The sequence below is a fragment of the Nicotiana tabacum genome, chromosome 12, assembly GCF_000715075.1.
Source record: "Nicotiana tabacum cultivar K326 chromosome 12, ASM71507v2, whole genome shotgun sequence".
Lineage (NCBI taxonomy): Eukaryota > Viridiplantae > Streptophyta > Magnoliopsida > Solanales > Solanaceae > Nicotiana > Nicotiana tabacum.
In genome coordinates, this window is record NC_134091.1 from 75,947,860 (window position 1) to 76,019,948 (window position 72,089).

The following is a 72,089-nucleotide window of genomic DNA, read 5'->3' on the forward strand; positions in this document are numbered from 1 at the left end:
TTGTTAGTGATAGGGATGCTAAGTTTTTGAGCCACTTTTGGTGTGTATTTTGAGGGAAGTTAGGCACTAAATTGTTGTTTTCTACTTTTTGTCACCCACAAACTGATCGACAAACTGAAGTAATTAATAGAACCTTAGGAAACATGTTGAGGGCTGTTTTGAAAGGTAAATTAACTTCTTGGGAGGCTCACTTACCTATGATTGAATTTGCTTACAATAGAACAATCCATTCTTCTACAGGTATGTCTCCTTTTGAGGTTGTTTATGGTTTTAATCCCTTCACTCCACTTGATTTATTACCATTACCTACTAATGATATTGTTAATCTTGATGGTAAGACAAAGGATGAGATGATGAAAAAAAATTCATGAACAAACAAGGCTAGCAATTAAGAAGAAAAATGAGCAAACTGCCTTGAGAAAGAATAAGGGTCGAAAACAAGTTATTTTTAAACCTGGAGATTTAGTTTGGGTTCACTTTAGAAATGAGAGATTTCCCTCCAAAAGGAAGTCAAAGCTGCACCTTAGAGGAGATGGCCCATTTCAAGTCCTTGAAAAGATTGAAGACAATGCTTACAAGCTGGACCTACCTGGTGAGTTCCAAGTAAGTGCTACATTCAATGTTGCTGACTTGTCTTTGTTTGATGTAGGATCGAATTCGGGGACGAATTCTTTTCAAGAAGAGGGAAATGATAGCATCAAGGACAAGGATAGAGTTTTGGAAGCTCCAAGCCCATTTACAATATCTCAAGCTAAAGAGTTGCACTCTAAGGTTGCTGGACTTCAATGGCAGATAAAGAAGCTTTTAATTGTAGAGGAAGAGCTCAAGCCCAAAGTAGATGAATTATCCAAGTTTTATAATTATTTGGTGATCCAAATTGAAGTCCAAGAGGAGGAAGATTGGGCCACCAAATCAGCCCTTGAAGTCCACCAAAGGGGCTCAAAATGAGCTTAAAAGAGGTCCAAAAGGGGGTGTTTCAAAGGGAGCCCAATTGGAGTCCAAATCAATGGCCCAAACTAGTAGTTTTAAGGTCCAAATCTGCCCCAAAGGGATTTGGCCGCCCCCACCTAATTGTAATGACTTTTCTTACTCCTTAGCAATCACCCTACCTAATTGTAATGACTTTTTATGCCTTAGCAACCACCCTACCTAATTTTAAGGACTTTTTGTGCCTTAGTACTCCTATAAATAAGGAGTTCTTCTCATTCATTGAGACACTTCATTATTAATTAAGTATATCATACTTTGAGAGTTCTTTTGAACCTTTGTTACTTGTGCTTTGAGATTTATCTTTCAACCTTTACTAGTTCATAGTTCAAGGTAGTAAGATTACTTCTCTATTGTGATATCTTTGATTCCTTTGTGGTATTCTTAGAAGGCGATTAATACTAGGTATTAATTGTTGTCTCAAGTTATTCGTAAAGCGGTCAAGATCCGAATCTATTGTTTTGGTTTGCTTTTAAGTAAAGGCGTTTTATTTCTTCAATAAATCAAGACGTTGTTGCTTTGATCTTGTCAAGGCTATAGAACTTGCGTTCTTGGAAGTTCTTGGAATTCTTTCCTTGAATTTTCCCATATCCTTTATTTTCTGTCCTTTAGTTCTAGTTATTCAATTCCTTATTGTTATTGCTTCCGCATTTACTTTTTCAAATTCTTACTCTAGTTTGGATTCGCGACCTTGTTGTTATCAAATGGTAACCTCACACAAATGATAGACACGATCTACAATAATAAAATCTCCCACAGGTGTGGACACATACACAGGAGCACTCAAAGAATCACGAGGCACAACCAGATATGAAGCAAAGTAGAATGGCACGTAGGAATAAGTAGAGCCCGGACCAAATAGAGCTGAAGCATCCTTATGGCAAACTGAAATAATACATGTGATAACAGTGTCACATGACTCAGCCGCAGGCCTGGTTAGGAAAGCATAACATCGGGGCTGGGCCCCACCACTCTAAACCATATCTTTAGAACGACCTCTAACTGGCTGGCCTCCACCTCTAACGACCTGACCTCCACCTCTAACAGCCTGACCTTCACCTCTGGCTACCTGACCCCAGCCTCTAGCTGGCTGAGCAGGCGGTGAAGCAACCGGTGCCAGAACCATGGCACGAGAACCCTACTACTTTGAGTTGCCCGGTGCCCGAGGGAAAAATCTAGCAATGTGCCTTGGGTCACCACAAGTATAACAGGACCTTAGATGCTGTGACTGCTGACCCTGAAACTGACCCTGTCGACCTGAGTAACCACCCTCAAAACTCTGGAGTGGAGGTGCACTAATAGGAGCTGGTGGTGCACTGTAGGCTAGTTGATCGGGATGAGGCATATGAGGGCCGCGACCACCTGAAGAACTGTGAGATGTCTGGAGCTATGAATGATACAACCTGGAAGGATGGCCTCTACCGAAAGTACCCCTGCATCCAAACGAGGCGCCACTGAACCCATCGGAATGACGAGGCCTCTTATTAGACCCCTGCCCCCTTTCTTGAGCAAGAACCACCTCGATCCACCTAGCAACATTAGAAGCCGTCTGAAAGGAAATCTCACCCCCGGTCTCCTTGGCCATCTGTAGCCTTATAGGTTAAGCGAGTCCATCAATAAACCTTCTCACCCTCTCTCTCTCAGTAGGAAGTAGAAGGAGAGCATGACGGGCTAGATCCACAAAACGAGTCTCGTACTAAGTAACAGTCATACTGCCTTGCTGGAGATGCTCGAACTGTCTGCGGTAATCCTCTCTCAAAGTGATAGGGAGAAACTTCTCTAGAAATAGGTGTGAGAACTATTCCCAAGTAAGTGTAGGTGACCTAGCTGGTCTGGTCAACATGTTATCTCTCCACCATCTCTTGGCGGATCCCGTCATCTGAAATATAGCAAAATTGACCCCATTGGTCTCAACTATACCCATGTTCCGCAGCACCTCATGGCAGCGTTCAAGATAATCCTGTGGGTCCTCAGAAGGTGTACCACTGAAGTGAATTGGAAAGAGCTTAGTAAACTTATCCAGTCTCAATAAGGCCTCAAAAGACATGGCGGGCCTATCACCGGTCTGTGCTGCAATAACTGGCTGAACTACCCCTCCGGAGTGTGAGTAGTGAGAGTCTGTGCTCCTCCCCCACCCTGAGAGACGGTTGGTGCTACAGGAAATGTACCGGTCTGGGCCACACTCTCCATAAGGCCCACTAAATGGACTAGAGCGTCCAAAAGCACTGGGGTGGCGATGAACACCTCCGGGACCTGAGTTGGTCCAACAGGTAGAGTCTGAGCTGGAACCTCCTTATCAAAATCTACCTGAGGCTCCACTGCGGGTGCTGCTACTCGAGCTCTAGGCTGAGCTTTACTTCTACCTCGGCCTCTGGCGCGACCTCGGCCTCGTCCTCTGCCCCTAGTAGGAACTGCCACTGGGGGCTCCGGCTACTGTCCAGCTGAAGATGTAGCACGTATTCTCGCCATTTGCGGGAGGACAAGAATAGAAGAGTTCAATCAGCAATGATAGAATAAAATTGTGCGACATAGAAGAATAGAAGTGAAATTGTTCCTAAACTTCATAGTCTCTGGAAGATAAGTACAGACGGCTCCATACCGATGCTTCAGACTCTACTAAGCTTGCTCGTGACTCGTGAGACCTAAGTAACCTAGTGCTCTGATACCAACTTGTCACGGCCCGGAATTTTCACTTTTGGGGCCGTGATGGCGCTTAACATTTCACTTGCTAGGCAAGCCAACGTTAGATGATCTTTAAGCCAATTTTTAATCAATTTAATTAAGTAAAACCAATTAAGCTGAAGAGAAACTAAAATGGAATACAAATGCCATAAAACCAATAATATCTAAGTACAACCCGAATCTGGAGTCACAAGTTTACGAGCTTCTGAATCTCTACAAAATAGAGTTTGAAATAAATACAACTGTCTCGGATGAAAAGAACAGTAAATAGGGGAAATGGAAGGGGACTTCAAGGTCTGCGGACGCCAGCAGATCTATCTCGAGTCTCCAAATACCAATCCGAGCTGGTACGCCTCACGGACAGTTGGGACTAGTACCAAAATCTGCACAAGAAGTGCAGAGTGTAGTATGAGTACAACTGACCTAATGTACTCCGTAAGTGTCGAGCCTAACCTCGACGAGGTATTGATGAGGCTATGACAGGACACCCACGTAATTAAACCTGTAAAGATAGAAATATATGTACAAAATAACAGCACATAAAGAATTAACAAGTACAATTGGGAGGGGACATGCGAAAGGGGTACAAGATACGGTAACTACAGCAGGGAATAATAACAAGAATCAGACAATAAACCTTCAATCAACAAAATGAACAAGCATAATGAATAAAACTACACGACATCACCCTTCGTGCTTTTACTCTTAGACTCACTATGAAACAGTAATAATGGCACGACATCACCCTCCGTGCTTTTACTCTGAATTTCATCATGAATCAATAGATACGACACGACATCACCGTTCGTGATTTAACTCTCAAATACAGCACGGCATCACCCTTCGTGCTTTAGCACTGTCCCTTACCATGTAACAGTGAACATATAACAATAGGGAGATGGAATAAGCAATATCAAGTCTTCTGTAAACAATAGTTCCACAATATCGATCTCAACTTCAGAAACAATACTCAATTATCACAGATAGTTCATAAGTACGGAAAGAAAGGTCTATTTATCAATTAACTAGTCTAAGCATAGATATCAGGATCAAAGAAAGAGATAAATTACAAGAAACAAGTCTCACCCTCATGCTTTAACCCAATAATAACGCATAAGTACTCGTCACCTCACATATACGTTGTACCCCAATATTTGAACAAGTAGCACATAACAAACAAGTCCTAATCCCTCAAGTCAAGGTTAACCACGACACTTACCTTGCTCCCAAAGATCAACTCAAAGCTCAACCACGGCTTTGCCTTTCAAAAAAGCCTTCGAACCAACAAAATCTAGCAAATTAACAACCAAACGATTCAAAATAATCCTTAGGAACTACCCACGAATGAAAAAGGTTTAATTTAGGTCATTATTGAAAAAAAGTCAACAAATGTCAACTTCCGAGCCCGCTTGGTCCAAACCCAAAATTCGGACCAAAACCAGATTACCCATTCACCCCCGAGCCCGGTTATGTAATTTGTTTCGAAATCCGACCTCAATTTGAGGTCTAAATTCTAATTTTTTAAAAATCCTTAATTCTTCCCAAACCTCCAATTTTCACCATGAAAATCCTAGATTTTAGGTAGAAATATTATGAAATGAAATGGAAAATTGAAAGAAAATAGGTTAGAATCACTTTCCAATGAATTGGAGAAGAAGGGCTATTGGGAAAATCGCCTCTAGGGTTCTCTAGGTTTGAAATTTTGAAAGAATGAGAGAAATCTCGTCTAACTTAGCTTAAGTCCAGGCGCAGATGTCGCAATTTCGACAATTGCAAACCCCCGCAAATGCGAAAAGTACTTCGCAAATGTGAAGTTCTCACACCTTGTGATGGTTTGTTCGCATTTGTGAACTTGAACTCTTCGCAATTGCGATCATTTTGATTGCAAATACGGACACTGCCTTCCCCATCCAACTTCGCAATTGCAAAAATATTGGTAGCAATTGCAAACCATTGATGCCTATCTACTCTTTGCAAATGCGAACCTGGCAGGGATTCTGCCATATCGCAAATGTGAAGCCTGACCTTGAAATTGTGAGGTCTGAAGCCAGCACCAGAAAGTAAAGAACACCAGCTATTTTCCAAGTCAAAATTCACTCTGTAGCCTATCCGCAACTCACCCGAGCCCTCGAGGGTTCAAACCAAATATGCACACAAGTTCAAAAATATCATACAAACTTGCACACGCGATCCAATTGCCAAAATAACACCTAGAACTACGAATCGGACACCAAATCAAATGAAATTTTCAAGAAAACTTTAGAACTTCTATTTTAACAACCAGACGTCCGAATCATGTCAAACCAACTTCGTTTCTCACAAAATTTGTCAAACAAGTCATAAATATAGTAATGGAACTATTCCAGGTTCCGAAACCAAAATACGGACCCGATATCAACAAAGTCAAACCCTGGTCAATTCTTTAAAGTCATTAAGCCTTTAAACATAAAAGTTTCGACAAAAAATGATAACTCGAGCTAGGGACCTTCGAATTCAATTCCGGGCATAAGCCCAGGTCCCAAATCACGATGCGGACCCACCGGGACCGTCAAAACACAAATCCAGGTATGTTTGCTCAAAATGCTGACCGAAGTCAACTCAAATAGATTTTTAAGGCGAAATTTCATATCTTATCAATTCTTAACATAAAAGCCTTTCGGGAAAATACCCGGAATGCGCACGTAAATTGAGGAAAGCTTAAGAAAGTTATTGGAGGCTTCAAAACACATAATTAAGGTTTAAAACTCTAGATGACCTATCAGGTCATCACAATTAAGGATGGGGTAAGTGATTCTAACATATATCTATGAGGTTTACATGAATCCATCACTAGATTTAACAACAAAACATGGGATTTAACAAGAGAAATTTGAGTTTTGCCAAAACTTTTCTAAAGTGAATAATTGGGTTTTAAACATCGATTCGGAGTCGGATTTGGGTGAAATTAGCATGGTTGGACTCGTAATTGAATGAGTTGTCGGATTTTCTGAGTTTTGTCATATTTTGAGGTGCGGGCTCAAGTTTAACTTTTTGGTTAACTTTGGGATTTGATTTAAAGATTCAACGTTTATCGATTGGATTTGTTTCCTTTAGTATTATTTGATGTTCTCGCGTTCTTTTTGGTTAGTTTCGAGCCATTTGGAGGTCGGTACGAGTGAGATGGCATTTCTAGAGTGTAGTTTGGCTTGCTCGGTATTGGATTCAGTTTCTTCAAGGTAAGTGACATATCTAAACATGGATTTGAGGGTATTTAACCCTGAAAACTGTGTTATAAAAGATGTATTGAGGTGACGCACATGCGAGGTGATGAGCATGTGGGCGTGCACTGAAGAAATCATGATTCTATTCGGCTATTAGGCTGTGACCGGACTTGTTTTGCTATTATATGTTGTTACCTCCATGTTCTCCCTACTTGTTTGATTATATAACATGTGAATCATGTTAGAAATCATGTTTAGGCTATATGCTTATTCTGTTGGGACCCACTGAGGTCATCTTTGTTGTTGAATTATTTGCTTAAATTGTAGTTACATACTCAGTCATATTCATTCATTTGCATATCATATCTCAGTCTCTGTTATCATTTGTTGTAACATCATGTTATCATTGTTTGGGCTAATTGGCATGAGATTTGTGATCCCGAGAGACTGGAGAGATTGATGACTGAGTTGGGGCCTGAGGGCCATATTGTGAGAGATATTATGGATCGGGTTGTACACCGCAGTAGGCCTTATGGGATTTATATTAGCACTTGGGCAGGATCCGCCCCTCCGGAGTCTGACATACTAGCAGTGAGCGCAGGTACCGAGTGTCGAGTGATTGAGTGTACCGAGTGATTGAGGGGGAGACAATGAGATTGATTACTCTGAGAGTGTGAGTACATGAGTTTATCACTGTGATGCATTACATTTTGACATGCATACTTGGCATATAGGCATAGAGATGCATTTTCTCATGCTAAATAGTATTGTGACATTCATGACTTCATATGCACATTGCCATGTAGGCATAGAGATGTACTTTCCTCATGCTATCTGAGAATGAAATATCTTATCTGTTATTGAATATTTTTTGGGAAAAATCTTAGTTTTCTGATATACTCATATTTTGGTAATTTCGGTGAAAGATCTGGGTTTTTTCAATAAACCTGAAAAGCATGCCTATTTTTCGTAACTGTGAACGATCTGAGCATCATATATTTGAGTTGCTACTTGTACTACTTTTATTATATTGTTACTAGTTGTTCTTGGATATTAGTGTTGGACTCTGACCGTTTGTCCAAGCTTGTCACTGCTTTCAACCTAAGGTTTATTTAGTTACTTTTTGAGTACATACGGTCGGTTGTACTCATACTACACTTCTGCACCTTGCGTGCAGATCATGGAGCCGATGTTGTTGTGTATGGCCGGAGCTGGCATTGAAGATGTACCTGTGTTCCGGTTATAACTGTCTCTTGTCCTTGGTAGCTTTAGATTTATAAATCCGTTTATGTATATTTTGAGCAGATGATGTATTTATTTCATTCTAGCTTTGTAAACTCTAAATCTTAGAAGCTCATGATTTGTACTACCAATCCTTTGAGACTTTGTATAAAAGTTCAGTTATTTCATCATTTATTTTCCTAGTAAATATCATTTGAATTGGATTGTTGCTAATTGGCTTACCTAGCGGATTGGGTTAGGTGCCATCATGACTAGTTAGATTTTGGGTCGTGATAATGATATTATTTTATTTCTACCTCACAATGATAGATACTAATTATCCTTTATTCTTTTTGTATGCATAATTCAAATTGGGCCTGTTGAGCCCATTTGGAGCTCAAACCCAATTTCCAGACCTGGGTCGTTTCTTTCCCTGCTCATTGGAGTGTGCTGATCGTGAGAATTCTACTGGGCTTGACCACTGGCCCAATATCGAGAGTCCAATCCTTCCTCCTTCTTATTTTAGACGATAAATATTATTGTTCACTATTCTGTATGTACATATCTGGGGTAACTAACCTTGTTATTGGTTATTATTTTATATTTTGTTTGTTTAGGAAATATTGGCAAACCAAGACTCATAGGTAAAAAGAAAAAAAATCAAACTAGATGATTGATTTACCTTCTCTATGTCACTTTAACACAACAACTAAGGCTAACTCAGCTAATAAATAAATAGATTATAGACCTTTCCTTCTGCAAACCTAGTCTACGTTTAAAGAGCCACCTCAGGCGGATTATAAGGGATGCCTAACACCTCCCCTTAGAATAAGTAGAACCCTTACCCAAATCTCACCGGTTAGCAGACCATTGGGATAATAATTTCACAAACTTATAGGTACCCTAATATACCTTAAAATATTAGGTGGTGGCTCTCTTTTATCAACTTCAGAAGAACCATTAGTTGTATTGTGTTTTGACTAGTTTAAAATAAGGTGCAACAACGCGTACCCAGTAAGTATGTAGTCTAACCTTGAAGAAGTAGTGACGAGGGGTCGACATTGATACTTACTAGTGGTCCAATAATATAATATAAATAAAAAAATAAACAGGTATGAAGCATTGCAAGTAGAAACGAAATAGATAATTATGTACAACATGCTTCTCAATAGAATGATAAATATGAAATCGTAGAATACCAATTACAGTCTCGAATGAAATATATGTTACCAATATCAGGTGAAATGCCAAATCCGAGTCAAAACGCTCATATACGCACTGAATCCCTATCGAAATATTTTTGCATGATTCTACCGAGGCAAATGGACCGATCCCATAAGAGTGGTGTTGCATAATCTTGTCGAGACAAATGGCCCGATCCCATAATAGTAATGAAACTTTCAATGGGTCATTAGCCCAAATCGTGAATATACGTACAAGTTAAGTAATCGTGAAAATTCCAAACGAATAAGTAAATAGGGGAGTAAATCCATAAGAGAAGGTATAATTTTCGCGCCTAATCAAGTAGCACGCCTAGTGTCTAGAATAGCAAAGCTCGGTAAACTACCCAAGTCTAGTCTCAGGCTAAATCATGAATTAAAGCATTAAACCATGCAATATTTACTCAAGTAATGCAATTAAAGCATGGTATAAGTCTAAGTCTCCCCGAATATATAAAAAATATAGCAAATGCACGGACTCTCTTCACATCGCACGTATGTAGCTTCCATAACACTTAACATACAGCAAATAGAATACCTACGGGGATAAATTCCCTCTTATAAGAGTAGGCAAGAGACTTACCTTGCTCCGAAATTTGATGTCGGTTCCTATGCCGCTATAACACCTCAAACCAATGCCGAACAGCCCGAAACAAGCCAAAGAACGTGCAAACCAATCAAAACATACTCAATAACCCATAATTTATCAATTATAAACAATTCCCAAAACCGCACAAAAAGTCAACAAAAGTCAATCTGGGTCCGCACGCCCGGATTGGAAAATTGATCAAAGTTTATGATTACCCATAACACCAATAGTCCAAATATATAATTTATTCTCAAATTCTACTTCAATTTCATGTTCAAAACCCCAAAATTTATTCTCTTAAGTTCAAGATAAAAAGTTCCCATTTCTTCACTTCAAATCCTTGATTTAGGTGTAATAATTCACGAAAAACCAAGATATATAATCGAAACAAAGATAAAATCACTTACCCTCATGATTTTGGTGTTTATCTCCTCCAAAATTGCCTTACTTGTGCTCCAAAAACTCAAAATGTGAAGAAATAAACTCAAAATTCCAAAATTAGATCTTTAATACCCTTTCCAAGCCTCCTTCTTCGTGATTGCTGTCACAAGATATGCATTGCGGTTCACAAACTGTCCAACGTCATTTTCTTCAACGAGATCACAACCAAGAATTCACACGATCGTGATGTACAATTTTTTTGTTTTCCTCTACACAGACTCCCTTCGGTATAATGGCCATAACGCTTTCGACAAAACTCCAAATGACGAACGGTTTAAATTTCTGAAAATTAGACTCAAAGGGATTGTCACGGCCAAACTTCCACCGGAGTCGCGACTGCGCCTAACACTACTTGCGAGGAAACCCAACAATTTCACAATAATAGCGAATTCAATAAAATAGAATTTAATAAACTCAACAGCGTAAATATCATGATATATCTGAGAAAAACAATGGTAATACTACTACAACCATCCCAAAAGATATGGTGTCAATGAGTACATGAGCACTACCGAATATCAGAATACAAGGCCAAATCCTCAATACAGATGTCTGACTAATAGAACAGTAACAACATAAATAAATGAAAGAGAACTTCAAGGTTTGCGGACGACATAGAAGCTACCTCATAGTCTCCCAAAAGCTGGTACCAACACAACCCTAGCAATCACCATGTTCGGAAGTACCTGGATCTGCACACGAAGTGCAGAGTGTAGTAGGAGTACAACCGAACACATGTAATTAATAAGTAACAAACATAATCTTGGGCTGAAAGTAGTGACGAGATCAGAAGAAATAGATAGTGACCAATATCAGTAATCAACAACAGCTCAAGATATACAGGAAACAGTGTAAGCAAATAACTCAATGATATCATGTTTAACTCGTTCACATTATAGGAATTTAGACATATTTTCCAAATATAATAATTAAAGCCCAACACGGATAAAACATTTCATTTACCAGCTAGCATGAGAAAAGTACATCTCTATGCCTAAATGTCAACTCAATATCATCACAGTGAAGCCATCAAGAATAACCACACTTAGCACGTTCACGGTGCCTGGCACAAGGCCCCTCACCATCACACACGACCCCACTCAGCACTGTACGGGTGCCTGGCATACATGCCCCTCACCAAAGCATGTGTGTATATATATATATATATATATATATATATATATATATATATATATATATCACTGTGCATGCGCTCACTGCATATGTTAGACTCTGAAGGGGTGGATCCTGCCCCAAGCACTGATCAAAATCACATAGCCCAATAGTGGGGTCTGGTGCACGATATATATATATATATATATATATATATATATATATATATATATATATATATATATATATATATATATATATATATCACTGTGCATGCGCTCACTGCGAATGTTAGACTCTGAAGGGGCGGATACTGGCCCAAGCACTGATCAAAATCACATAGCCCAATAGTGGGGTCTGGTGCACGCGTCGCCCTAAATAAATGACACATTTAGCCCAATCTGAGCCTGGTGTACGCGTCACCTCAAAATCAATATCAAATCGGCTCTATGGCCCAAGCTCAGTCATCAACCGCTCAAGTGTCAGTTAACCATATCTCACAGTACTCAATTCAACAATGTTACACATATGAGGCATCAAGAACATGTGAGGAATCAAATAAGAAAGTGCTAAGACAGAGATATCATACACGGATATAGCATCATGACTGAGAGAATGTGTACAATTAAAGAAAATAGCTCAGAAACAGCAAGAATAGCCCTATCATATCTCAAACAAATAGCACATAGCCTACACATAATTTCTAGCATGAATCAAAGCTCAAATAAATTATACAAGTTTAGAAAACACGGATATAACGAGGCATGATAGCAAAATAAATCCCATAATAGTCTTAAAGCCACACCAAATCATGAGTACTCTGGTGCACGCACACACGTGCGTCACCTAGCACGTGCGTCACCCCAATACATTTCATATAACATAGTTCCCAGGGATATTTACCCTCAAATCCAAGTTTAGATATGTTACTTACCTCAAAACACGAAAATAAATACTCTAGAAAACCCTTCCCACGTGAATCAGCCTCCGAGCGACTCGAATCTAGTCCAAAACAACTTAATATCATAAATAAGAGCCATAGGAAACATTCCCACATAATAAAGCTAAGGTCTTTAATCAAAATCAGAAAGTCACCCTAAATAGTCAATTCATGCCCGGCCTTCGAAACCCCGTCAAACACATAAATTCTGAATACCTATTCAATTAAGATTCCAACCGTACCAATTTCGTCCAATTCCACCCACAAGTTGAACCCAAATCATCAAATCTCACTCTCCAATAACATAGCCTAAAATCCCCAAATTCTACCCCAAACTCACATAAACTTGGTGTAATAATCAACATCTATCATCAAAATTGATTAAACTTCACTTACCTCTTTAATTGCAGCAAAAAGACTCCCAAATATCTCCCTTAACCGAGCTCCAGAACTCCCAAAATGAGAAAAAAACCAAACCCTTCGAATATATGAAGTCTGCCAGTGATTTTGCGTCTGCGGTCACTTAACCGCATCTGCAGTTCCGCATTTGCGATCTCAAGCTCGCATCTATAATATCCCTCCTTCAGCCAACCTACCGCATCTACGGTCCCTCTTGTGCACCTGCGGGACCGCTTCTGCAAACCACCTTCCGCATCTGCAAAGTCCCATGCCTCCATCCAAGTCCGCTTCTGCGCCCACTTGTCCGCATCTGTAGGCTCGCAGATGTAGCAATACCCTCGCACCTGCGCTCTTCCCCAACTCCAGCTTCACCCACTTCTACGACTCCTTGCCTGCACCTATGATAGGTTCTTCGCAGGTGCGAATGCACCAGCTTCAGCAGCCCTTCAGCCATGCAACACAAATCCAAACAAACCAAAACCAATCTAAAATGCACCAGAGGCCCCAGGACCCCATCCAAACATACCACCAAGTCTCAAAACATAACACGAACCTACTCGAAGCCTCTAATCACATAAAACAATATTAAAATCACCAATCATACCATGATTCGAGCCTAAGGAACTAATGAACTTTCAACTTCCAAAACTCATGTTGAATCACATCAAACCAACCCGGAATGACCTCAAATTTTGCACACAAGTCCCAAATGACACAGCGGTCCTATTCCAACTTTTGAAACCAAAATCTGAATCTGATATCAACAAATTCAACTCTCAGTCAAACCTATCAACCTTCCAAACCTTCAACTTTCTAAATTTCCCCGAAGAGCTTCAAATCAACATACAGACCTCCAAATCCAAAGCCGGACATATGCCTAAGTCCAAAATCACAATACGAAGCTATTGAAACCATTTAAACTCCATACTGGAGTTGTCTACATAAAAGTCAAACTCTGGTCAACTCTTACAAACTAGGATTCCAACCTTGGGACTAAGTGTCCCAGTTCACTCCAAACCCTCCTCGAAACCAAATCAACCACCCCGACGAGTCACATAATCATAATTACACAGAATTAAGGCATCAAATATGGGTAACGGGGCTAAAATATTCAAAACGACCGGGCGGGTCATTATAGGGATAACCTTCATTTTTGGATCATCCTGAAATTCCTTATAGGTTGCAAGATATAAGCTCCCGAAGTCAGACCACTAACAACAGAAATTTACTTATATGTGATCGCGGCCCATCCTTCCACGGTTGTAATTCATAAGCCCCAAAATGTTTTTTGCTCTTTGCAAATGAGCCCCAACCCCCACGATTGCACTACACAACCCTGGGGTCAGTTATCAGCATGTCAAAAGGCCTAGAAGTGGTCCGAAACCACCCCAAAACTCACTCGAGGTCCGAAGGGCCCCGTCCAATCAATCTAACAAGTTCATATACCCTATGAAAACTTGTCCAAAGGCTCAAAACACCATGAATAACATCAAAACCAAGAATCGGCGATCAAAATCCTTCTCTTAAGTTTAAAACATACAAACTTTGCGGAACGCGTCCAAATCACACTTAGATATTCCAGATCACAACCAAATATTGCACACAAGTTCCAACCAACCAAATAAACTTATACGAAGTCCCGGAACACCATCTGAATCCCGATAATACCAAAGCCATCTCCTGGTCAAACCTATTAACTCTCTATTCTTCAAATAGCCAACTTTTAACAAATAGAGCCAAAACCTTCTAAGAACATCCAAATTCAAATACGGATAAGCTCAGTCCAAAATAACCATACAAACCTATTGAAACCATCAAATCCAAATTCCAAGGTTGTTTATTGAAAAGTCAAACCTTGGTCAACTCTTCCAACTCAAAGCTTTCAAATTGAGAATCATTCTTCCAAAATGATCCCGACCTTTTGAACATCGAAACAAATCATACCCGCAAGTCATAATTCAGCATATGAAGATACTCAAAGTTTTAAACTGCCAAACAAAAATGCTAAAGCTCAAAATGACTGGCCGGGTCGTTACAACTATTTCTCCACTGTTTATTGAATCTAGTTCATGGGTACAGAAATCAATCATACGGTAATTACTTTGTATCTCAGAGACCTTGTCCACATACATATCATATTAGAGATTTGTGATATATCACTACATAGTCTTGGATCACTTGTAACTCCTTAACTTCACACACATACCATTAATATTTTTAAGCTCTCGAGTCTCAAGGTGCACCGATTATGTTTACAACCTGCCTGAAGCTCTACTTTGGCCCCATAAATCATTTTAAATATTTATTCCCCTTAAATTATAAGGTTTCATCAAATCACTGGTTAATCGCTCCACTTGGTACATGTAGAGGTGCTTTAGAGTTGACTTTAATTTTCAATTTTAAAAAAAAATCCAAAGGACAAAATATGACCACGGTTGTTATTCCCCATTATTTAACTTATTTGAAAACCTATTTTCTTCTTGTGATCTTCCAAGGTTATACCTTTTTGTGTGTATGCCTTAACACTGTTCTACTTACCTATTTAAGTTCACATACATCCTCCTTGTGTACCCCAATATGCATCGTTGAAGGTTGACTTTCATTTATATCACATTCGTCATCTAGGAGGTATTCAAGGTTCACCTACCCTTCTTTTGCATATGACATGCCTCAAATATCTCAACTTGTGCCCACACATGACACTTTATTTCTTATAAGTTACTTCATCGCCTTTGACACTACTATGATGAAGACCTTGTCTTGCCGAGAATCTCAAATTCTTTAGTGAAACTGAGGGTTATCTCTTTATTTTTGACTTGTTCACTTTTCTGAAAATCATGAAGGTTTTCTTACATTCTCTTTTCTAAAAGATAAATACGTCATCATTCTTATGAGACACAAGGTGCTCGATACGGTATTAGTTGATTCACATTCTCTTATCATTTAGGTTCTTGTCATTCCTTGATATCTCGTCGCGCTACTTTGAGGTACAACCTTTCCATTTACCTTAGGACCATTGTGTTTCCTTCTCTTTATCTTTGTTGTACTAGTAAATGGTGACTGTCATAGCGAATAATCATCCCAATACCTTGATCTACAATTTACATTTCTATTTAGGACCTTAGTTTTACATACTAGTACTATTCCATATGTACTAATGTCCCTTTTGCCGGGGGGCAAGTAGGCTTGAATTGGCAAAAGTTGGAAATTTGGCGATTTCGGTCGGCAGTGAAAAATTTGATATCGGGGTCGGAATGAAATTTCGAAAGTTGTAGTAGGTTTGTGGTGTTATTTATGACGTGCGTGTAAAATTTGAGGTCATTCGGATGTGGTTTGGTTGGTTTCGGCATCGGTTGTCGAATTTGGAAGTTTAGAAGTTCTTAGGCTTGAATACGAGGGTAATTTGGTGTTTTGATGTTGTTTTGAGTGATTCAAAGGCTCGACTAAGTTTGTATGTTATTATATGACTTGTTGGTATGGTTGGTTGAGGTCCCAAGGGGCTCGGGGTGATTTCGGGTTTTTAACAGATTGTTTGAAGTTGGAAAATGCAACTGAAGTTGCTGCTACTGGTATTTCCGCACATGCGGGAGTTTGGGAGTTTGCAGGTGCAGACAGTGTTGAGGTAGGCTAGGTTCGCTGGTGCGTAGGAGAGGTCACATCTGCGAGTCCGCAGATGCAGATAGGTGCCCGCAGAAACGGAAGTGAGGAGGTCAGGCAGTAGCCGCATGTGCGAGGTATTTTCTTCACCTTTGTAGTCGTAGATGCGGATATGGAGCGCAGGTGCGAAGTTAGGGGTTTTAATGATTTTTCGCAGGTGCGGAGGTTCTTGCGTAGATTTGGCACAGCATGTGCGCATATTTAGCCGCAGGTGCGAAAGACCTGGGGCAGAAACTATAAATAGAACAATTCGCGAATTTTGGTTCATGTCCGATGGTAGGCTTGAGGGAATGTTGAGAACAGGGAAAATACTCCATTTCATTGTAGGATAGGTTATCTTCCGTTATGCGATTAAGAGAATTTTTTGTATGGTTGACAATAGTATTATTCTTGTTATCTTATAGATCGTGAAGCGGCTATGAGTTAAGCTCCTGAGCCAGTGGGTTAAGATCATGTATGTTAAGGCTATCCCTTCTTTCCTTTTGGCATGATCCATATGATAAAAACGAAACGAGCAAACATACAACTTTCATAAATGACTCTATTCATAGAAGTACTAGGGGTCTCAGATATGTCCTTCTATCATATCGTCTATTCATGGGTCTTATGACATTCTGAGAGATCTTATTGACTTACTTCCTTATTTATTGCATTCATTTATACATGTACATTGACCCATGACCAAATGACGTTATATACGCATATATTATATGTATATGGTATATGGATATATATATGTATATGGGATATGGGAAAGGTTATGGCGTTATATACGCACCACCACCTGATCAGTTGGTATACGTTGATGATTTGCCCACAGTGGCCGAGATGATATGATGGGATGCCCTCAGAGGCTTGATAATGTTATGTACGTATATACATATGCATGATATGACATTTATACTCATATGCATGACATAATATTTCATGAATTACATGGCTATCCAGATTTACAGGTTGAGTCCTTTATTTCATGTCCTTTTATACTTATTTACATGCCTTACATATTCGATACATTATTTGTACTGACGTCCTTTTGTTGTAGATGTTGTATTCATGCCTGCAGGTATAGATAATCAGTTTTACGAGCCCTCATAGTAGACGAGGTTAGCATTCAGTGAAGGATCGGTAAGACTCCACTCCATTCGGAGTGCGGCCGAGTCTGTAAGTCATCGTGTCAGAGTTTTGCAATAGACTTATGGGTAGGCCCGGTCCCTGTCCCGACCTTGTTTTGATGTCAAATACTCTTAGAGGCTTTGTAGACACAGGTTCATCATGTACAGTATGTCATAGGCCTTGACGGCCCATATGTATTCATGTTTTAAGTACGGTGGTTTGCTGATACTATGTTTGCCCACTTACAGTTGTACCTTATGAGTTGTGGCCATGTTGGCCCATGATAGTTACAAAAGGAATGAGTTCAGCCAACTCGACCTATGTAGGTTATAGTTTTGGTCAAACGATCATGATTTATAGAGTGGTTCGCTCGGGCCAGCACGACACCGGGTGCCAGCCACGCCTCCCCAGGTTTGGGGCATGACAAAAGTAGTGTCGTCATAAAATGATAGAATTCTGATGTGATTGTACAATTAAAACTCTCTTGATTGTTCAATTGATGTTCTACAACATCCGATGTCAGATGTTATTTCTCGAGTAGTCTCAAGGCTATTCACCTTTCGGCTGTTCGTGGGAACCATTTGATAATCATCCATGGCTGATAACCGGGGACGAAATTTCGATCTAAATATAGAAAAGTGGTGAGAGCAGCGAAGTCATGAAAAATGATAGAGTTCATTGTAAAACCACCACTTCCCTGATTATCTTACTGATGTTCCACAAAGTCCAAGACCAGATGTTATCTCCCGTGAAGTGCCCAGGATGATATTCCTGCAAAACTCAAAGGAGAAAATGTTAGAGTTCCTTTCAGTGTGAAGCAGTAAATTTAGAAGGAGCAGAGTTAGGCTATGTGGCCCAATGATGTATTTGACGGTGCACGAAATCTTGATGTTGGCATTCCGTGGTAATTCCAGGGATAATGTTGTCCCTCCTACGTGCAAAGGAAAATTCTTAGATTTGAGGGAGGGAAATTGATTCATGTTGACTTGATGCTTTGCTTGTTCTTCTTTGTTTGTCCGAGTCATGCGATCATGACACTTCCTGAAGGCTGACTAACAACCTGCCTGTAACAAAAATGGATTGACCTGTATCGAATCTCTGAATTTGGAAAGTGGGAGTGAACACTATGACTCCATAGCCAGATGTTTGAAGAAAGGACTTGCATCCTGTATGTTAGGATTTAAGTCGAGTGAGGGTCAGAGTAAGGTTGCCATGCTATTTTGATCTTTTGATTTTTGGTAAAATTTGGTTGACACCCTCGGAGATTTTGAGGTTGAGAGCATCATCGGACTATTCTAAAAGAACTGCCCCAGTTTTCAATACTGAAGAAATTATTTTGAAACAGTGGGGAGACCGAACCCTTATGTACGGTTGCCTATGTATCCTGCCAGGGCAAGAATAAAGTCAAAACGTAGTTCGGGCCAATTACTGGAATTATGTGGGATATGTATAATTATCATGAATGGGTGATTGTTCTTTGAGAATAGTTATGACTGTGAATGATAATTCCTGGGTGGGTGGGTGGAGATTGGTAACTTCTAAATAAGACATAAATGGTAGCATAGCGCATGGATCAGTCTCAAATGATGGGAGTCAGTGAAAATGTAAAGTGTGATTGAGAAGAATACGTCAAATCAGTGGAGGATGTACAAAGTTGGATTGATGTGTCTTTGAAAAAGATGGTAGAGTCCAGATGATGGTATGATTATGGGAATGGTTATGAAGACCGGAGTGGGCATGTGCATTTGAACGGTCAAGGTTCAACCCAAGTCAACCATAGCTTAGTAAGACAAAGAGAACCTAATAATGAATAACCAATAGAAGGTGCAGATAAAGAATACATAACAATATCAGACAAAAAATATTTACCAAATAAAAATGGATAACATACAAAGATATGTAATAAGTAAAGAATATGCAAGAAATAATCCAACTAAAGCAAGCTGCCAAATTATGTGTACAATGACCTAGGAATTCTAAGAGTATATTTGCCTAGATTCGAGCATGAGTTAAGAACAACTGTGAGATGGTACGTAGTTAACCTCGTATGTCAATCTCTGAAACTAAAGAGTTTTGAAAGTAGGTTCGGAGGGGTGAAAAGACAACCCTCACGTGACTTGTGTGTGATTGTGTATGACCAAGAGTCGATAAAAAAGTGATGACAATTTAATAAAGCAATACCATAAGCATGTGACAAAGAATATACAATACAGGTATGTGTAAAATGATACACAACGTACGCATATACAACATAGGTATGTGTAGAAGAATACACAACATAGGCATGTGTGAAAGAATATACAATATAGGCATGGAAAGAATATACAGCTTGAAGCACATAACAAAGGATATACGACTTGAAGCACGTGACAAAGAATATGCGACTTGAAGCATACGACAAAGAATATACGACTAAAAGAAAATGACAAAGGATAGTCCGCTTGAAACAAATGAAAAAGAACAGACTACTTGAAGCATGTGATACAAAAGACTAGAGATTGAAGTATTGGAGAATCTGTAATCCCTCAAGAAATTGATCAAGTCTGTTATGGTTAGAACCTGAAAAAATCCCCAGCAGAGTCGCCATGTTATTGCACCCTATTTTGCACAAAATAAAACAATGTACAACTTATTGTACCCTACAAGGTTAATTGAGTTTAGAGTCGCCATCTAGTATTTAAGGTATATTAGGACACCTATACTACACTATATGATGTATATTTGATTATGGTCGACTTAATCGTTGAGATTCTAGGTAAGGGTTTAAGTTATCTCAAGGGGAAGGTGTTAGGCATACCTCGAGATCCACAAAATATGGTTTCGGTGGACTCTATCAAATAAAAAATAAATTAGATAAAGAATAATTAATTTATTATTTACGAAGAATCATGAAAGTGATTAAAAATATTGACTAAACATGAGTGTCACATGGTAAAAATATAAGTATCTCTGTATAATAAAATATGTACAAAGAGTGGATGAAGTATATGAAAAATTATGATTTTGATGATTTAATAAATGTACAAAATATTTAGCGACAAATAAAGTAATTATAAATTAATATAATGAATGTAATAAAAGAATACACTAGAAATGATTTGATTTAGGTTCGATGTCATTTTTGATAAAATGTCACGACTCGAAATCCACAAGTCATGATGGCACCTAACCCGACTCGCTAGGTAAGCCAACAATCACATAATAACAATGAAATTGAATTAACATGGTCTAATAACTCAACAGCGGAAAAATATCATAAAGTGTCTGTGAATAAAACCATAATACTGCTACAACCAACCCCAAAATCTGGTATCAACGAGTACACGAGCACTACTGAATAACAAGATACAATCAAAATCCACTAATACAACTGTCTGAATAATAGAACAGTAGAGATAAAGATAACTTCAAGGACTACGGACGACATAGCAGTTACATCATAGTCTCCCAAAAGCTGGAAACAACTCAAGTCTAAAAATCTCCTCGACCGAATGTACCTGGATATGTACACGAAGTGCAAATTAAAGTATGAGTACAACCGACCCTATGTACTCAATAAGTAATAACACTGACCTTGTGCTGAAAGCAGTGACGAGCTCAGAACAATAGTCGAATGCCAATATCAATAACCGGTAAAAGTTCAGAATATAAAGAAAAAATTATAGAAACAGTATCTCAATGATACCATGTTCAGCTTGTTCACATTTCTGAAATTTAAACATGCTTTCAAGTATAACAGTTAAAGTGCAACACAGATGAAATATTTCATTTAACAGCTAGCATGTGTGTTACACCCCATGTTTTCGTACGTAAGAGTACGTCATAAGACAATTGATGTAAGCTCAGAAATGAGATCATTTTTAAAAGTACATAAATTAAGTTAATCGTGTTACAATGGAGGTTACAAATCTTTAAGATCATGAATAACAAGTACCAAGAGGGTTGGAAAGCTTAGAAGCTAAACGAAAAATAAGTTTCGTCGAAAGTCGATAAGTTTGGAATGTTATAACATGCACTTTGGGGTGACACTAGGGTTCTTAATATTATAAGGAGGTTATGTTATGATTTATTTTAGTTGTATGATAGTCGTGTATTATAGTTTGAAGTCAAGCGAGTTGTGGAACAAAAGTTGGCAAAGGTCATCACAAGTTACATTCATAAATGTGCTAAACCTTAGGTCAAATATAGATGAGCCTTTATCCAAATATACTTGGAATTACGAGGTGATCTACCTACCAAATTAAATATCTATGAGTCTAGTTTCTAACACATTTAACCGTTCATCAATAAGACATCGGAGTAGAGAGATATTCGCATTTTTGCGAGACTGCGCAAGAAACTCCCATGGGACCCACAAAGTCGGTGTAAAACTCCAGCTTGTATTTAAGGCTATTCTAAGTCGTTTTAACTCATTTTTCTCGTCCACAATAGTTCCTAAAGCCTCCTAAATGCTCTACAAATGATTCTTCCATGATTCTAGGGTGAAAACCTAAGATAAAAACATGAATCCAATGCTAGAAATCCCATGGTGGTTGCTAGATCGTAGTTCTTCACCTTGTGGCTGTTTTGGAGGGTTCTTCAAAGGTAAGTAACCTCTGATTTCGTGTTTTTCTTGTTGATTAAGGTAATAATCAGTCCCTCTTTCATATATATTAGATTTTGAAGGCAAAATACAAGTGTTTACAGACCAACTTGAACACCAAAAGTTGATTCAAGAAGAGAATACAATACCTATAGTGTTGTGGTGTCATTGAGGATAGTTGTGGTCTGTGCTTGGCTGAAGTTTCATGTTTGTTCTACTGGTTAAGGTGAGTATAACATCCAACTACATGTGCTTGAAGTTGTTTGTGTGTTGGTTGCATTATTTGAGCAAAATACTACAAGATGAGACTTGAAATAGTTTGAGATGTTATTGTTTTAATGGACTATTTTGGAAAGGTTGTTTCCATGAATTATAAATGGTTGGAAATCCTTTAAAAAGTATTGGTTATTATACTGGATATATTACTAAGTTCAAGAATTAATGATAATGGGGTTGAAGAGTGCTAAAGGGATTCAATCCGAGCTTGCCGCTCGTCGTGATATGTTGATGACTTGTTAATGAAATATTTTGTACCCTATTGTTTATGTTGTTCTTATTGTATTGCTCTGGTTGTTGTTGTTGGTATATAGTATTGGAGGAGGCCCTTGTTACAGGGGAGATGCTACCCATATTTACATAAACAAGCTACTAGTTTAAGTTGCGGACTTAGCCTTTACACAGCACCGACTTTGAATCTCCTTATGCTATGGTAGATTGAGTTGAGTTTTTTGAAGAGTTGATTGGAAGGTATTAAGGACTCAAGGGATTTAAGTTATGTTAAGGCTATCCTTTATTTCCTTTTGGCATGATCCATATAATACAACATAACGAGCAAACACGCAACGTTCACAAATGACTCTATTCTTAGAAGTACTAGGGTTACCTTTGTTCTTGATTCCCCATATATCCTATTATTATATCGTCTGTTCATGGGTCTCAATATGTAAGTTGATAAAGTTTATTTTGTGATATTATCTAAGGCGTATTGATCTTATGATATCCCGAGAGATCTTATTGACTTACTTCTTATACATTGCATTTATTTATGCATGTACATTAACCCATGACAAGATGGAGTTATATACGCGTATATTATATTTATATAGAGTATGCGGAAAAGGTTACGATGTTATATACGCACCACCACCTGATCAGATGGTATACGTTGATGATTTCGCCCACAGAGGCCGAGATGATATGATGCGATGCCCTCAGAGGCTTGATGATGTTATGTACGCATATACCTATGCATGATATGACATTTATACGCATATGTATGACATTATAAATGTTTCATGATTCACAATGTCCCCAGGCAAAAGGGACGTCAGTACAAATAATGTACCGAGTATGTAAGGAATGAAAATCAGTAACAATAGACATAAGAAAAACATGGAGTAAAAGACTTGACATGTATGTCTGAATAACTTTGTGGATCATTAATATTTAAAATGTCATGCATATGCATATAAATATCATACCATGCTTAGGTATATGCGTCCATAACATCATCAAGCCTCTGAGGGCATCCCATCATATCATCTCGGCCACTGTGGGCAAATCATCAACGTATACCAGCTGATCAGGTGGTGGTGCGTATATAATGCCGTAACCTTTTTCCATATCCCATATATATATATATATATATATATATATATATATATATATATATATATATATATATATATATATATATATATATATATATACACGTATATAACGCCATCTGGTCATGGGTTAATGTGCATGTATAAATGCATGAAATGCATATGAAATACGTTAATAAAATCTCTCAGTACGTCATAAAATCATTATGCCTCTGATTAATATCATGAAATAAACTTTACCAACTTACGTATTTTTTGAGACCCATGAACAATTGATAGAATAATATGACACATGGGGAATCAAGAACATAAGCATCTCTAGTATTTCTATGAATAGAGTCATTTATGGAAGTAGCGTATTTCACTCGTTTCATTTGTATCATTTGGATCATGTCAAAAAGAAAGAAGGGATAGCCTTAACATACCTAAGCCGATTCTCTTGACAATTCCTCTAACATACGTCAATTGCAACAAAAACGTAATAGTGGATCTAAGTAGGGGAGAATCCGTATGATATTTTTGAGAAAGATTACACCGTACTCCCTTAGAACCGCAAAATCTCATTGCTATTATGCTAAATAGTTTTGTATGAATTTATTTTTATTGAAGAACTCACGTTACATGTATATACATGTTCTTGTATGAACTTGTTGAAGCAAAATCACGTTATATGTATATACATGTTCTTGTATGAACTTGCTGAAGCAAACTCACGTTACCCTATCTCATTTTGCAAAAGAGTCAAATGAATATCGTTTGAGATTTTCCATTTGTAAGTGTCTCACTCAAAGACATATGAAAGTCCTTTACAATTAAGATTTGTGGGCCCCATTTGCATAATGACTAAGCCACCCAAAATTCACCTAACTTTGTCATTTTGCAACATAATTCATTATAGTGATGGGTTGCCACGTAAATGGTTATAAGGCTTATCCAAAAATCACCCACTTAATTCCTTAATAAACTCATTAATCCCCCATTAATCCAATAATTAACCAATTATCCATATAATTAAGAATTATCTCAAATTATTTATAATACTACTCACTTTTAACACGCTTTATACATCTTGCTATCATGGTCATGTGATACCTTGTATGGCACTAGTCCATAAATACGGGGTATTGTAGCTTGGACCGTATTTTATTCCAAAATGACAAACTTCGACGAAATTCATTTTCTTCGAATTGCTTACCGGCTCACCTTCACGAATTTACTCATCACTTGTTTGAAATAGCATAATGCTTATAATCTCAAATTAATCTCATTCCCGAACTTACGTCGATTAAGTTACGACAAAACTTAAACGTACAAAAATGCGGGATGTAACATCTTATTTTCGAGCTTTCATCAATTTACTTATGGCGTACTTTCACGTATGAAAACATGGGGTGTAACAGTTACTTACCTCAAAACGTACAAATCAATACTCCAACAAGCCCTTCCCACACGTATCGGCCTCTAAACGACTAGAATCTAGTCATAAACTACTAATATAAAAAAATAATGCCGTAGGAAACAACTTTAAACAATAAAGTTTCGATCATATTCATAATCAGAAAGCCAACCCAAAAAGTAAAACCCGGGCTCGCACCCTAGAACCTGGTCAAACTCACAGATTCTGAATACCTATTCTGCAATGAGTTCAACCATACCAATTTCTTTCAATTCCGACCTCGATTCGACCATCAAATCCTTAGTTTTCACTTTTGGAAGTTTTTACAAATATCCCTCATTTCTTCACTTTAATTCACTAATTACATGTTAAAAACAAAGATGGAATCATGAAATAATAACAAATCCAAGTCAAAAACACTTACCCCGATCCAAATTTTAAAAATGCTGTTCAAAATCGCCCAAACCGAGCTCTCTACCTCAAAATGTGATCTCTAACCCTCGAAATTTAAACATTCTTCCCAGGTGTTTACCTTTTGCGATCGCGTAAAGTCCTTCACGATCGCGAAGAACAAAGTTCACCAGCTACCAAACCTCTTACGCAAACGCGATGAGCAACTGCCCCAAGCTTCGCGATCGCGAACCATATCTCACAACCGCAGAGAACAACGCGTGCCACCGCACAGCTTCACCTTCCTTCTACACGACAACAGATACACACACACGTTAACGATGAACAACACTCCCAGGCTTCACGAACGCATCCATCATTTCGTGAATGCGCTGAGCAAAAAGTCACCTTCCAGCAATGACTCTAAGTCACGTCCCTATCTTCGCGATAGCGTAAGAGGATAGCAGAAGCACAAAATTCAGTGGTTTTTCAAAGTCTAAAATGAATCCGAACTTGATCTGAATCATACCCGAGGCCCCCGTCCGAATATACCAACAAGTCCTAAAATACAATACGAACTTACCTGGAGCCTCAAATCACATCAAACAACACCAGAACCACTAATTGCACATCAATTCAAGCCTAATGAACTAATGAACTTCCAACTTCTAAAACCAATGTTGAACCATATCAAATCAATTCCGAATGACCTCAAATTTTGCGTGTAAATCCCAAACGACACAACGAACCTATTTCAACTTCCGGAACCAAAATCCAAACCTGATATCAAAAAAGTTAACTATCGGTCAAACCTCTCAACCTTCCAAACTTTAAAGTTTCCATCTTTCGCCAATTCAAGCCAAAATGACCTACGGATCTCCAAATCAATATACGGACATAAGCCCAAGTCCAAAATCACCACACGAATATATTGGAACCATCAGAACTCCACTTCAGAGTCGCCTGATAAGGTTAAGATTATTCAGGATCTACTTCGCACAGCTCAGTCGAGGCAAAAGAGTTATGCCGATCGTAAAGTTCGTGATATTGCATTCATGGTTAGAGAAAGAATATTTCTCCGGGTTTCACCTATGAAAGGTGTAATGAGGTTCGAAAAGAAGGACAAGTTGAGCCCTAGGTATATCGGACCGTTTGAAATTCTTGAAAGGGTGGGTGAAGTAGCCTACAGGCTTGTATTACCACCTAGTTTATCAGCTGTTCATCTGGTGTTCCATGTTTCTATGCTCCAAAAATATCATGGTGATCCGTTGCATGTGTTAGATTTCAGCTCGGTCCAATTGGACAAAGATTTGACTTACGAGGAGGAGCCGGTGGCTATTCTAGCCTGGCAGGTTTGACAGTTGAGGTCAAAGAGTTATCCTTCAGTTCGGGTGAAATGGAGAGGTCAGTCGATAGGGGCATCTACCTGGGAGTCCGATTCGGACATGCGGAGTAAATATCCACACTTATTCACCAGCTCAGGTACTTTTTTTTAACTCCGTTCGAGGACGAACGTTTGTTTTAGAGGTGGAGAATGTGATGACCCAAAATGTCATCTTTAAATTTAATAAGTAATCTGTGTTCTAAGACCTCGAAAAGCACAATTTATCATTCCTCGACTTGCGTGCACAGTCCGTAAAATTTTCCGAAAAGTTTTCATGTGAAAAATGGATTAAAATGTAAAATAAAGCTTTAAAACTCAACTGAGTTGACTTTGGTCAACATTTTTAGCAAACGGACCTGGATCGGTGTTTTGACAGTTCCGGTAGCTCCGTATCGTGATTTGGGACTTGGGCATATGCCCGGAATTTAATTTGGAGGTCCCTGGCTCAAGTTATGACCATTTAACGGAACTAGCAATTTAAAGGCTAAAGATTCCAAGTTTGACGTGGGAATGAACTTTCGAAGGCGATGTACAAGTCTGTCATTTCGATTTCACAGCACTGCATGCTGTCATTGGAAAGTACATATCTTAAATTAGGAACGTCCAAATCATGAGACGTCTATGCTGTCAAAAAGACAAGTTCTAGACCTACAACACCTAAAAATATTGTGGCACAACTCCTTTTAGATTGGCCGCAACATTATTTTGAAATCGCTCCTGATGTCTGCCTTGCTGCGTTTCAGCTTTATGCACTCTCATCGAGAAATTCATATCTCAATCTTCGGGTGTTGGAATTGCGAGCTATCTGTACTGTTGGAAAGAAAATTTCGAAAATCACAATATCTGTAAATACCATAGCAAAAATCCTTTCAGAACGTCCGCCATAATATTTTGAAGTCGCTAGAGACATCTACTGCACTTGATTTCCAGATTTGCTCACTCTAGATAAAAAAAAACATATCTGGGGTTAGGAACGTCGAAATCATGAGCCGTTTGTGCCACTGTAAATAAGACTCCGAGATAAGAAAATACTCAAAATATCATAGAAGTACTCCTTCCAGATTAGCCACAGTAATATCTTGAAATTGATCTAGACGTCTGCCTTGCTGCTTTTCAGCTTTGTGCGCTCCAGTGGAAAAATTAATATCTCGAGCTAGGAATCTCCAAAGTGCAATTCATTTACACCATTAGAAAGTAAACTCATAGAGATGAATCTCATATGAATTTTATGGAAGAAATTCATTTGGGCTGGAAACAGAAAATTCTCAAAATATGACCTAGCTGCAGTAAATTTTCAGATTCGTGTGGTCTCGACAAAAAAATTGTATCTTGAGTTAGGAGCCTGCAAACCACAAATGATTTATGTTGTTGGAAATTAGACATCCAAATATACAACATATAAAATGTTTGGGGCAGAACGTCTCCCAGATGGACTACAGTAGTTTTCTAAAGTTGATCCCGTCGTCCGTTGAGGTCGCTTTCTAGCTCTATGCTCTCTGAGTTATCCTATGAATGTTTTTTTTCTTTCTTGAAATTGATTTTACAATCTTGCATGTAGTAACTTTAGATATCATGCTTCATAAATCTCATCTCTTCATTTATTTCTTTTGCAGACTTGCAAAGAAGTTCAAAGGGGTCCAGATGCAGAGCCACCCCTTCACCAGCTGTTGCACTTGATTTGTTGACAGTCTTGAAGTTCATCAATGGAGGCTCCCATGGTGATTGAAGATTTTTCAAGAGAGACGACTTCTCATATATGGGACATTCAACCAACACTTGCACGAGAGAAGCAAACTATCATGCTCAAGGCCTAACAATAAGATATGTGGTAAAGAGATCATCACAACTACTGAATGCGATACACGTACATTGAGGATAATGTATTAAAATGTGTAGACGTCATATGGACTTGGAAGAAGCATTCAAGACGAGTCAGCAACAAAGCCTAGTTTACGTTCATTTTCATGACTAAGGCTTTTGTATAGGAAAACGTTTGATCCCTTTCGTCTCTACACTTTTGGATGTATCAATTTTGTAACATTGAAGCAATAAAATATCTTTTATACTCCAATACTAATTGTCTTTTTTTCCTCATTTATATATGCCTCTACATATGGATGAGTTAGTGTGATGATCCCATAAACCAAACCTTTTCTTTTTAAATTCATGCGACTGAACTTAGAATGAAAGTCTAAGCTGCCTACGTATCTCGGTGAAGAGGATCAGGTCATAACATAGTTCAGTGGGATGGGTTTTTTTTTCTTGATTTATTTTATGTCCTAATTTTTGCCTAGGCCGCCTCTCGCGAGGTTTTCAACCTAGCGGACTATTTTTGACTTGACTTTTGCCTAGGACGCCTCTTTCGAGGTTTTCAACCTAGCAGACTTTAATTTTATTTTGGCCGTATACAGTTTAGACTCATGCGGGCCATGAGTGTAGCAACGTGCAGTTTAGGCTCATGCATCAAGGAGCGTCATAACTTACAGTTTAGGCTCGTACTTTGAGAAGCATCATGACTTGTAGTTTAGGAGCTTCGTCCAGTAGTAGCCCATCCTCTTGATGCGAAAATGGAGCTTGGGACCAGATTGGTGTGCTCCACATGAGCCAGAATGTGCTTCCTCTATTGCTTGGCGGGCTTATTATTTGTCAAGACATCAATGTCCCCTTATAGAAGGTGAATCGTGGTGCTCTTCGTTTGATGTCTGTTCTTTGTCGCGGATCCTCAGGTAACTTTCTTTGTTTAAGGTACTCTATCAGTGGTTGCCTTCAATCTTCTTCTTCAATCACTCGAACAGATGTATGATGGCGTTCGTTGATTTGAATATCAAGAAGTCTAGGAATAACCCATCGATGACACACATATACCTTTGTTGACTCATTCTCTCCAAGTGCCATCGTCGTGGCCAAGTTATCCAAAGCATCAGCCTTGCGATTTTCTTCTCTTGGGACGTGGTTTAAGAATACTTGGTTGAATCTTTCAAGTGAACCAGAAGCATATTGATGGTATGACAAAAGATCTTCCTTCTTTACCTCATAACTCCCCAAAAGTTGGTTGATGATCAGCTTAGAGTTACCGTAGATCTCCAACTGTTGAATCTTCATGTCTAATACCATTCCGAGACCGACGATCAGAGCTTGGTACTATGCGGTATTATTGGAGCATGATTCACCTAAAATAAAGGAGAATGGCAAGACTTGTCTTTCTGGAGAGATCAACACAACACCTGCCCCCGCACCGTTACGACGTGCATATCCATCAAAGAACATTGTCCATGGTGGCAATTCTTCAATGAACAAAACGTCTTCATCTGGAAACTTATCAGAAAGCTCCCATTTCGTCGGAAGAGGGTGATCAGCTAGAAAATTAGCTAGTGCTTTTCCTTTCACAGCCGTTTGAGGTGTGTATGTGATCTCATATTGGTTAAACAATATGGACCATCTTGCTAGGCGTCCAGAAAGAACAGGTCGAGTCATCACGAACTTCACGAGATCTGCTCGAGAGATGAGTTTGATGGTGTATGATTCAAAATAATGCCTTAGCTTCTTTATCACATAAAATAACGCTAAGCATATTTTCTCAACAGGCGTATAGTTCAACTCAACTCCTTTTAGAGTTCGACTGAGGTAGTACAAGGCTTGTTACTTTCCTTCCTCATACTCTTGAGCAAGTAGTGCTCCAAGTGAACGTTCATGTGCCGCGATGTAGAGTATCAATGGCTTCCCAAGCATTGGTGCCCCAACACTAGTGGATTCAGCAAGTATCTTTTGATGCTTTCAAAAGCATTTTGACATGACTGATCCCAATGAAAAGGGATATCCTTCCCCAATAGATGATTGAAGGGTTGACATCATCCGGCTAGATTAGAGATGAACCTATGGATGAATGCTAAGTTTCCTTGGAGACTTCGAAGCTCCCTCAAGTCCTTCAGCTCGGGCATTTTTTGAATAGAGTCAATCTTTGCAGGATAAACTTCAATTTCACGATGACGCACAATGAAGCCAAGAAACATTCCTGAGGTAACTCCAAATGCACACTTGAGTGGATTCATCTTCAGGTCGAATTTTCTTAACCTTTCAAAAACAATTCGAAGGTCTTCAAGGTGGTAACGCCTACTGTTCGTCATCATTGCCAAGTCATCGACTTAGCATTCTACCCTCTTATGAAGCATGTCATCGAAGATATTTTGCATCGTGCGTTGGTAGGTGGCACCAGCATTCTTCAGACCGAAGGGCATCACTTTGTAGCAGTATATCCCTTTTGGAGTTCGGAAAATAGTACGCTCTTCATCTTTTTGTAGACATTCTTAAAAATGGATAATTTGTGTTTAATTGAAGAATTGCAATTGTAGTCTTTTGGCCTTTTAACACCTTTGAAATTAATTTAAATAAACTTAATTATTTTCAATAAAATGTAGTAAAATTATAATTATCAAATATACTACTAATTATTGCAATTAACTATTTGTAAAATACTTTATTTTCTAATTGTAACAGTAATTTCGAATTGTTAATATAGTAATCTAATTAATTAGAAATTAAGGAGTAATTTATTAAATTAATTATAAAGCCTGTGTGATGTATATAGAAGTTCTTTTAATAATCTTAAAATAGTAAGCATGATATATTTATAATTATTATAAAATTAAATTATTAACTTCAAAACTACTAATACTTAATTAATTTTGTCAAAAATAGATATTATTGATTGAAAATATTTTCAAAAAATTCATTCTTTAAAAGGGAGGATCAAAATTGGCCGTCAACAGCCGCCTCTCTTTGACTGGAGACGATAAAATACTTTACGTGAAAGGAAATTGAACCAAGCCCAATTTTGTCTCGACTTTAGGCATACATTTGCAGGAATGGCATGAAGATGATGAGTTGTAGAGTTAGGAGTTAAGGAAGATTCCTGGAGGATTTTTGGGGAGTTGGGGCCGAATTCTGGCTTTGTATTGCATACATACCTCGGGCTTAACGAGGATCAGGCCTCATATAGTTCTAGAGTGAAGATTTGGGGAGCCGATGCTCGCACGAATTGCCCCAGTATAGTATTATGACGATACTACGAGACAGAAGATTCGGTACTCATGATAGCTTCTTAATTGCGGCTTGATTTGAAAGGTTTTGTAGAATTAGAGTTCCACTGATCGTATTTGAGTTTGAGCTCGGTTCCTTGGCCCGCTTATGAGCTTGTTGTCCCTCATAGCGTTGTAGCTTAGTTTGCTGCTTAGAAGGAGTTCCACGTTGCACTGTTTGTTCCTGCAAAAACAAGATACACGCATACCCATATATAGCGATCAATAGTAATCCAGAATATGAAAATACAACATCAGAGCACCAACACACCAGCAATTCTATGTTCAGTCCAAACCATTCTGAATCATGTCTGAAACTCATCCGAGCTCTCGGGGCTTTAAACCCAATATCCACACAAGTCTAAAAATATCACACGAACTCGCTCGCGTGATCAAAATACAAATATAACATCTAGAACTACGAATCGGACACCAAAACGCATGAATTTCAAAGTAAAATTCAAAAACTTCGAGAATTGCAACGAAACATCTTAATACTATCAAATCAACTCCAAATGACACTAAAATTTGCAGATAAGTTCTAAATAGAATAAAAGACCTATTCCAAGTCACAAAATAAAATTCCGAACCGAATAGCCAAAATTTGACCTACCGTCAAACGTTTAAACCTCAAACTGCCATTTTTTGGCAAAACTACACAAATCAACCTAGAAACCTCCGAATTCGATTCCAAGCATGCGCCCAAGTCCAAAATCATGATAAGAACCTATATGAGCCGTCAAAACACCATTCCGGGGTCACTTTTACAAAAGTCAAAGATTGATCAACATAATCAACATAGGCTTCTAAGCCAAGAATCAAAGGGTCCAAATCAACCCTAAACCTTCCCGGAACGAAACCAATCAACCCCGTAAGTCATAAAACCAAAGTTACACATGTGTGAAGCATAAAAAGGGAAACGGGGCATAAATACATAAAATGACCGGTCGGGTTGTTACATCTCCCTGCACTACGTTTCTTATACAACATTACAAATTGCCTCAGAAATAAAATTAAGATTAGTTCCTTGAATAGTTGTAGAATTTATATTCTTTAGCTTCGTAATGCGTTCATGAATTTCATTCCGAATATTGTGAGCTCAGTGCATAATCAATACAGACTTGGGTTTGATGCTCATGAGTGTCGGTCTAGATTACTCAGCATGTCATAAACAGTGAAAATTTCAATTTTCATAATCAGTTCATAAATACATGTCTCAGTCTAGTCCTATTCAGCATTCCTGTATCATGTAAATCAGTATAATTTAGTATTTCAACATCACGTATTGCAGTATGATTCTCAGTTCCTAAATTTAAATTCCTGAATGTTGAACACCTGTATTTGGGCGTAAGGCCATAGTTTATGCTTTATGCATATTTGGTCCTGAGGCCGTAGTTTATGCTTTATGCATGTTTGGGCATGAGGTCGTAGTTTATGCTTTATGCATGTTTGGGCCTGAGGTCGTAGTTATGTATATGTATACTTAGGCCCGAGGCCATAGTCTATTTATTCAGATAAACAGGTGGTTCATCATTCAAAAGAGAGAGTATTCATATCCTTACTTCCCTTTCAGTTCATTTATCAGTTATCATTTTAGTTATCGGTTATCAATTATCAGTTCAGTTTTAGTTTTAGTATTTACAGTTCTTTCTTTCAGTTGTTTTATATGCTAGTGCAATTCAAATGTACTGACGTCCCTTTTGCTCAGGGCCTGCATCTCATGATGCAGGTAATGATTTATAGGTTAACGATTCAGAGCGCTAGGATTCTCGTACCAGCTATTTGTTGAGCCCCAGTTGTTTCGAGGCATTATCAGTACTTTACAGTCCTTTCAGTACATCTTTCGACACTTTGCTTACTTGGGATAATCGAATTTATTAGGAAGAACTCGGAACATGGGAATTAGGAACTTGAGCCAACCATACTTGAAACTTACGGGAACATTATGGAATTCGATTCTAAGAGAGTAGTTTAGCCAACATACCTCGCTTTGATCTTTCCTTAAATTACTACAATATTCCGGAAATCCTAGCAACTTCAATCTATTTTGAGACATAACAAAATTGAAAAACAATTTGGAAGATATTCATGGTTTCAACTCATTTGAGCTTTTTATCAAACACTAGGTGTGCGAATTTGATTATAAGGTTCTTCCATAAGATTTCCTTCACTTCACAACCAATTCAATACCAAGAGTTTACTCATACTAATTCAATTACCTCCCCACCATCCTCATAGCTACATGCATGCATAAATAACAACTCTCATACCCAAGAATCATACTCCTAATTAACCATCTTCTACCCAAACTCGAAATTAAAGACTAGGGTTAGAACCTTAGCTCTTGGGTGAAAATCTTGTGAGATTTCTTGTTGAATTTCAAAGCTTGGACAAGATCTTGATTGTCACGACCCAATTTCCCCTCCGTTTGGGTATCGTGATGGAACCTAGTCTTAGGGACTAGGTAAGCCTAACATTAATTGAAACAACAACATTATTTAAATAACATCCAACAATTTGAAATAGAAATCTCTTAAAATTTACAATTCCCAAAACCGGTAGTACAAGTCATAAGCTCTATAGAGTGATTGCTAAAAAACTTCTAAATACAAATGTCCAGAAATAAGAATAAACAGTGCAAAATGAAAACTTGAAGGTGACTACGAAGCCTGCGAACGCAGCAGCAGGTTTACCTTGAGTCTCCACAGCAACGACCCGCACAGCTACTAACGAACAAACACCTGGATCTGCACAAAAATGTGCGGAAGTGTAGAATAAGCACACCACAACGGTGCCCACTAAGTATCAAGACTAACCTCGGTGGAGTAGTGACGAGGAATAGTCAAGACACCCACTGGTGCATTAGTCAAATCGAATGACATAACACTGAACTCAAAGTGCCCATATCTGGTCCTGAATGCTGTCTTCGAAATATCTTTCTCTCTAACCCTTACCTGATGGTACCCGGACCTCAAGTCTATCTTCGAGAAATACTTGGCACCTTGAAACCGATCATAATTCATCAATCCTTAGGAACGGGCACTTATTCTTGATCGTCACCTTATTCAACTGTCTATAATCAATACACATCCGTAAGGAACCATCTTTCTTCCTCACAAATAACACAGGTGCTCCCCATGGTGTTGTACTGGGTCTGATAAAGCCTTTTTCAAGCAAGTCCTTTAGTTGTTCCTTCAACTCCCTCAATTCTACGAGTGCCATTCAATAGGGAGGAATAGATAATGGCTGAGTATCTGGTAATAGGTCAATAGCAAACTCAATTTCTCGCTCTGGCAGAAGACCCGAAAGCTCATCGGAGAAAACATCGAGAAACTCATTAACCACATGGATAGATTGAATGGTTGGTGACTCTACTTTCACATCCTGCACCCGAACTAAGTGACAAATATAGCCCTTTCTGATCATCTTCCTTGCCTTGAGATAGGAAATAAATCTACCTCTCGGCGATGCCGTATTACCTTTCCATTCCAAAACAGGCTCCCTTGGGAATTGGAATCGGACCATCTTTGATATACAATCAATGATGGCATAACAAGAATACAACCAATCTATACCCATTATAACATCAAATTTTACCATATCTAACTCGATTAGGTCTGCTACTATAGATCGACTATGAACTACTACTATACAATCTCTATATACCCGCCTAGCTATCACTTAATCCCCAACAGGTGTGGACACCTCAAAAGATTTAACCAACTCAGGTTTTATTCCAAACTTACTAGCAACCAACGGAGTAATATATGATAAGGTGGAACCTGGGTCAATCAATGCATATACATCATATAAGGAGACTGATAATATACCTGTAACAACATCGGGTGACGACTCCTGATCCTGTCGACCTGCTAATGCATAAATGCGGTTCTGAGGACCGCTCGAGCTAGATGCTCCACCTCTGCCCTCTACCACGACTGATTGGTGCTTGTGAACCTTGCCTACGGGGGCGTACTGATGATGATGAACCAACTACATATCTCACTGGCTGAACTATGCTTGTACCACCTCTCGTCGGACAATCTCTCATAACGTGGCCTTGATAACCATAAGTATAACAAACACCGAACCCCATACGGCACTGCCCGACATGCTGCTTACCATACTGAGCACATCGTGGAAAGGGCGGCCTCATCTGACTTGACTTACCCCTATACTGAGAACTTGAGGCCCTGGAATTCTGACTAGGCCCTGAATATGTAGAACGATCAAATCTCCTATCGGCAAACTGAGGGGGTGCGCTAGTCGATGGCAGGGCTGGATACCTTGGGTATTGTTGTCTCTGACCACCTCAAAACTCACCAAAAGGACCCGAAGATCTCGCTCTCTTACTCTGGCCCCTATCATGCTCACGATCAGCCCTCTGCTTCTTCTTACTGTCATGCCCTAAAACTGGGGAGCGCGACCGGCGCTCAAACGAGTGAACCCGGCCGAGCAAGCATGTTAGATACTTTCTACCTAACTCACTCATCATCAAGAAAAGATGTGGTTTTATTAATTATACAGTAGGAAGCTCATTTATGCAATACTAAAGTGTTTCATTAGCTATTTCGCCTTTCAGTCTCAAAATACACATATTCTTATAGTCTGAGTGGAACAAGTGATCAAACACAACATAACTTTCTTAACATTCCCAACACCCATATACAACCCACATAGTGTCTACGGATCCTCTAAAGATACAAAGGAAAGTAAAGATAGTGCCGGCAACAAGGTCTCGGCTATACCTCAAAAAGTGATCACAATATAAACTAAAGGTACAATACATGACCCCGGAATGAAATGGGGCTCACCGGGTCCGCTGAGAAGAGGATGCATCACTATCTGTGATCAACACTCTCTGCTATGTAACCACTTGCATCCATTTAAAGATGCAGCGCCCCCGGCAAAAGGGACGTTAGTACTGTTGAATAGTACTAGTATGTGTAATTAAATGAACAATAACACAGGGGGAGACAGTCAAGAATGCAATATGAGCTTTAAATAACACTAAAACATCAAGTTAAGGATCACATAGATATTTAAGTCAATTCCCGCATTATTAGGTAGAATGGTTTTTAGTACCAATATGCCACAATCCACAATACCACCGTGTTCTTACACGGAGTCCGATCTCGGTCCAATCAGCTAAGCCATCTCATTTGAGACATCAACCATATTCACTATTTCATTCACAATACCGTGTTATTACACGGAGTCCGATCTCGGCCCGATCGGCTAAGCCAGATCATTTGAGACATCAACCATGTTCATAATTTCACTCACAATACCACCGTGTTATTATACGGAGTCCGATCTCGGCCCGATCGGCTAAGCCATCTCATTCGAGACATCAACCATTTCAATCGATCATCTTACTTCGTATTTCTTTCCCATCTTTTCAGCACATTGGCACAAGCGGCTTTAATTATAAAGTCATTCTTGGCACTTGGCCTTATTTCACAATTCAAGTTCTTTTCCACAATCCAACATTATTATTATCATTGATAACAACACGGTTTTCATTCAAGACTCTTGATTTCACGTGTGAGCAATTTAGAATTCAAGGCACATAGAGGCTTTTCACACAATTTGGCATAACAGTCTTTAATCAAATTTGACGTGAAGTCTAGGCATATTAGCACATATTCTAAGTCTTGAACATTTCCTCAGATGACGAGATAACATGATAAAAGCATGGGAATACATATTTCACATATATTTGCAAAGCAATCACATTCGGGATAGCAATTTCTAGGACGTTCAATTTGGGACTTACGTCGATTGCATGAATACCATGGGATTCAATTTTAAGAAGAGGGAGTTTAGCCAACATACCTCAATTGAGCCTCTTAAAACTCTAAGATGTCCCGGAATATTAGCAACTTCAATCTACTTTAGCAATATAGCAAAATTGAACCCAAAATTAGGAAAACGATCATAATTCTAGCTCACTTGAGCATTCTATCAAACACTATGTGTGTATTAAGGTTTCATGTCCCTTTTTATGAAAGACTCCACCAACCCACACCCTATTCTTTTCTATATTTAACTCACAACCTACCCACATACCTTAGGAACACATGCATGCAAGGTAAGCAATCCCATCCCCATGAATTACCTTACTAATGGCCCATTCTAGTTACATTTTGAAATTAAGAGTTTGGGTGATAGAATCTTACCTCTTAGGAAGAAGACCTAGGTGCCTCTCTTGATAATTTTTAAGGTTTTAAGTGAGAATTGAATAGCAATTTGATGAAGATCACTTTCTCCCTCTATGACTCTCTCTCTCTCTCTAGAGTATTAAATTTTGCTAAAAAATATCCCCTTACATCTATTTTAACGAAGTAGGGTCGGGTTTTAAAAACCCAGAGATGAAGCTCCGGAACAGGTTCTGCAATTGCATATGCGACCGCATAATGGTTATGCGGTCCGCGAAATGACCGCGACATTGGGTGCCAAAACTGGAGAGGAACTGACCAGGTCTGCGGTCACTATGCGGCCCGCAGACCTGTTCTGTGGTCGCATAATGCACCGCAGAATCATAGTGCACCGCAGAACCTCCCTCCGAAAAATCCTAAGGAGGGATATGCGACAAGAGTGCGGCCCGCAAAATGGTTATGTGGTCGTATAATGGGCCGCAAAATGACATTAAAATGGCCTAGAAGACTGCTCCATTCTGCGGTTCGCAGAGTGGTTCTGCGATCGTAAAACGGACCGCAGAAATGCCTACTTCTGACCAATATTTTCCTTCAACTCCCCAACGCACTGTTCAATCCAAAAAGTTTGAACCGCGGTTCGCAAGCCCGCCACGAAGAATTTCCACTATTATTAACCTCTACGCCTACTTTAGCATCACGGAAATTCGGGTTTTTAGGAAATATTTTACGGGGCCTTACATCCTCCCCCACTTAAGATCATTCGTCCTCGAATGAGGATCAAGGTCCACTATTAGAGACTTATGCAGCTCGGTTATCATACCACACACCAACAGCCCCAAAGTTGACTAACTCCCTAAATTATCAAAAATTTCGCCAGAGTTTCCTTTGTAACTAGGCCTATCCACCTGTCAGAGAGCCCCGGAAACACATCTTATAAACATATGCACAACCCAATGAAGTAACAAATCTCATAGCAATACCAATCGTGGCCTCATAAGCAACATATAATCAAAAGGAACACCTTTACATTAACTGAAAAAGTGATACAAAATTCATAGGGGACAAGTTTATAAAAAGAAAGGATTACACAGCTATTCAAATAAGTAAGGATACTTCTTCTTCATTTCTTCCTCGACCTCCCACGTGGCCTCTTCAACTTGCTGGTTTCGCCATAACACTTTCACGGAGGAAATTTCTTTATTCCTCAACCTTCGGACTTGTCTATCAAGAATGGCAACTGGAATTTCTTCATATGACAATTCTTCATTAACCTCAAGGTTCTCAACCGGCACAATAGCTGATAAATTTCCAACTACCTTCTTCAACATAGACACATAGAATACCGGGTGCACTAATGACATCTCGGGTGATAGCTCAAGCTTGTACACCACCTGGCCAATTATCTGAATAATTTTGTACGGTCCGATATACGTTAGACTCAATCTCCATTTCTTACCAAATCGCATTACACCCTTCATGGGGGAAACATTCAAGAATACTCGATCATCTTCTTTGAACTCCAGATCCCTACGACGAACATTCGAATAGGACTTCTGATAACTTTGAGCAGCCTTCAGCCACTCCTTAATGATTTTAACTTTTTCCATAGCCTGATGTACAAGGTCTGGCCTTATCAACTCTGCTTCCCCAATTTCGAACCACCCAATAGGGGATCTACATCTCCTACCATATAAAGCCTCGAATGGTTCCATTTGAATGCTAGCGTGATAGCTATTATTGTAAGCAAATTCTATGAGTGGTAAAGGGTCATTCCAGCTACACTTGAAGTCAAGAACACAAGCACACAACATGTCCTCGAACGTCTGAATAGTCCGCTTTGTTTGCCCGTCGGTCTGTGGATGGAAGGTTGTAATAAGATTTACCTGAGTACCCAAACCTTGCTGAAATTTCTTCCAAAAATTAGTCGTGAACTGAGCCCCTCGATCGGAGATGATAGAAACTGGAGTGCCATGCAGCCTAACTATTTCGTTGATATACAACTGAGCATATTGTTCTGCTGTGTCGGTAGATTTAACTGGCAAGAAGTGTGCTGATTTTGTGAGTCGATCCACGATCACCCAAATTGAGTCAAACTTGCGCGGAGTGCACGGTAATCCTATCACATAATCCATACTAATCATTTCCCACTTCAACATTGGAATTTCTATGTTCTGTGCCAACCCACCAGGTGGTTGATGTTCGGCCTTCACTTGCTGATAATTCGGACACCTTGCCACAAAGCCCGCCATATTCCTTTTCATGTCATTCCACCAATAGACTTCCTTGAGATCGTGATACATCTTTGTAGAATCGGGATGCACGGAATACCTAGAAGCATGAGCCTCCATCATGATTCTTTCCCAGAGATCATCTACATTCGGAACACATAGTCGCCCTTGGTACCTTAGTGTACCATCGTCCATGCCAAGCGCAAATGCCATAGTCTTATGCTTTTGAATCCCCTCCTTCAATTGCACCAAAAATGGATCGTTGTATTGCTTCTCTTTGACTTCCACAACAAGCGAAGATTCAGCCCTATTTTGCACAATTACCCTTCCTTCACAAGAGTCCACGAGGCAAACTCCCAAATTAGCTAGCTAGTGAACCTCCCCGGCCAACGGCCTTTGACATTCCTCCAAGTGGGCCAAACTACCCATATATTTCCGGCTAAGAGCATCTGCCACAATATTGGCTTTCCCCGAGTGATAATGAATATCGATGTTGTAATCCTTGAGTAACTCAAGCCATCTTCTCTGCCTCAGATTCAACTCCTTTTGCTTGAAAATATATTGAAGACTCTTGTGGTCCGTGAATACATCTACATGGATCACATATAAATAATGACGCCAAATCTTCAATGCAAAAATCACTGCCGCAAGTTCTATGTCATGAGTTAGATAGTTCTTTTCATGATTCTTGAGTTTCCTAGAAGCATAAGCTACAACCTTGCCGTGTTGGATTAATACACACCCAAGCCCAATTCTTGAAGAATCACAATACACCCACAAATCCATGTGTACCCTCTGGCAAGGTCAACACCGGCTCTGTAGTCAACCTCGATTTCATATCCTGTAATACCCTGCTAAACCCAAGAAACTGCGAATACCGGGTGGAGTTGTAGGTCTAGGCCAATTATTCACTGCTAAAATCTTTTGAGGATCTACTTTAATTCCTTATATGGAGACAACATGACCCAAGAATGTGACAAATTCGAGACAAAATTCACACTTTGAAAATTTCGCGTACAATTAGTGCTGATGAAGAGTCTGCAACACTGCCCTGAGATGATCGGCATGGTCCTCTCGACCTCGTGAATACACAATAATATCGTCAATGAATACTATCACAAAGAAGTCAAGGAAAGACTTGATAACCCAATTCATAAGATCCATGAAAGCCGCCAGGGCATTTGTTAGCCCAAAAGACATTACCAAAAATTCAAGTGCCCATACCGTGTTATGAAAGCAGTTTTTGGAATATCCTGCTCCCCGATCATCAATTGGTGATACCCGAATCGTAAATCAATTTTGGAGAAGTATCTAGCACCCTGTAACTGATCAAACAAATCATCTATTCTTGGTAACAGGTACTTATTTTTGATTGTGACTTTGTTGAGCTGCAGGTAGTCAATACACATCCTCAGCGATCCATCTTTCTTCCTTACAAAGAGAACCGGTATGCCCCATGGTGACGCATTCGGTCGGATGAAACACTTCTCTAACAAATCCTTCAATTGCTCCTTTAGCTCCTTCAATTCTGTTGGTGCCATCCTGTAGGGAGGAATAGATATAGGCTGCGTGCCTGGCATCACATCAACCCCAAAAACAATCTCCCTATCTGGCGGAATCCCAGAGAGTTCATCAGGAAAGACCTCTGGAAATTCATTCACAACTGGCACAGATTTGAGTGTAGATGCCTCAGCAGTGGTGTCCGTAACTCGGACCAAGTGACAGGTACACCCCTTTTTAATCATCTTCGTGGCATTAAGGTAAGAAATAAACCTACCCTTCGATACCACATTATCCCCCTTCCACTCAACAACCAGCTCGTTTGGAAATTCAAACCTCATAGTTCTAGTTGGGCAGTCGAGCTTAGCAAAACATGAATAAAGCCAATCCATCCCCATAATTACATCAAAATCAACCATCCCCAATTCAATGAGATCGACCACGGTGTCCCGACCTCATACCGTGACAACACAACCCCTATACACCCTTGCGGCCACAATAGACTCGCCAACCAGAGTAGATACAGAGAACGACTCATAAAGCTGTTCCGGTTCTATCCCAAATTCCGTAGCAACATAAGGGGTAACATAGGACAAGGTGGAACCGAGATAAATAGGAGCATATATATCATGAGATTGTATAGTCAATATACCTGTGACAACATCTGGAGAATCCTCTGAACTCTGGCGATCCACTCATAGCATAGAATCGGTTGGGTCATCCTGACTTTGCGCACCACCCCTAGCTACACCACGCCCTACTGGTGATGGAGAGCCTCGAGCTGGAGGAGGTGCTAAAGATGTAGCAGCTGCAGAACTGGATGGTTGTGCTGTGCCCCTGCCTGCACCTTGGCGGGATGAACGACACTCCCTCTAAATATGACCCCTCATTCCACACCCGTAACATACCGGCATGTTCTGGTAGCAGATCCCCATATGCATCCTCCCACACTTGGGTCATGGGGGCCTCCGCATCTGCTGGAATCTCCCTCCTGCTCGGCCCTGATGGTGGGACCCCCTGCTGGCTTGATTGGGCCTGAAGCAACTCCCATGCGGCTGACTGGGCCCGGCTGGTGGTGCACTGGCTGAAGACTGAGCAAAAGACTAGGGTGGCCCTGATGACCCTCCCTTAAAAGCTGATCTCCCACCACCAAATGAATTCCAGGGTTGCCCGCGGATCGGGCCTTACTGCTACCCTCTCGCTCCATCCTGTTCTTTAACTTTTGGGCCTCTGTAGCTTGAGAAAACGCCACCATCTTACCATAGTTCATGTCAGAATTTAAGGCAACTGTAACAGCCTCATTAATAACCAAAGGGATAAGGCCCTACACAAATTGACGCACTTTGGCCTCCATTGTGGGCATCATGTGAATAGCATAATTCGACAGGCGCGCGAACTCCATGAGATACTCCTACACACTCTTACTCCCTTGCTTAAGATTCTCAAACTCTGCGGCATGGGCTGCCCTAGTCTCGGTAGGAAGAAATGGTCTATAAAGGCATCAGCAAACTCACTCCACCTCGCTGGAGGGCTCCCCTCCTTCCAAGAGTCCTCCCACAACTTAAACCAAGAATATGCCACCCCTTTCAGGCGGTAGGCAGCCAACTCCACTCCCTCCGTATCAGTAGCACACATAACCCGGAGAGTCTTATGCATCTCATCAATGAAGTCATGTGGGTCCTCCTCAGGATTAGCACCCGTGAACATCGGAGGATCCAACTGCAGAAACATGTTCACCCTATAACTAGTGGAATCCCCTGGTTTGCTAGAAGATGTGGGTGCAACATTCGACCTTTGGGCCTGAGAAGCCACTATCTGCGTTAGCATTTGAATAGCTCCCCTAAGATCCCCATCAGAAATACCAGAGTCGAAAGCTGGGGCTGGAGGTGGAATAGGAATATCAGGTAGAGGAACTGTCACATAATCAGTAGGTGTAGGGACTGGTGTGGCCTGGTCAGGTGTAGTGGAATTAGGCAGTGAAGCAGTCGGGGGATTATCTTCACCCCTTGGGTATTCACCCGCATCATCAAATAGAGGGTCAACTGCCACTCCTGAAGTAGTATTGGCCCCTTGGCCAGTTCTTGCTCTCTTCTTAGGTGCCATATACTGAAAGTTAAAGGAATGCACGAGTTAGAGGAGGAACAGTTGCACAATTAGTTTCATCGCATGATCTAGAATATCAAAGAAGGGTATTGTTCCTAAATGTCCAAGTATCCTCCAACTTATAGATGTGGTCGACAACACACCGATAAAAAGGACTCTACCAGACATGGCTCCGAGACACCCTAGGATACTTTAAAACCTTAGGCTCTGATACCAAGTTTTTCACACCCCAAAATTGGGGAGCGCGACCGGCGCTCAACCGAGTGAACCAGGTCGAGCAAGCCTATTAGAAACTTTCTACCCAACTCACCCATCATCAAGAAAAGATGTGGTTTCATTAATCATACAATAAGAAGCTCATTTATGCAATACTAAAGTGTTTCATTAGCTATTTTGCCTTTCAGTCTCAAAATACACATATTCTTATAGTCTGAATGGAACAAGTGATCAAACACAACATAACTTGCTTAACATTCCCAACACCCATATACAACCCATAAGTGTCTATGGAGTCTGATCTCAGCCCGATCGGCTAAGCCATCTCATTTGAGAGATCAACCATATTCACTATTTCATTCATAATACCGTGTTATTACACGGAGTCCGATCTCGGCCCGATTGGCTAATCCATCTCATTTGAGACATCAACGATGTTCACAATTTCACTCACAATACCACCGTGTTATTATAGGGAGTTCGATCTTGGCCCGATCGGCTAAGCCATCTCATTCGAGACATCAACCATTTCAATCGATCATCTTACTTTATATTTATTTCCCATATTTTTAGCACATTGGCACAAGTGGCTTTAATTATAAAGTCGTTCTTGGCACTTGGCCTTATTTCACAATTCAAGTTCTTTTCCACAATCCAACATTATTATTATCATTGATAACAACACGGGTTTCATTCAAGACTCTTGATTTCATATGTGAGCAATTTAGAATTCAAGTCTAGGCATATTAGCACATATTCTAAGTCTTGAACATTTCCTCAGGTGACAAGATAACATGATGAAAGCATGGGAATACATATTACACATATATTTTCAAAGCAAGCACATTGGGTATAGCAATTTCTAGGACATTCAATTTGGGACTTACGTCGATTGCATGAATACCGTGGGATTCAATTCTAAGAAGAGGGGGTTTTGCCAACATACCTCAATTGAGCCTCTTAAAACTCTAAGATGTCCCAGAATATTAGCAACTTTAATCTACTTTAGCAATATAGCAAAATTGAACCCAAAATTAGGAAAACGGTCATAATTCTAGCTCACTTGAGCATTCTATCAAACACTATGTGTGTATTAAGGTTTCATGGCCCTTTTTATGAAAGACTCCACCAACCCACATCCTATTCTTTTCAATCTTTAACTCAGAACCTCCCCACATACCTTAGGAACACATGCATGCAAAGTAAGCACTCCCATCCCCATAAATTACCTTACTAATTGACCATTCTAGTTACATTTTGAAATTTAGAGTTTGGGTGATAGAATCTTACCTCTTAGGAAGAAGACCTAGGTGCATCTCTTGATAATCTTTAAGGTTTTAAGTGAGAATTGAAGAGCAATTTGATGAAGATCACTTTCTCCCTATAGGACTCTCTCTTTCACTCTAGAGTATCAGATTTTGCTAAAAATGGCCCCTTACATCTATTTTAACGAAGTAGGGTCGGGTTTTAAAGACCCAGAAATGAAGCTCTGGAACAGGTTCTGTGGTCGCATATGCGGCTGCATAATGGTTATGCGGTCCGCGAAATGACTGCGAAATCGGGTGCCAAAACTGGAGAGGAACTGACCAGGTCTGCGGTCACTATGCGGCCCGCAGACCTATTCTGCAGTCGCATAATGCACCACAGAACAGTTCTACAGTCGCATAGTGCACCGCAGAACCTCCCTCCGAAAAATCCCAAGGTGGGATATACAACAAGAGTGCGGCCCGTGAAATGGTTATGCGATCGCATAATGGGCCGCAAAATGACATTAAAATGGCCTAGAAGACTGCTCTACTCTGCGGCCATTTTGTGGTCCGCAAAGTGGTTTTGCGGTCGTAGAACGGACCGCAGAAATGCCTACTTCTGCCCAACATTTTACTTCAACTCCCCACTGCACTATTCAATCCAAAAAGTCCGAACTGTGGCTCGCAAGCCCGCTGCAAAAAATTTCTACTATTATTAACCTCTATGCCTAGTTCGGCATCACAGAAATTCGGGTTTTTAGGAAATATTTTATGGGGCCTTACACTTACGCTCCTCTACACCCTGAGCATATGCCTGAATATGAGAAATACCCATGCCTGGCTGAAGTTAGACCGACATATAGTCATTAAGCAGGTGCGGCTCCAACCCTATCATGAACCGGTAAACCCGATCCTCCATCTTAGCTACAATAGTGGGAGCATACCTAGCCAACGAATCAAACTGAAGGTTGTACTTGTGAACACTTATATTGCCCAGTCGAAGGGTCAAGAACCAATCAACTCTGTCCCTTCTAAGTTCTGGTGGCAGATAATGATGAAGAAAAGCCTCTATAAACTCATGCCATACCGCTAGAGGGGCATCCTCACCTCTGGACAACTCCCAAGACTCGTACCAATTAACTGCAACATCCTGAAGTTTATAGGAAGCTAGTTTAACTGACTCAGTCGCAGTGGCCTTCATTACCCTCAAAGTCCTCTGCATCCTATCGATAAATACCTGAGGGTCCTTGTTGGGATCTGCTCCAGTAAATATCGGAGGGTCCAAATTAATGAAATCATGAACCCTCGCACTGATCGCCCTATCTGCCTGACCAATACCTACTTCCTGACGCTGAGATTGTCGGCTACTAATCGAGTCAATAGCTGAATAACATCTCTCATCTCCTGACCCGGTGCATCTGGCTGAGGAGCTGGATGTACAGTGGGCAGGCGCTATAGCTAGTGCCCCTCGGAGCTCCTCTGGAGAGGGCGGGGTATGTGAAGTCTGATATGGAATCTCACTATGAGACTCTCCCCGAGCCCCGGTAACTCGTGGCGCTTGACTAGTAGTCTCATCAGCCACGGACTTGCCCTTCTGGGCGGTTGTAGCCTTCTTAGGCATCGCTGAAAACATAATATATCGTTAGGGAAATGAATCCTTATATCGCACGATCTAAGATAAGAAAGAAGGATAACATCCTATATGTCCTGTAGCCTCCTGTTTATAAATGTGGTGCATAACACACTCATAAAGAAGACTCTACTAGACATGGTCTGTAGACAACCCTAGGATAGAACTGCTCTGATACCACTTTTGTCACGACACAAACCGATGGGCCATGACAAGTGCCTGAGTCTTACCTGTCGAACACCCCTAAGCATGCATCAAGATATAAACATGAATTTAGGGTAGGCCATGAATAATATTTCCCAATAAACTGCTAAATCACATGAATAACATACGTGAGGAAAACATACATGTCCACAAGACATATATACATATACATGCGGAATACGGTAAGACGAGCCGACAAGGTTGCTCTAGACAACTATATTTCCAAAATTAAAAGCCGACAAGGCCACATACTATCCAACTATACATGACTATCTACAGACCTCTAATAGAGTGTACAACTGTATAAAGGACAAAACTCAGCCCCGTCGTACCCATACCTACATACAAAAGTAGCGTTCCAAAACTAATAACAACTCCGGATCAAGTGGAGCACACCAACTCTCGCTGATCAAGGATCCTTAAAAGGGGGACCGTCATCTTGTCTACCTGCACCTTCGAGCATGAAACGCAGCGTCCCCAGAAAAAAGGGACGTCAGTACGAATAATGTACCGAGTATGTACTGAGACCCATGAATAAAAGATGTAATAATAAGAAACATGGGGAATCAAGAACATAGGCACCCCTATGGTTCTATGAATAGAGGCATTGATGAAAGTTGTGCATTTACTCATTTCATTTGTATCGTATGAATCATGCCAAAATTAAAGAAGGGATAGTCTTAACATACCTAAGCCGATTGCCTTAACAATTCCTCTAACACACATCTTTTGCGAAAAATACGTAACGACAGATCGAAGTAGGGAAAAATCCGTATGATATTCTTGAGAAAGATTGTACTGTACTTTCTTAGAATTGAATCTCACGTTGTTGTAGCGTTATAACATTTCATATGAATTCATTTGGGAATTCATTCGTTACTTAGCACATACACCCACCTTAAAGATGTAGGAAGTTGTCTTAAAATTTTAGGTTTTGGGCCCCACTTTTTTGATGATTTAGCCACATAATCCTCTAAGTGTGCCACCTTATTATAAGAACTTAAGAGTCACATTTATCTAAGGTCCTTGGCTGCCACGTTGATGTTCTTTAGGCTTATCCAAAGATCTTAATTAATTAGCTAATCTCCCACTCAAATAAATAATTATCCAATTATCCACATAATTAAGAATTATCTCAAATTACTTAAAATACTACTCACTTTTAACACACTTTATGCACCTTGCTATCATGGTCATGGGGGTACCTTGTATGGCACTAGTCCATAAATACCCGGTATTATAGCTCGGACCGTATTTTATCCCAAATTGACAACCTTCAACGAAACTCATTTTCTTTGATTCATTTACCCTTTAAACTTCACGGTACTTACTTATCGCCTGTTATAAATAGCATAAATACTATAACCTCAAAAATAATCTCATTCCTGAGCCTACGTCGATTAACTTACGATGAAACTTTAACGTACGAAAATGCGAAATGTAACACACGTAAATCTAAGTATATTGGGAGAAAAGCTCAGTGACATTAGATCCAAATTTCAGTAAAACTTATGAACGTAACTTGTGACTACTTTCATCGACTTTTGTTCCACAACTCGCTTGACTTCAAAATTTAACACATGACTATCATACAACTATTATAACTCATAACGTAACCTTCTTATCATCTTAAGCACCCTAGTCTTACCCCGAAAGTACGGGTTATAACATTCCCAACTTGTCGACTTTCGATGAAACTTATTTTCTTCAATTCGTTTAGCTTCTAAACCTTCCGACCCTCTTGGTACTTCCTTAACACCTGTTTTAACTCATCCTTATATTTATTCACTTAAGATGCATTCCAACCTGAAAGTATGAGGTGTAACAACATGACCATTACTCAGAATGAGACCCGGTTTGTTGATCTGTCATGCCATGTAGGTATCCTGATCCCTAATGAGAGGAAGAAGGTACAGAGGTTCATAGAGGGTTTTACATATGGCATCAGACTTCAGATGGCTAGAGAGACCGAGTCTGAGATTCCTTTTACCTAGGTAGTGGAGATAGCCAGGAGGATTGAGCGCATCAAAGGCCAGGCGATAAAGGCAACCTCTGACAAAATGCCCTGTTATTTTGGAGGATTTAGTGGTGTCTTGTCTGGAGGCATGGGTTCCTTTGGCATATGCCATCCTATCAAGCCGGTATAGTCAGCACTACTGGTCACACAGGGTACATCAGGTTGTCGCAGTGCTGATGGGTCTCGTTCTGAGCAGCTAGCATTCAGTGCACTTCTGCTCTCGTTAGTGCACCACCGATTTAGAGCTATTATAGTAGTTATTCGGGTCATCATGATCAGTCTCAGATTCAGCAAACACGTCAATCGAGAGGATGCTTTGAGTGCGGGGATGCAGGTCATATCAAGAAGTATTGTCCCAAGATGCAGGGTATCATGTCACAACAAGGTACTCGTGCCATGATTTCGACACCGGTTGCTTCACCAACCGCTCAACCAACTAGAGGCGGGGGTCATGTAGCCCGAGGTGGAGGCCAGTTAGTTAGAGGTGGTGGCCAGGTAGTGAGAGGTCGTCCTAGGGGTGGAGGAAAGTTTGGTGGAGCTCATCCCCATTGTTACGCATTTCCCACTAGGCCTAAGGTGGAGTCATCCGACACAGTTATTATAGGTATTATCTCAATCTTTCATTGAGATGCTTCCATGTTGTTTGATCTGGGTTCTACATAGTCTTATGTGTCTTTATATTTTACTTCACATTTGAGTATGACTCGTGATTCTCTTGATGTTCCTATTTCGGTGTCCACACCGATTGGAGATTCTATAGTAGTTGATTGGGTGTACAGATATTGTGTTGTTACTATTAATGGTTTGATACTATAGTTGATATTCTATTTCTGAATATGGTAAATTTTGAGGTCATTCTTGGTATGGATTGGTTGTCTCCATATCACGCTATCTTAAATTTTCATGCCAAGACTGTGACTTGCCATGCCTAGATTAAGGTTGAGAGGGACCCTTGGTCACTCCACTAGCAGGGTGGTTTCATATTTGAAGGCTCGACGTATGGTTGTGAAGGGGTGTTTGGCATATTTGGCTTACATTCGGGATTCTAGTCTTATCGATTCAATATTGGTTGTGAGTGAGTTTTCGGAGGTGTTTCCTATAGGGATATTAAATTTTGCATTGATTTAATTTCGGGCACTCGGCCTATTTCTATTTCACCATACCGTGGGGATCTAGCCGAGTTGATGGAGTTGAAGGATCAATTTTAGGATTTGCTTGACAAGGGATTCATAAGACCTAGTGTTTCACCTTGGGGTGCGTCGATGTTTTTTGTTAAGAAGAAGGATGGATCGATGAGGATGTGCATTGACTATTGGTAGTTGAACAAGGTTACTATTAAGAACAAGTATCCATTGCCTAGGATTGATGATTTATTTGACCAGCTTTAGGGTGCCAAGGTGTTTTCCAAGATTGATTTGAGATCTGGTTACTATCAGGTTAAGATTAGGGCATCAGATGTCCCTAAGATAGATTTTAGGACTCGATATGGTCATTACAAGTTATTGGTGATGTCATTTGTCTTGACTAATGCCCTAGCAGCCTTTATGGATTTGATGAATCTAGTTGTAAGGTCCCGTAAAAATTTCACCAAGGAATTTGAGGTTTTGTGGTGCCGAGGTAGACTTATGTGTTTGAGGATTGTAGACCGCGGTACGGACTTTTTGGGTTGAAGAATGTACTGAGGAGTTGATGGAAAGTTTTTCACAGAAGAAGGCAGTTCTGCGGTCATGTTCGCGACCGTAGAACCACTCCGCGGGCCGCATGATCATCGCGGAGTTGAGTAGAGAATTTGTTGAATTTTAAAGGTTGTTATACGGTCCATTATGTGATCGCATAGTTGTTTCGCGGTCCGCACATCCGTCGCAGATTTGGCATGAAGCATTTTGGAGAGTGATTCTGCGATCCACTCTGTGGCCGCATAAGTCGTCTGCGAACCACAGACCTGTCGTAGACCGGTCCAGACCATTCCAATTTTTGGTATCACTTTTGCGATCCATTTTGCGGGCCACATATCTATTCTGCGGTCCATTCTGCGACCGCAGACCTGAGTTCGGAGGGTCCATTTTCCTATTTTTATAACCTGACCCCATTTTGATAAATAGCCTTAGGGGTTCATTTTGAAGCGAATGTCTGATGATTTTAGAGAGAGGTAAGAGTATTTTAGAGAGATAAGGAGGAAATCTAGCTTTCTAATCACTCATTCTTGCACCAATCTTCAAGAATCAAGGAAGCCAATCACTAGATTATCATCTATCAGGGTAAGTTCTACTCCTAAGCTTTCATGCAAGAAGTTATGAGTTCTAGTATAATGTAGGGGTTAAAAATAGGACATGCATGTGACCATAGGTTGTAGTATGTGGGACTAATGAACCATTTTGGTTAGTTTCTTGTTGAAATTGATTGAGGGAGGAAGGGATTACCATTGTAGAGCTTTGTAGTCTATTTTGCATACTAGGTGTTTGACAAAATTCCTAAGAGAGTTACACCATGGGAATCCTTCTAATTATTAACCGATTTTTGCTATCTTCCTATAGATTGTTATTGCAAGATGTGTTGGGGAGTTATAGTAACTTAAGGAAAGCTCAAGCAAGGTATGTTGGCTAAACTTCTCTCTTGAATCGAATTTCATGATGTTCCCGTAAGTTTCAAGTATGGTTGGCCCAACTTCCTAATTTCCATGTTCCGAGTTATTCCTTATGTATTTTACTATTCTGAATAAGCTTGTGTTGAAAGATATATACTAAAAATGTGCACCAAATTCTCCTATCATCCTATTTTCTCCGTCGGGAATGTATCCTAGTGTGACCAATATGTCGAGATAGTATGATTTCAAATCATGTTTAAATTGCAAGTTGTTATGCTCAATTGTGAAAGATAACTCAATGCGCCTATCACCCCTATTGTTCATATTTATGCTTAAGGCCTTGATTCCAAATGCTCTTCTTAATGATGATCAATAAATATGCTTGAAAGTGAAAGAAATGAGAGTGAGATATAAAACGTGGCCATGGTTGTTGTAACTTGTGCATTTGATTTGAAGTCGTGTTTAAATCGTAATTCACCATGCTCTCCTTTATAAATATTTCCAATGTGATTTGAGTTCCTACATACCCATGAATTGAAATGGTGTATTGCCTTTTTGGAAGAAGTATTACAAAAAGATGCGGTGTATTACTCATTTATGATTCTTAACTTGTGTTGCGATTACAAGTCATTGTGCTCCATACTTTGGAAAAGAATCTATTGTGTTTAAAGTCTTCACTACTGATGAACTTAAAGTTATGATTTATGAAATATTCTATATGTTAATGTTTGTGATGATGATCATGGAAAGTCAAGAAATGAAAAGTGTGAAATAATGATGTTGTGAGTGGCTAAAAGTGCTAATGAGTCTATATATATGGTGTGGAAGGTTACAAGGTGAATGTATTTGTATTTTTGTTTCCTTTGTGTGCAAATCAAAAAAATATTTTTGGGAGTATCGTTAGTCACCGAGGAAGGGTAAGTTTAAATAACCTAACCCCGAAACTACATGTGCCGATGTAAGAGTGTGTTGTGATTATTCCCCTTATTTGGGATGAGATTGATGTGATGAGAATATTCCCCTTAATTGGGATGAGATGATTGCTAGCAAATAGTAATGTCAATCCACACGGCACTGTGGTGAGACAGCCTAGCCTATCGGGTCGAGATCGGATGCCATGCCGCACACATGGTGGTGACTGTAATTGTGATTACACCTCCACCCGCACACATTGGGGTGAGGAGGCTGGACTTCTTTGTGTAGAGATTGTGATTGTGATTACACCTCCACCCGCATACATTGGAGTGAGGCGGGGCCACTTTGTGTAGAGATTGTGATTGTGATTACACCTCCAACCGTACACATTGGGGTGAGGCGGCGGGACCTCTTTGTGTAGAGATTGTGATTATGGTTACCCGCTTTGTGTAGAGATTGTGATTGTGATTATACCTCTACCCGCACACATTAGGGTGAGGTGGTGGGGCCGCTTTGTGTAGAGATTGTGATTGTGATTACACCTCCACCCGCATACATTAGGGTGAGGCGGCGGGGTCGCTTTGTGTAGAGATTGGGATTGTGATTACACCTCCACCCGCACACATTGGGGTGAGGCGGCAGGGCCACTTTGTGTAGAGATTTTGATTGTCATTACACCTCCACCCACATGCATTGGGGTGAGGCGGCGGGGCCGCTTTGTGTAGAGATTGTGATTGTGATTGTGACTGTGATTGGATGTTTTTGGGTGAGACAGCCTAGCCGATCGTGCCGTGGTCAGACTCCGTGCTAAAATCACGCTGGTATATCGGTACTAATGATCTCCCAACCAAAAATAAAATTATTTTCGTACATTGAAAATTTTTCTGTTATAACTTGATGTTGGGATATCATTGATTGTTACTTGTTACTTCCACGGTTTTCCCCTTCTTATATTGGCATTCTATTTCGAAAGAGGACATTTGGCTTTGCATACTAGTACTATTCGATATGTACTAACGTCTTTTTTGTCGGGGGCATTGCATCTTCAATTGATGCAGGTGGTTCATCAGCGGGCGGTCGTGATCCTCGTTAGCAGTTACTCTATACTCAGTAGGTTTTGGTTAGCCCTACTCTGTTCTGGGCTTTATGTCATGTGACGTTGTATTTTGTGCTTTGAGGTAAAGCCGGGGCCTTGTCGCCGGCACATCCATTATTCACTTCTGTTGTACTTAAAGGCTCCGTAGACAGGTTGTGGGTGGTGTCTGATGTTGGGAATTGAACTAGAAGTGTTGGTATTTGGCAAACCTGTTTTTCATCATATCTATAAACTTGTAATATTTTGGAAATTGTAAACAAATATCCTTTGAGTAATGGAAAAAGAATGTGGAACACTTGACTCTTCTCATGTCTATCATTTGTACTGATTCTTATATTGTTAATGGTCAAGATTGGATAGAAGGCATCTAGCAGGCTTGCTTAACTGGAGTATCTCGGTTGGGCGTCGGTCGCGCTCCCCAAGGTCGGGGCATGACACTAGTGTTCAAGACTTATTTGGATTCCTTTGTGATTCTCTTCATTGATGATATTCTAGTTTACTCCTGTAGTAGGAAAGAGCATGAGCAGCACTTGCGGATTGTACTTTAGACTTTGAAGGATCGTCAGTTATATGCCAAGTTTTCAAAGTGTGAGTTCTGATTAGACTCAGTCACCTTCTTGGGTGATGTTGTGTATTTTGATGGTATCAAGGTGGATCCTAAGAAGATAGAGGCAGTTCAGAGTTGACCTAGACCTACTTCAGCTATAGAGATTCAGAGCTTCTTGGGTTTGGCGGGCTACTATCGCCTGTTCGTAGAGGGGTTTTCATCTATCTCATCCCCATTGACCAAGTTGACTCAGAAAGGCGCTCTTTCCAGATATTTTAATGAGTGCGAGGAAAGATTTTAGAAGCCCAATACTTCCTTGACTACAACCCATCATTGGTGTTGCCCACAGGTTCGGGGTCTTACACTGTGTATTGTGATGCACCACGTATTGGGCTTAGCACGATAGTGATGTAGGATGGTATGGTGATCGATTAGGCATCTCGTTAGTTGAAGGTCCATGAGAAGAACTAAAATGTGCATGATTTGGAGTTAGCAGCTATTGTTCATGCGCTCAAGATTTTGAGGCGTCTATACCGATTATCGGAGTCTCCACCATCTATTCAAGAAAAACGATCTTAATTTGAGGCAGTGGAGATGGTTAGAGTTACTGAAAGACTATGATATCACCATATTATATCATTCGGGGAAGGCCAATGTGGTGGCCAATGCCTTGAGTAGGAAGGCGGAGAGCATAAGCAGTTTGGCCTTTATACCGGAGTGGGAATTAGAGCGTGTCACTATGGACTTTGCGGTAGGCTTACCATGGACCTTGAGGAAGTATGATGTTGTTTTGATCATCATGGATCAATTGACCAGTCGCACACTTCATCCCGGTGATGACTTCCAACTTTTCAGAGCGGTTGGCTCAGATTTATATCTGGGAGATTATTCGCTTTCACGGTGTACCCATTTCTATCATCTCATATTATGGCATGGAGTTCACTTTACACTTTTGGAGAGCTATATAGCTTGAGTTCGGCAGGCAGGTTGAGTTGAGTACCGCATTTTACCCTCAAACGGACAGGCAGTACGAGGGGACCATTCAGATTTTGAAGGATATGTGAGGGCATGCTCTAGTGATTTAGGCAGCCAGTGGGACTAGTTTTTACATCTAGAGGAGTTTTCCTACAACAAAAGCTATCAGTCAAATATCCATATGGCTCCGTATGAGGAATTATGTGAGAGGCGATGTCGTTCTCCGGTTGGTTGGTTTGAGCCCGGTGAGGCTAGATTGTTGGGCACATATTTGGTTCGTGATGCTTTGGAGAAGGTGAAATTTCAGGAGCACCTTCGTACAGTACAATCCAGGCAAAAGAGTTATGCTCATAGGAAGGTTCTCGATGTGGATTAGCTGGAGAGCGAGAATGTTCTTCTCCGAGTTTCTCTTATAAAGGGCGTGATGCGATTTTGGAAGAAGGTCAAGTTGATCCCGAAGTTTATTGGCCGACTTGAGATCATGGAGAGAGTTGAGGAGGTTTCTTGTAGGCTCGCATTGACTCCTAACCTTGTCACACCCCAAAATCGGGGGCACGACCGGCGCTCAACCGAGTGAACTCGACTGACCAAGCCTGTTAGATTTCATTCTACCCAACTCATCCATGAATGGAGATAATACATATTTTCATTAATTAGACAAAAAGGTGGTCATGTCCACAATACCAATTCATTACCAATAGTTCCATCATTTTTAACGTCTTAAAACGAACAAATAATACAACCACAACATAACATAGTTTGTCTTTCCCAGCACCAATACATAACCCACACTATGTCTACGGAACCTCTAAAATACCAAAGAGTACAATGATAGTGCCGGCAACAAGGCTCCAGCTATACCTCAAAATACAATAACACATACGAAACAAAAGATGCACAACCGCGGAATGAGATGGGGCTCACCAAGTCAGTTGGGAAGAAAAAGTACCGCTATCAGTGGTCAAAATCCTCCGCTGTGGAACCACCTACATGCATTAAAGATGTAGCGCCCCCGGCAAAAGGGACGTTAGTACATGTCGAATAGTACTAGTATGAAAACCAAATACCATATAAAGAATTTGGAAATACAATATAAATATGATGAACCGGGGCGACAATAGAATAGCATAGTTGACCGTTTAAACCGAAGCAAGCTTATCAAGAGCTGTCATTAACATTTATAGAATTTAAGATGAGATCCTCTGTAACCGTTCCCACACAAAGTGGCCCCGCCGCCTCACCCCAATGTATGCAGGTGGAGGTGTAAACATAATACCAAAACTCTACTAAAGCGAACCTGCCGCCTCACCCCAATGTATACGGGTGGAGGTGTAAACACAATACCCATAACTCTACTCAAGCAGCCCTGTCGCCTCACCCCAATGTATGAGTGTGGAGGTGTAAACACAATACCCATTTTCACACAAAGCGGCCTCGCCGCCTCACCCCAATATATGTGCGGGTGGAAATGCATCAACGATACCAATACCTACACAAAGCGGCCCTGCCGCCTCACCCCAATATATATATATATATATATATATATATATGCGGGTGGTGATGCAACAACAATACCAAAATCATACACAAAGTGGCCTTGCCGCCTCACCCCAATATATGCCGGTGGAGGTGTAACCCCAATCTCATTCTCTACACAATTTGGCATAATATTTTTTCACATAAATCATGACTTGGAATCATAACACGTAGATGCACAATCCATAGTTTGGAACACATCCTCAATTTATAATACAATATCATGGGAGTATTTGAAATGCAAATTAAACATATATCTTTTTCACAAAACTTATTCGGAATACTCAACTTGTAATAAATATCTTGGAACTTACAAGGATATAGGGGCTCCAATTCTTAAAGAAGAATTTTGCCAACATACCTCAATGGAGCTTCCTTAAACTATAAAATGTTCCGGAATTCTTAGCAACTTCAATCTATTTTAAAAATATAACAAATTGAACCAAAATTAGGAAGATGCTCATGGTTCTAGCTCATTTGAGCATTTTATCAAACACTAGGTGTGCATTAAGGTTTCAAGGTCCTTTTATGGAGGATTCCATCATCCCACAACCCAATCTTTACCATTTTTAGTTCAACAATCTTCCTACACCCTTTGATAACACATGCATATAAAATAAACAACTCTCATGCCCAAAAATTATCTTGCTAATTACCCATTTCTAGACAAAATTCGAAATTGAGGGTTAGGGTGTAGAATCTTACTTCTAGGATGAAGACCTAGTGAGTTTCCCTTTTTAATCTTTCAAATTTTGAGCAAGAATTGAAGAACAATTATTGAGGAACACTCTAAAATGTCAGATATTTGCTCAAAACTAGCCCAAAGCGTGTATTTAATGAAGTAGGGTCGGGTTTTAAAAACCCAAAAATGAAGCTCCAGAACAAGGTCTGCGATCGCATAATCGATATGCGGACCGCATATCAGCCGCATAATTGGTGTCCAAAGGCGGCCAAAAATCTTCCTGGGTCTAGGGTCACTATGCAGCCCGCAGACCTATTCTGCGGTCGCATAGTCAACCGCAGAATGGCATCCAAAATTGCCCATATCCTACCTCACTCTGCGGCCATTATGCGGTCCGCAAAGTGATTTTGCGGTCGTATAATGGATCGCAGAAATGTATTTTTCTGCCAATAATTTTACTTTATCCCTCAGTGCATCCTCAACACGTAAAACCAATTCGGCACCACGAAACATTTTTATATTTTTTTTTCCAAACTTTTACGGAACCTTACAAGCCTAGCAGGGGTACATCCGGTATTTCCCGTTTCCATGATTTAGAAGTATCATAAGGAAAGGTCACATGTTTTAGACTTCAGCACGGTGCAGCTTGTTGAGAACTTAACCTATGAGGAACAGCCGGTGGCTATTCTAGACCGATAAGTCCGAAAGTTGAGATCTAAAGATATTCCTTATGTGAAAGTGCATTGGAGAGGTCAGCCGACTAAGGAGGCTACTTGGGAGTCCGAGTCCTACATGAGGAGTAGATACGTGCTTACCAGTCCAGGTATATTTCTATGTCCATTTGAGGATGAACGTTTCTTTTAGAGGTGGAGAATGTAACGATTCGATAAGTCATTTTGAGTACTAGCTTTCTATTTTGTGTTTCGAGACCTTTAATAGCTCAATTTGATAATTTATGACATGCGTGCATGGTACCTATCGATTTTCGGAAAGTTTAAATGAATAATTATAAAGAAAATGTAATTTTTGACTTTGAAAATGGCTAGAGTTGACCACGCTCAACGTTTTTGGTAAATGACCCCGCATCAGTGTTTTGACTATTGATTAGGTTCGTATGATAATTTTGACTTGTATACATGTTTGGTTGGGGTCCCGGGTGACCCCAGGCCGTTTCGGCACTTCATGTGGAATGTTTGAAATTTGAGTTTGAACTTTGAAATTTTTTAGTTTTGATGATCGATTCTTGATTTTAGATATTATTTTTGATGATTTGAGCTTGTGAGAGAGTTCGTATGATATTATTACACTTATGTGAATGTTTGGATTGGAGCCCGAGGGGCTCGGGTGAGTTTCGGATAGGTTGCAGACTGTTTTTGCATCGCTGAAGGATTGTTGGTGTGCTGGGCTGCAGATCTTGAATTTGCGAGGTTCTGTTCGCAAATGTGAGCCTCAAATTTTCAAGAAAATGCTCGCATTTGCGATGTTGGGAAGGGGCGGGAAAACTTTTCTTTTCGAAGTCTGGGTCGCTTTTACGAACTGGGTGATTGTCGCAATTGCTATAGTTGTGTCGCGTTTGCGACACTAGGCAGTGGTTAGACAAATTTGTGTGCAGCTTTGTTCACTTTTGCTAGAAATTGGACCTTCGCATTAAGGTTTAGTCGCATTTGCGTCATCTGGGAAGCTCAGGCACCGGTTGCTTTTGCGATTAGTGGTTCGTATTTGTGGTTTCATTTTTTAAATCTGGACTCCATAGAGGCGATTTTTGGAGCAATTTCTTCCCAACTTCATATGTTAGAAATCTTAACTTATTTTTATTTAATTTTTATTACTTTTTCATGAATTTCATTATCAAATCTAAGATACATACAGTAGAAATTGGGGTTTTTGGGTAGAAACTATGAATTTTTTAAAATTGAGATTTAGAACTCAAATTTAGATAGGATCTCAAAACAAATCACATATTTGGACTCGAGGATGAATGGGTAAGCGGGACTTTATATTAATTTTTAATTTCGAACAGGGGGGCCTGGGTTGAGTTTTTGTTGTCTTTTCCAATTATATTAAAGGTCGAAGCTTTTTCGTATGAGGGTAGTTTCTAAAACTTGTTTGAATCATAATTGACTAGATTCAGGTAGTTTGAAGGCTTGTTCTAAAGTAAAAGCCGTGTTGGATTGTTGATCTTGTTCCGAAAAGAGGTAAGTATCGTGGTTAACCTTGATTTGAGGGAATTAGGACATGATTGTTCTATTTTCTGCATGATCTATATGTGGAGATGACGTATAGGCAAGGTGACGAGTGTATATGCGTTATCATGAGTTTAAGCATCCAAGTGTGTATTACTTTATTTTACGTCTTTAATTATATCATGTATTTACTTATTTCATGTTATTACTTGTTAGGTGCTCATACTTGATACATGCTTTACTTGATATATGTGTCCTCACTTATTACATGTCCTTAATTGTTTCATGTTCTACCTTATTTCATGAGTTCAGCTATTGTACGCCTTTATTTGTTATGTGCTCTGACATGTTATTAGATAGATTGTTTTACTTGTTTCATGAATTTACTTGCCTTAATTCCTTTACTTGTTTCCTGTTTCACTCTACTATGTTATATCAAATTGTCTTAGAGAATTATGCGTTTTAGATCCCTTTTCTATTATGTTGTGAGATTCACGGTATTTAGTTGTTACTAATATATTGGATCGGGTTACATACAACAACAATATATTATATAGATCGGGTTGCATGTTGTAACACCTCGTACCTTGGTATTAGGATACGTCGTAGTAATCCATATGAGTTGGAGAGGATTAAGGTCGTTCATGAAGTTATAGATGTAAGACCCTGTAAGTTTGATGAATTTCGAAAACATTATATAGTGCTTTAATACGATACTTTCTTTTAAGTGAAATATTCTTTTTATAAATGTTGGATAAAGGTGATTTTCTAAAGTTATTAGTATACTATTTTTTTGGATAAGTCTTAGCTAAATACATGATATGAGGAAGTTAATAAATGGGATTTTCTTTATTATAAGAATAAAAGTTATTTTCTCATAAGAAAGTTATCTTTTTACCGTTTTAAGAATTAATAGGACGGAAAAAATTGAATTTTTGATATTAAAGTGGAAAAACTAGAATCTATGTGTTTTTATCAATAACTTTATCTTTATGAAATATTAGTATATGTCTTAATTTTATAAAATACCTATGATTTACTATTAATAACTAAGACTTTAAAAATTGGACAATGAAGTAAAGATATTTTTATGTACATGAAGTATTAAAATATAAAGATAAGTATGTGGTAGATATATTTTATATTAGTAGGCAGTATTTGTTACAAAAATAGGCCTCCCACCGCCAATACATGGCCAGGTGAATGTCAAGCATTAAATGTCTATTTGCGTTCATTTTGATAGAAGTTACTTATAACAATTACTCTTCATTTTGTGTGGAGAATGAAACAACAACATTGAGTAACACTTTTAGTTAATGATTCATTCTTTAATTTGGGGGATTCATGCCTGACACCGTGAGGATAAGTTATTTTGGAATAAGAAAATGTTGGTAGTAACCATGGTTCTCACTTTGAGGATAATTCTTTTGAAGGCGATCCAAGTATGATTCTTCATCTATGAGCTCGTATGAGCAATTAAGGTATGTTAAGGCTAACCCTTTCTTCTTTTGGCACGATCCAAGCAACGAAACGTAAACATAATAGTATTACATAATGGTTCTATAGTTAGTAGTTAAGGATGTCTACGTTATTCATTCCTATGAAATATAATACAAAGTATGTCTAAGTATGTTCCTAAGTCTCTGTTGAGGCATACGATAAATATGTTAATGTTCATAATGTAGTGTTATATGCATCTTCATTTACCACTGAGCTACAGCCAGTTGGGCAGTCATGCATCTTCATTTACCACCGAGATACGGCCGGTTAGGCAGTCATGCATCTTCATTTACCACCGAGCTACGGCCGGTTGGGCAGTCATGCATCTTCATTTACCACCGTGCTATGGTCGGTCGGGCAGTTATGCATTTACCACCGTGCTGCGGTCGGTCAGGAAGTTATGCATTTACCACCGTGCTACAGTCGGTCGGGCAGTCATGTATTTATCACCATGTGACGGCCGGTCAGGCAGTTACCATTGATCAGTTGGGCAGTCATGCATCTTTATTTACCACCAAGCTACGACCGGTTAGGCAGTCATGCATCTTCGTTTACTACTGTGCTACTGCCGGTCGGGCAGACATGCATTTACTACCGTGCTACGGCCGGTCGGGCAGTCATGCATTTACCACCGTGCTACAGCCGATCGGGCAGTCATGTATTTACCACCGTGCGACGACCGATCGGGCAGTTACCACTGATCAGTTGGGCAGTCATGTTACGATATGGATAATAGTCCCAAAGAGAGGCATTATATATATAAGTATAATTTGTATGCATATACGATGACACTTTAGAGGTTCAGAGTTTTGGTACAGACTTATGGGTAGGTAGGGGTTTGTCCCGAACATGTTTCGATGCCAAATACTCTAAGAGGCTTTGTAGAAATATGTTCATTATGTACAATATGCCAGAGGCCTTGACGGCCCGTGTGTATTCATATTGTGTGTACGATGGACCGCTAAAACATCGTTTGCCCACCTACAGGTATGCATTACGAGTGTGGCCATGTTGGCCCATGATGGTTACAGACAGAATGAGTTAATCCAACTCAACTGTTACATCCCGCATTTCGTACGTTAAAGTTTCGTCGTAAGTTAATCGATGTAGACTCGGGAATGAGATTATTTTTGAGGTTATAAGCATTTATGCTATTTATAACAGGCGATAAGTAAGTGCCGTGAAGATTAGAGGGTAAACAGATCAAGAATGAGTATCCGCTGAAGTTTGTCAATTTGGGATAAAATACGGTCCAAGCTATAATACTCGGTATTTATGGACTAGTGTCATACAATGTACCACATGACCATGATAGTAAGGTATATAGAGTATGTTAAAAGTGATTAGTATTTTAAGTAATTTAAGATAATTCTTAATTATGTAGATAATTGGATAATTATTGACTTTTAGTGGGAGATTAATTAAGTAATTAGAAGCTTTGGATAAGCTTGATAAGCCTCCCAACATGGAAGCAAATGGAGTCTTACTCAAAGCCCAATTAATGAGTCTTAATTCATGTAACTTGCTGGCACATTTCGAGAATTTTGTGGCTAAGTCATCACATAAGTGAGTCCCACACCTACTAGGATAAAAGACCTCTCTAATTCACAAAATGAAGATGCTTATATCTACAATGTAATGGAGTAAAGTTTCACCAAATTCATACGAGATTATATTACACAATAGCAACGGGATTTGCAATTCTAAGGGAGCCCGGTATAACCTTTCTCAAGAATATCATACGAATTTTTCCTACTTCGATCTCGTCGTTACGTGTTTTGTCGCGATTGACGTGTGTTATAGGGATTGTCAAGAGAATCGGCTCAGGTATGTTAAGGCTATCCCTTCTTTCCTTTTGGCATGATCCATACGATATAATCGAAATGAGTAAACGCACAACTTTCATAAATGCCTCTATTCATAGAAGCACTAGGGGTGCCTATGCTCTTGATTTCCCATGTGTCTTATTATATCTTTTGTTCATGGGTCTCAGAAAAATAAATAGTTGATAAAATTTATCCGAAGACATATTGATCTTACGACATTCAAAGAAATCTTATTAACGTACTTCTTATGCATTTCATTCATTTATACATGTACATTGACCCATGACCAGATGGCGTTATATATGCGTATAATATATGTATATGGGATATAAGAAAAGGTTACGGAGTTATATACGCACCACCACCTGATCAGTTGGTATATGTTGATGATTTCGCCCACAGAGGCCGAGATGATATGACGGGATGCCCTCATAGGCTTGATAATGTTATGTACACATATACGTGTCACGACCCAAATACCTAACCCATCGTGATGGCACCTATCGTTGAATTAGGCAAGCCGACATTCTCAACATGCTTTCAATATATGACAAATATGAGCTAAAGCAATTAAATTAACCGGAGGTTTACATAATAACGGGGTTAAACCCAAAATACAAGTGCGGAATAATAGCCCGACATCGGGGTGTCACTAAATCATGAGCATTTAACAACCAATCTAGAAACAGAGTCTACTACAGTCTGTACCAAATGCCAATACAAGAGAGAAAAGATAATAAGAAAGGAGAAACAAGGAATGTGGATGCCGGCAGCTACCTCTTAAGTCTCTGATAATCAGCTCGCGCACGAACTCAGCGACCGCGAGAACTGTACACACCTGGATCTGCAAATGAAGTGCAGGGTGTAGCATGAGTACAACCAACTCAGTGAGTAACAGAATTAAATAAGGAACTGAGAAGCAATGACGAGCTATAAAAATACAGATCATTTCAAATGTTTTCAGTAAAGAGTGAACATGCTTTCAAATCCGGTGGTATAAGTAAATTGAGTTCGAGCTCAAGTAAAACAGATAGGAATATTCAAGAAATTTCACAACAACAACAGATAACAACTAAGTGCAACAATAAATAAAAGCAAGTACATCCTCTCAAGGTAGCAGCCTCTCAACTCATAACAGCTCATACTCTCGGCTCTCATCCCTCAACACACACTCTCAATCGGTACCTGTTCTCACTGGGGGTGTACAGACTCCGGATGGGCTCTTTCAGCCAAAGCGCTATATTGATGTGGTGTGCAGCCCGATCCAATATTGTTGTGGCATGCAACCTGATCCAATAATATATATAAATAGCCTGAAGGCTTGTTGCGGCGTGCAACCCGATCCAATAATATATATATAGCTCGAAGGCTTGTTGCGGCATGCAACCTGATCCAATAATATATATATATAGCCCGAAGGCTTCTTTTGTCGTACAACCCGATCCATATACCTCACAGCTCGCAGCTCGGCACTCAGGCCCAATCTCAGTCACTAACCTCTCCAGCCCCTCGGGCTCACGGAATATCATAATAATTATCCCAAACAGAGAATACAACAAGTATCAACAAGAAATGAGAGGAAAACGGAGATATAACACACAAGTAAGACTATGAATGAGTACAAGATGGCAATTAGTAGTCAATTCAATAATACGACCGTTGCGAGTCCCAACAGTGATATCATATGGCTTAAGCATGGTTTCTAACATGAAAGGCGGTCAATTGCTCAAAGACAAGGAAAAACAAGTAATAACAATGGCTATTCGACTTTACAGTCTCACGGGCCAGACCAAGTCACAATACCTCACGGTGCCTGCTCACACGCCCATCACCTAGCATGTATGTCACCTCCAAATATTCACATCATACCAATTCTCGGGGTTTCATACCCTTAAAACCAGATTTAAGACTGTTACTTACCTCAAACCGCGCAAAATCCTACTCCGCAATGCGTTTGCCCCTCGAATCAATCTCCAAACACCCTGAATCTAGCCACACGTAGTACGATGTAATTAATTCAAACTAAAAGAATCAATTCCACAAGAAAAATACGAAATTATAAGCCAAAAATCTTAAATCGGCCCGAACGGAAAATTTTAAAGTACTTAAGCGCTATTAAGAAAGTTAATGTGCGCTAATTATATTATTTTGTGTGTAAACAAGGACTATTATATGAATGATATCAATTGATCATGATAATATATGTATGATGTGCATAAAGAATGTTTTATGGTCTAAGAAAAGCCCCAAGGCTAAGTCAAGTTGAAAACTTTATGATGGGATAAAGTTTTAAGTGAGTTTGCACAAGATCCTACTTCAAATACATACTTATACAAAACTATAACTATTTAGTAGATGATCTAATTAAAGCCCTTTGAGTCTAGTTTCCAATGCTTCAAACCGTTCGTCATTTGGACACTCCTACAAGAAGTTATGACCAAATTACCAAAGGCTAGAAAAATAAGATTCTGCGACAATTCTGCGGTCGCGAAAGTGCTTCTGCAACCACAAACTGGTCGCAGATTGGACCAGAACAGCGCAGTTTTGGGCAGTGATTTTTGCGACCATTTTATGACCCGCATACCCATTCTGCGGTCCATTATGCTACCGCAGACCCGCTTTCGGAGGGTTAATTTTTCTATTTTCATAACTCGATCCCATTTTGATAAATAGGCTTTGGGGTTTATTTTGGGGCAATTATCTGAGGTTTTTTAGAGAGTAGTGAGAGTGTTCTAGAGAGAGGAAGTAGATGAAGTATTTTGTTCATCAAGATCTAGTCCAAACTTTGAAATCCAACAAGGAAATCTCACAAGTTCTTCATCTAAGAGGTAAGGTTCCATACCCTAGTTTTCAATTTCGAATTTGGGTAGAAGATGGTTGATTAGGAGTATGATTCTTGGGTATGAGAGTATTATTTATACATGTATGTACCAATAAGATTTGTGGGAATATTGTTGGGCTAAAATAAGTAAAGATTGGGTTGAGGAGTGAAGGAAATCCTGTAGAAGAACCTTGTAGCCAAATTTGCACACCTAGTGTTTGATAAAATGCTCAAATGATTTGAGACCATGAATATCTTTCTAATTATGGTTCAATTTTGTTATGTATCAAAATAGATTGGGATTGCTAGAATTTTCAGAACGTTGTAGTAATTTAAGGAAAGCTCAAAGCGAGGTATGTTGGCTAAACTTCCTTCTTAGAATTGAATTCAATGATGTTCCCGTAAGTTTCAAGTATGGATGTCTCAAGTTCCTTATTCTATGTTCCGGGTTGTTCCCAAAATATTTGAATGTCCCAAATAAGTGAAGTGTCGAAAATTATGTATTCAAAATGTGTTCCGAATGTTCCTATCACATTATGTTATCTTTTGGGAATGTGTTCAAGAAACATATGCATATTAAAATGCTATGTCTTTGAGTGGTGTTTCAAAGGAAGGTTATGATGTCAAATGGTGTGAGAAAACTCAATATGCTTAAGACTCTTAATTGCTCATATGTGTAACTAAAGTATTGATTGGAAATGCTTTATTGTTGATAACCTATAAAGTGAATTGGGGATATAAAGTGTGGCCAACGTGCCAAGAGTGAAAGTTATACTTGTGGTCAATGGTGCCCATGAAATGATATGATTTAATAAAGATTATGAAATGAGTTTTGATTTAACTATTCAAAAATTGACTTTGAAAATAGAATTGCCTAAAAGCTTATGAACTCAAGTGATGCCCATATGTGGCTGTTTTAGCTAATGTTATGTTTAGTGAGTATTTTCAATATGTTTTTCATTCTTCCATATTCGTGAGTGGAAATTGTGTATTGTCCTTTTTGGGAAAAAGTAATTCAAGAAGAAATCCATTGGTTTAAAGTCTTCATTACTAATGAACCTAAAGTTGTGATTTCCGGGATATTGTATATGTTGATATTTAGGATGATGATCCATGAAAGGAAAGATATAAATGTGTGGAATATGAAATACGTCCATTGTGCCATGAAAGAATAATCATATGTATCGCCAAGAGAGCCAATGAAATAATAATATTGTAAGTGGTTGAAAGTAGGGATTACGTGATATAGGGTGTGAAAGGTTATGAGATGTACGTATTTGTACTTTTGTTTCTAATGTGTTATAAGCCCCTACGTTCTTGCGAGTAAAGGCTATGATGTTCCTAAATGTTCTAAATGCTCTTAATGTTCTATGATCACCCATGGCAAGTACAAGTAAGTTATAGTATGAACATAAAATGTGATGTTTCGAAGTGTTGTATGTCCCAATGGTTTCAACTATAGTTGTATGCTTCTGAAATAATATATGTAAATTACTTTGATTGTTAAGTCCCCAAGAGTCATGAACCTAGATAATAACCTTAAAAGGTCAAGGGAGTGAATAATGAGATAGAAGGGAGATGCCCTTTGGTAAATGACGATGAACCTTAAGAAAAGGAATTGGGCCCATGTGCCATTGAAATCGACTTATTGATTTACCATGCATGCGCTAATGTAATGAGTTGTGTTTCCCTATGATGAGCATGAACATGAAGTATTCCAATGATAAGAGTAATTACGACGTTAAATGTAATGACAAACTATGTTACTTTGAGTTTATATATGGTATTGTGATTGGGATTACACCTCCACCCGCATATATTGGGGTGAGGTGGCATGACCGCTTTGTGTAGGGATTGTGGTATTATTGAATACACCTCCATCCGCATATATTAGGGTGAGGCGGTAGGACCTCTTTGTGTAGGAATTGTGGTATTGTGGAATACACCTCCACCCGCATATATTGGGGTGAGGCGGCATGACCGCTTTGTGTAGGGATTGTGGTATTATGATACACCTCCACCCGCATATATTTGGGTGAGGCAGTAGGACCGTTTTGTGTAGGAATTGTGGTATTGTGGAATATACCTCCACCCGCATATATTGGGGTAAGCCGGCATGACCGCTTTGTGTAGGGATTGTGGTATTCTGATACACCTCCACCTGCATATATTGGGGTGAGGAGGTATGACCGCTTTGTGTTGGGATTGTGGTATTGTGATACACCTCCACCCGCATATATTGGGGTGAGATGGCATGACCGCTTTGTGTAGGGATTGTGGTATTGTGATACACCTCCACCTGCATATATTGGGGTGAGGCGGTAGGACCGCATTGTGTAGGGATTGTGGTATTGTGAAATACACCTCCACCCGCATATATTGGGGTGAGGCGGTATAACCGCTTTGTGTAGAGATTGTGGTATTGTGATACACCTCCAACTGCGTATATTAGGGTGAGGCGGTAGGACTGCTTTATGTAGGGATTGTGGTATTTTGATACACCTCCACCTGCGTATATTGGGGTGAGGCGGTATGACCGCTTTGTGTTGGGATTGTGGTATTGCGATACACCTCCATCCACATATATTGGGGTGAGGCGGCAGGGCCACTTTGTGTTGGGATTGTGGTATTGTGATATACCTCCACCTGCATATATTGGGGTGAGGCAGTAGGACCGCTTTATGTATTGAGATTGGGATTGTGATACACCTCCACCCGCATATGTTGGGGTGAGGAGGCATGACCGCTTTGTGTGAGGGTGGTTATAAAGGATCCCTGACTTAATATCGATAAATTTGAATGGAAGCTCTTAATAAATTTGCTTGATCTTAACGACTATCTAAGCCCATTTATTGTTACCATGATTCATCATATTCATGTTGTATTTCCAAGCCCTTGAATAGGTGTATTTGTATTGTATAAATGAATGCTGTGAACGGTCTATGAGATGCATAGGTGTATAATATGATATGTGAACACTAAGGACGATCTACGAAATGTATATATGTAAATTAAGGGAGGAAGGTGCCACTTTCGTTGGCATTGTTTGTACATGTTGTTACAATTACATTATATTATGTATTCCGCGTATAGTTCATATGGCGCTGTTGATCCTAAAAGAAGGTTAGAATGATGCAAGTATAATAAGACTTGAAATGTGATTTTATTGGATGTTTCGTAGTTTCTTGATGTACTTTAATTGCCTCTTATTTGAGTTACCGTATTTTCATATGTTGTTTTGACTGCCTTACATACGAGTACTATTTCACATGTACTCACGTCCCTTATGCCGGGGGCGCTGCATCTTTTAATGGATGCAGGCATACTTCTACAAGATGATATGGATCTTTGATAGGGATCTTCTTCACTACTCAGCTTATGGTGAGCCCGCTACAGTTCTAGTTGGTGTTTGGGTCTAGTTCGTTTTATGTATATAGGTATCCATTGTCATAGAAGCTCCATGTACACTGTGGGTCATGCAATTAAAGATTTTAGTTTTGTCATGTATTTATGTTCACAGTATTTACAGCTATTTATAGAGCTGTGTAACCACCACGAGAAAGAAAATATGGGTCATTGAGCCAAGTGTATTTAATATGAAAGTCAAGATTTTATTATGTTATGGTAAATCATGCATGAGTAATGATGAGAGGTTAACGTTAATTAGTCTTGCTCGATTGGGTTTACTCGGTTGAGCACCGGTCGCGCTCCACGATTTCGGGGCGTGATAGTTACTTATCTCAAACCGCGCAAAATCCTACTCCGCAATTCCTTTGCCCCTCGAATCAATCTCCAAACGCCTTGAATCTAGCCACAAGCAGTACGATGTAATTAATACAAACTAAAAGAATCAATTCCACAAGAAAAACACGAAATTATAAGCCAAAACTCTGAACTCGGCACCCGGGCCCACGTCTCGAAATCCGACAAAACTCACAAAACTCGAAAGCTCATTCACTCACGAGCCTAACCATACCAAAATTACTCAAATCCGATTACAAAATCCCATTCAAAACCTCAAAATTCTAACTCAAGAGTTCTTCCTCTTTTTCCCCAATATCTCACCCCAAATATCAAATTAGATGGTAAAATTAAAGATGAAATAATGGGATTTTACCAAAACCAAGTAGGAATCACTTACCCCAATCAACTCCACAAAACTCCCTTCAAGAATCACCAAATTCCGTGTTCTCTAGCTCAAAATATGCAAAATGGGTTCAAAGCCTCGTTTTTGAAATCAATACTGTCTGGCCAGATTTTCTTCTTCGCGAACGCGACCGTCCTCTCGCGTCCGCGTAGGCCAACTCAGACTGCCTCCCAGTTTACAGTTTGCGAATGCGATCAACGCTTTGCGAATGCAAAGCTTTACAAGTTCAACACATCGCGAACGCGGACCATACCTCGCGAACGCATAGACCAAAGACTTGGTGTCCCCAGCTGCCTCACTTCTCTTCGCGAACGCAACACCACTCATGCGTTCGCGATGCACACGCAGACCATACCTTCACGTTCGCGTCCTCTTCTTCACGAATGCGAAGAACAAAATCTTCCTATCTCACATTAACACTTCGCGAATGCGAGGCTCCTCTCCCGAACATGTAAGAGGAAACCAGAAAATATACACCAGCAGATATCAGCCACCAACCAAAGTCCAAAAATGATCCGTTAACCACCTGAAACTTACCCGAGGCCCCCATGACCTCAACCAAACATACCAACACATCCCAAAACATCATACAAACTTAGTCAAATCCTCAAATCACATCAAATAACGCTAAAAGCACGAATCATCCTCCGATTCAAACTTAATGAACTTGAAACTTCCAATTTCTATAACCGATGCCGAAACCTATCAAACTACGTCCGATTGACCCCAAATATTGCACATAAGTCATATTTGACATTACGGATCTACTCCAACTTCCGGAATCCGATATCAAAAGTCAACCTCCCAGTCAAACTTCCCAAAAATTTAACTTTCGCCATTTCAAGCCTAAATTAGCTACAGACCTCAAATTCACAGTCCGGACACGCTCCTAAGTCCAAAATCACCCAACGGAGCTAACGAAACCGACAGAACTCCATTCCGGAGTCGGCTTCACATACTTCCAACTACAGTCAAAATCCTGTGACTTAAGCTTCCGTTTTAGGGACCAAGTGTCCCAAAACACTCTGAAACCAAAAACAAGACCTCCCGACAAGTCACGTAAGTAGAAACAGATACGGGGAAAACAGTAAATAGGGGATCGGGGCTAATACATTCAAAACGACCGGCCGGGTCATTACATCCTCCCCCTCTTAAAATAATCGTTCATCCTCGAATGAGCATAAAGACATACCTGAAGTGGTGAAAAGATGATAATAACGGCTACGCATATCATGCTCGGTCTCCCAAGTCGCCTCCTCGACCGACTGACCCCTCCACTGAACCTTCACAGAAGCAATATTCTTCGACCTCAGCTTTCGAACCTGCCTATCTAAGATCGCCACCGGCTCCTTAATATAAGATAAACCCTTGTCCAACTAGACTGAGCTGAAATCCAACAGGATCGCCGTGATACTTCCGGAGCATAGAAACATGAAATACTGGATGAACTCCTACTAGACTGGGAGGCAAGGCAAGCTCATAAGCAACTTCACCAACACGTCGCAATACCTCAAATGGACCGATAAACCTCAGGCTCAGCTTGCCCTTCTTTCCGAACCTCATAACACCCTTCATGGGTGACACTCAGAGCAAGACCCGCTCTCCAACCATGAATGCAACATCGCGAACCTTTCGGTCCGCATAATTTTCTGTCTGGACTAGGCTATGCGTAGTCGATCCTGAATTACCGTAACCTTATCCAGAGCATCCTAAACCAAGTCTGTACCCAATAATCTAGCCTCGCCTGGCTCGAACCAACCCACTGGAGACCTACACCGCCTACCATACAGAGCCTCATACGGTGCCATCTGAATGCTCGACTGATAATTGTTGTTGTAAGAAACTCCGCTAGAGGCAAGAACTGATCCCACGAACCCCCAAACTCTATCACACACGGACGGAGCATATCCTCTAATATCTGAATAGTCTACTCGGACTGTCCGTCCATCTGAGGGTGAAATTTTATGCTCAA